At 49.1% G+C, this 60,948-nt stretch overlaps 1 protein-coding gene across 1 annotated transcript; it reads left to right on the top strand.

Annotated features, from left to right (window-relative positions):
* Positions 1-1,883: 1,883 nt before the first annotated feature.
* On the top strand, positions 1,884-24,528 carry CD101 (CD101 molecule). The gene is made up of 9 exons (XM_013950063.2): positions 1,884-1,929; positions 3,244-3,621; positions 4,602-5,018; positions 13,077-13,463; positions 14,229-14,609; positions 16,049-16,453; positions 20,477-20,884; positions 21,773-22,168; positions 24,332-24,528. The coding sequence occupies exons 1-9, from the start codon at positions 1,884-1,886 to the stop codon at positions 24,526-24,528; spliced, it is 3,015 nt and encodes a 1,004-aa protein (XP_013805517.2).
* The last annotated feature ends 36,420 nt before the right edge of the window (positions 24,529-60,948 follow it).

The raw sequence follows: 60,948 nt of genomic DNA, 5'->3' as shown, positions 1-60,948 counted from the left end.
CAGCTTGTCCCCCCGGACTGGTGGTGGCAGCGGAGCTGTGTGTGCAGGCTAACAAGCAGCCTGAGAGAGCTCATGAGGGTGCAAGCCTTGCAGCAAGGAGTCTCTGCCTTTATATTCTGGACCTGCAGGCTCTCATATGAATCAGTTTATTAAATGGAGAAAGGAGGGACCTTTGTGTTTGTTCATTAAATGAATCTCGTTCCCTCTAGGAGTCCAGTGGGATCAAGCAAATTTTACAGTCTGTTTTTAGCTTGTGAATCCCTGAGCCAATTTAGCCATTCAGTCAATGCCCCGGCAGTGCGGTGGGAGCAGCACAACTCAGGAGAAAATGCTTCGTGTCACCATCCTTCCTGTAGAAGAAAGAAACAAATCCTTTCAGAGTGCCTCCAGTTGAAGCCCCCATGTTCAGCTGCATGCTGACAGGCTGGGTTTTCCCTGACAGGGATGTGCCCTAACACCCATGCCAGCTTCCTACTGCATCCCCTGCATGTGCAGGAAGGAGGAGCAGCAAGCTCTGCGGCATGCACCACAGGTGTCAGTGGGTGCTGACGGAGGGATGGTATGCAGCGGGTGAGGGAGCCGCAGTGCTTGCCTCCTGGGTTGCAGCTGGCTGCAGCCCTGCAATGCGCCTTCTTCCCAGCGATGCCCCTGGCCTTGCTGCTCTTGAGAGCAGAACTGCCCCTGGGAGCCTTCCCCGGTCCAGGCACTTGCCTGCAGGGTATGTTTGCGGGAGAGTGCCTTGTGACTCTAAGGCGCTGGTGAGGTGCTAGAGCCTGTGCTGCAGCCACTGTCCCTACCCACAGGAGCCTGCAGTGTGGGAAGCCAGGGGAGAAATTTCCAAGTTTAATTGAATTATACCCACCCTTGTTTTATGCTGGTGAGTTATTTTGGCATGGGTCTTCTAATGAGGCCATGCGTAAGTATGGGACAGGAGCTTCGCTTTCTCCTTAGCTCTTCCACGGGTGTCTGAAGGAGCTGAGGGAAGCAGCTGCTTCCTGGCTGGTGTTGGGGCTGGGAGTGCCTTCAAGGAAGCTAGTATTTTCCAGGTCTGAGGATCCTTTGAACTTTGGTTGAATCATTATCCTTTGGAAGCTGACAAACTGCCTAGTGTGGGCCTGACCAGGACCTGGCTGCAATGATGGAGGTCCTTCTGCCTGGAGGAAGATAGAGGGAGCATACAGCTGATGAGCTGGTCGCGGACTGCCCTGCAAGGTGCCATGGGCCCTGCTGTGCATGAGGGGTGAAGCAGAGCTTGGTTAGTGGTCCTTGGAGAGGACCTCAGCTGATCCACCCTGTGTCTGAGGCAGCATGTTGCTCTCTGTAGCTATAGAAAGTAAATAGCTGGGGGCAAGCAAATCTGCCCTCATCCCTCCCACAGGAGGAGGTGAATTAGGCTAGGGGTCACGTCCATCACCCTGTTTGTTGGCCTGGAGCAAAAAAAACACTTAATGCAACAAAACAGGGGTGAGAAAGTGGGAGCTGCAAGGCAGGGTGGTAACAAAGAGAGGTGAGCCTTCTTGCTTTGCAGTATAGCACGTATTGTGTGTCAGATGCTGCAGAGATGGCAAAGCCACAGCCCATGGGGCAGGGCACCTGGTCTGTGCAGCCAGCCCACCTCTGGGGGCAACAGTAGGAGAGGGCTTGAACACAGCCTTTTCCAAGCACAGTTGGGCCCAAGGTCCTGGACACCACATCTGAGTGATGAATTACTTCAGCGTTCACTCTCTGCTCCCCAGCCTCTCCCTGATTTTCTAAATAGAGGAAACTGTGGTCGGAGACTGACAGCTTCCTCCCAGCTGCTTTCAAAAGTGGAGTGGCTATTGCTGTCTCGCAGAAGTTTTCTGCCCTCTCTCCAGGAGAAGACCCAAGCGGAGCCGTTTCCCATGGGGCTGGTACACTGCCTGGGGGCTGCTCTTGTCTTCATCCTGGGTGAGTGCCCTGTACTGCAGTGGGGCAGGTGAGGGGGGAGCAAAGCACATGGGGCTGGAGGGAGCTCCTCACTGGGTCAGACGTTGCAGCCTGTCTCCCCAGGCTTTGCCAATGCTGCTTTGCTCTTGTCTGCCTTCCTGAAGTGGGAGGCTGGGGTCTTTCCAGTCTGGGTGGCTCTGAGGGGTGCCTCACCTGGGCCGTGGGGTGAGGATGGTCCCCTCCACACACACACACACAGCCTGGCGCTGCTCTGGCTCCGAGGCTGTGGGAAGAGATCAAGCGGCACATTCTCCTTTTGTTGCTATGATCTCATGCTGAAGTGAGAGCCTGGTCCCTGACTGAGTTTCAGTGAGGGGATGTGCAGGCCCCAATTGTGTGACTGCTGCCTGCTGGGTGGTGCAAAGGGGGTTTCTTTGCCCCCTCTTGTGGGACAGGGCTCCTGAGGCTTCTTAATTTGTGCCATCAGCCCCTGCGTTCCCTGGCCTGGGCTCTGCTGTTGATTTTTGGCTCAGTGCCTGCGTGCCCATGGGTATTTTTGCTCAATGTGTGTGTTGGGAAGCAGCGAATAGTCCCCTCTGGGAGCTCCCTGGAGAGAGGAGAAGGGTGGTGCGCGGGGTCCTCTGCTTCCCTAGTCTCTTCTTCAGAAACTGTCTGCAGATAGAAAAGGAGGGAGCCCGGCATGCCTCTGGGTGCCCCCTGGCTCCGGAGGAGCTCTCACCTGCCCTGACTCCTGCATCCCTTTCCTGGCACAGGTCTGACCTGTCCACGGAGCCATTTCTCTTGCATCCAGTCTGCCAATACCCTTTGCTGTCTAACATGCCCTGACCCAGCTGCTGGGACACTTGACTTCAGCACTGCATCCCTGTCTCCAGCAGCAGTCGGCTCTGCCACCTGCTCCCTTCCCTCCCTGGCCTGTCCAGGCTCCAGGCGCTTGGCTGTCTTCATCTTTCCATGTCACAAGGCTCTTCCACTGAGCTCAGCCTGGTTGCTGCTCCCCCTGAACAGCTGGCTGGGAGATGCTCTCCAGCCATGATCAGGCTCTGTAGCTGTGATGCTCTGGCCCCTGTTGTGTGACCCGGTGCATTGGGATATGAGAAAGTTTGGAAGCTTGTTGTTACATGATTTGTCCTTATAATTGTACTGAGTGCCAAAGTCCCTGGGGCTTCATGCTTCAGAAGAATAACCATGCAGACTAATACTTTATGTATTACATCGCAGTCCCATGCACACCCAGACCTGCTGCTGTTCTGAGCGTACACCTCTGAAACAGAGTATACTCCTACAAACATGCTTGTGATGACTGTTTGCTGACAGGTTTGAGCAGCGGCCAACGGGTGGTCACCATTCAAAAGGGGCTGCTTTACCGAGTGAAGGGCTCCCACGTCACCCTGTGGTGCCGGGTGAGTGGCTACCAGGGGCCAGCAGAGCAGAACTTCCAGTGGTCCATCTACCTGCCATCGGCCCCTGAGCGCGAGGTGCAGATCGTCAGCACTGCCGACCCCTCCTTCCCCTACGCCATCTACACCCAGCGCGTGCGCAGCCGGGAGATCTACGTGGAGCGGCTGCAGGGCGACGCTGCCCAGCTGCACATCACCGAGCTGCAGGACCGTGACGCTGGCGAGTACGAGTGCCACACACCCACCACCGATGAGAAATACTTTGGGAGCTACAGCGCCAAGATGAACCTCTCAGGTAGGTCTCAAAGAAGAAGCTAGCGCCCTGCTGGGCAGCTACTGGGCTGTGGTGACTTGAGTTTTGCATTTTCATTACTGATGCTCTCAAGGTGCAAAATCCCTGGGGCAGACATGCTATTCCATACACAGTGACAACAGAGAGCGTGTATATAAAGCACGTAGGGATACAGGTGGGTTTCCGGCTGCCTCCCGCTTTGCGCTGCAGAGAGCACAGATGGGGACAGGGGGTCACTCTGCTTCTCTGGCAAAAGGATGGCTGGTGGAAAGAGTGAATAATGAGGATGGTAGCCACAAATTTTCTTTCTCCTGTCCCTGCTGTAGGATTGCTAACCTACATGTGGGGGTGGGGGGAAAGGAAGCCTGTACTGCCCCAGGGCCTGACTTTAACCTCAGCTCCTGATGCAGCCACAGCATTTCACAGCCAAGTACTTGGTATGGTAGGAGCTTTCAGGCTGTGAGCATTAACTGGTGGTGTCCTCTCAGGTCAGGGGTATGGGATGTGACAGAAATAGCAGGATGGAACAGCTCCGGCAGAGCACTGGCAGAGGGGATGCAGCTGAGTGAAGAAGCAAAGGAAAAGGTCCTGTTATAAGCTCTCCGGTCTACACAGTAGTACAGCAGTTTCAGAGGTCTAAGTGCTTTATATTCATCCCTGTTTTCTCCTTTATCCTTTAGTGTTGTGCCAGCCTGCACGGAGGGACAGAAAGGGGCTGGATGTTAATCTCTTTGGGGTTGCTTAATACTGCCCATAGCATGACTAAAGAAAGTACTACAGAGGTTTGCTGTGCTTTTTTTCCTGCTGAGATTTTAAGCATCTCACACTTTGGCATAATCTGATCGAGGCCTTGTCAATCAGCTGTGAAAGATATTTCTGCTACATTGTCAGATCCCTGGGGGCTTGGCTCTGGTTTCGTAGTGACCAGCAAATCATTTCTTCCAGTGACCAGCTGCTCTCTGTGTTTCTCCCCTTTTGCTCAGTGATTGCGGACACTCTCTCTGTTTCCATGGGGCCCCAGGCTCTCACTTGTGCTGAAGGAGACACAGTGGAGCTCACCTGCGAGGTGTCAAAGTCCACCACCCAGCACACACATCTCTCTGTTGGCTTGTACCGTCTTCAGGAAGCAGGAGACAGCCACGCGGAGGAGATTCTTACCCTGTCCAAGGATTTTGTCTTGAGGCCAGGGGCCTCTTACATGCAGAGATTTCTGGCAGGGGATATGCGGCTGGACAAGGTTGGGAACACCACATACAAGTTCTCCATCAAGGGAGTGAAGCCATCTGATCAAGGTCAGCTATACTGTGAGGCAGCTGAGTGGATTGAGGATCCCGATGAGACATGGAAGGACATCTCCCGGAAGCAAACGGAGAAGACATCGCTGACAGTCACGAACCTAGGTAAGGCCCTTGCAGACTTGCACTTCAGCTGCAATTTGCTTGTGCACTGAAGGCGGAGTAACAGCAGCATTCGGCGGCCTTTAGCAGTCACGAGACTTTGTGTATCGTGAGAGCCTCTCTGCTCCCACATACTTGAACCAAAGCCAGCAGGCTGAAGCTCTCAGGCAAACAGCATCTGAGCATCAGAGAAAACAAATTGTTCTTTTTCTCCTCTTGGTGCAAGTCTGTGTTCCATGGGTTGGAGGATTTGCAACTCCCAAGGCATATGCAGAAGTTAGGGGTCCCTGGGCAGTGCTAACACACAGTGTCCAGCTCTCTGACTTCAGGGCAGAGCAATGCCAAGGAAGGGTTTAGCACTGATGACCATTATGGCATGTGTGGTTTTTATCTTGTTAAAAACCAATGAATGAAAAACTTAAATTTGTGCCTCACCACAGTGTCCTTGGGGTTAAGCCAGTCAATGCAATGCAATTTTTTTTTTCCCCTTGTGAGGTAGAGCTGTGAGAGCTTGCAAGCCCAGAGTCTGCAGGGTGAGTGGGCTGTGCTGCTGCTCAGCTCGTGGGGTGAGGCGAGGGAGGTGGGGATGGCTCTTGGGGTCCCTGGGAGGTGTCGTCCCCTCCAAATATGTAGTAACCATGCAGTAGCCCAGTGGCAGGCATGGGTTACCCAGGGGGCTGCAGCTAGCACCTGCCCTGCTCCTGCTCTGACCCCACAGCATTGCCCATGGGTACCCTCAACTCTTGTGGAGAGCAGGGTTGCCTGTCTCTGCTGCATCCCTGTGCTCATGTTGGCAAGAGACACTGGCTGCATGGGCAGACCCTGCAGCGTGGCTTTAGCTGCATCAACCAGACACTGAGAGGGGCAGACTGGGTGCGAGGCTGCATCAGTTCAAGATGTGGGATGCACAGTGGTTGGTGCTTCTCACTTCAGATGCTCGCGCAGTTCAACCCCTTTCAGGCCAGCCAACACTGACATTTTTGAAGCTGACGGCAGTCGTGTAACATCGCAGACCTAAGCCGAGGTGTTAGCAGAGAGAACAGTGTGTGCCCGCAGCAAGCCAGCTCCTTGGCAACGTTAAGTTCAAGTATGTGGAAAAGTGTGTTGTTAGACTGCCTTGAGGGTCTCAGCCTTCAAGACTAAAGTATACTGCAGTCAGCTGCCCACTGCAGTGCATTAGCCAGGGGCACTGAGGGGCAAGCGGGTGCGCTGTGTGTTGCACAGCTCAGTAGTGTCTGCTGGAGGTGGCTTGTCCGTCCAAGTTGTCAAAAGTGTGTTGGGCTCTAGAGCAACTGGTGTTGCCACCTATTAGACCATTCTCTCATCTCCTAGCTTTTTATATGTGCCTGTGATGGGACTGTGGGTCAGACTGTGCTTTGAAGTGGGTGCACCAAATTTCTAATTTATGTTCTAGGAAAATGTAGAATTAATTATTTAGAAAGAGGAGACTTAGACCTGCTACTATGGGTGAGATGGATTAAAATAGAAAAGTCTGAAAACCAGTCTCTTGCCACTGCTGCCTATCCTCCCTGACTCCACTCTGTACTCCTAGACATCTCCTTTTCCCTCTGTCTCACTCTGCCCAGCAGCCTTCTGGGGCTCCTGACTTCCACAAGCTTGGCATTACCTTGTCTGGGGCTGTTGGGAAGCCCTCTTTCTCTCTGTTGCTTTGAAGTGTTTACAACACTACATGTTTGCCCCCCTGCTCCTCTAAGCGCCCTGCCAGCCTTCCCTCCTGCTGCAAGCCCTTTGCTTGCTGTGGTTCCTCACCCTGTGCTTCCTCCATGGGCCTGTGGTTAGCTGTGTTCGGTGGAAAAGAAAGATTTTCCCTTCCTCTAAAATTTCACCTTGCCTAGTATGCAGCAGCCAAAACAGAGCTGCTGTCTAATCAAAGCCCTTTAACAAAATATACGGTGCTGTGCAGTAAAATGAGCAAGTCTTTTCCAGGGGATTATAAAAGGGACTTGGAGGCCGACAAGAGCATTGCCCTCATGGATACTGGTGTTGTGCGGAGAATGAAGGGCTTCCTGCAAAATGCAGAGCAGCATGCAGGAAGGCAGCAAGAGCAGAGGAGGCTTTGGAGGCTGAAGGGTGGCAATCTCAGGGCATGCAGCTCAGCTCCGCATGGGGCCTGGGGGGTGGCAGTGCAGGAAAAGCAGGAGAGAAACTCTTTGGTTAAACAGTGTATATGGGTGTGAGGAGGCCAGCAGAGAGGGCTGTAGGTGTAGCCACGTCGGCGAGGCGGCCTGAGCGCGGAGGTGAGAGTGGGATGGTGGAGGAGCCTGCAGAGCAAGTGCAGCAAGGGGAGCAGGCGTTGTGTGTGAGGGCACTGAGTCAGGGCAGGAAATAGAAGAAACAGATGAGCAAGGAGCATGTGGCATGGGTGCAGCTCAGTGGGGGCAAGACACTGGGAGCAAGTTCTGTCTCCCCCTGTCAGAGCCTGGTCCCTGAAAGCTGGCTAGTTGGCCAAGTTTTATTCTCCTTATTATGCACTGTTTGAAGCAATGGCTTTCCATGCCTGCTGCTGTCTGATAAGCAGTTATAGTCAGCGTGCTCTCCTGCATTTGCTTGTTTAAAAGGGTTCAACATGACTGGTAGTGTGTGGCTTCAGGTACCAGTGCCATGCAATCATTTAGAAACAGAGAAGCCCTGTGAAAATTTAATGTTTGCACTGTAGTAGCTTTAAGGATGGAAGTGTGGCAATGGCTGTAAAAAGGCAACCAGATGGTTTTATTAGACCAGCCGTTATTGCGGGGGGAAGCAAGGGGACTGGCTGGAGGCGCATAAGCCCTCAGTCATGTCTGCAGGGCAGCAAGCTTGCTCCAGGGCCGTGTGGGAGAGCCAGAGCCTTGGGGCCGAGCGCTCTGTCAGTGCAAGATCGGGCCATCACTCTGACCACGGTCACATGCTCTAACGGTTTCTATAAACTCTCTGGCAAATATTTGGGAATGCCAAACATATCTGCAGCAACTGGGATTCCTGTTCATGAATTGTTTATGAACCAATGTTTAAATTAACAGGGTAATTTGTTTTCAATAAATTATTTGAGCCCTCCTAGCAGTAGTCTGGAAGCTGTTCTGTTGTACCTTGAAATCATAGCACATAACCTTGTCCCTCCTGCTAGACATGGAAGGTACACCAGCGACCCAAGGAGATGAAGCAGCATGATGCAGGGTGCGTGACACAGGCTGCCCAGGGAGCAGGGGCTTTGTCCTAGCTCCTGCTTTTGCACAGCACCACTACTTTGCGGGAGTGCTGTGCGGGGTTTCAGAGTGCCCCAGCAGGTGCCTGCCTTCAGCCATGCTCCAGCTCTGAGAACTGTTGGAGGACTCTCAGCTGGGCCAACACAAGCAACCAGGGGGTATTAGTGGCCAAGGCTTTGAATGCCCCATGAGGGAGGTAGATCATATCATAGGACTGTCGCACTGTCACTGTATGAAGGTTCGATAGCAACGACTGAGACAGTAATATAATAATAATAATAAAAAATGTTTATTTCCTCACACAAGTTCTTGGATTAGTAACATCCATTAAAACAATGCGATTACTAATTTAGAAAGGATAACACAAAACCATCAGTTACTAATTTAGAAAGGATAACCTGAAACCGTCGATTACTGCGTTATTAATTGGAAGCACTGCTTATCCCTACTTGAAAGCTTTCTTGTTCACTCTCCTAGTGAGAGGGCTCTCAACCTCGAGGAGTTACCTTAACCCAGTGTCCCAAGAAAAGGGGAGGGGGGGGGGGGGATATTCACGGTTCAGCCGGAGAGGATGATCAGGTCACGTTCCCGTCCCTGCTCAAACTCTCCTAGCTCCCAAGTCTCCTTTTATACGGCTGGGGCTCTGGGCAAACACTGCTTTTGCTGACTTTTAGCAAGTTTCACAATCACAGGACTGTCTGTTTGTCTGCTCGGGAGGACCCTGCTAGCGAGGCAAGACCCCAACACCTCCGTATTGCTTCTTCCCTCCCCGGGGGTCCGTGCGGATTCCAGGTGGCAGACTTCACTTCTGCAGTCTTGTTAATGCTGCCATTCCGCAGCCTTGCACATGTCAATCCTTGCGCATATCGGTTGGTAGACTTCTTCAGTCCTGTTAAGTCCTCTGTTCAACAGCTTTGCACTTGCCAAACTTCAGTCCTGTTAACTCTTCACTTGCCCGTCAGCCCACCCCGTGACCAGAGTCACAGCCGTACACCCCCCCTTTTTTGCCCCTCAAGGACAGTCATGGGTTTGGTCTTGTCATTGCAAAGGCAAGTAGCCTGTGTTTAATGCATTTACCTTAGCAAAGATTGTGCGTAATATTAAAGCTTTCAAGCAGGCAAAAGCAATACATATAATGGTTATCATGAGTACAATTATTATGACAGTCTGTAAGCCTGACACGAGCCAAGCTGGTATGGACAGTCTGAAATTTTGGAACAATTTTTGCAGCCAATTAAACCCGTTATCATTATGCTGTTTAATGTCCAAGGGTAGGCGTTTAAGGTTTGTGATCTCTCCTTCAGTCAGGGTCGAATGGTCACTCAGGTTGAAGCAGCACATGCCTTTGAATTCTTCACATCCATGGTTGTGTCGTAAAAGAAGATAGTCAACTGCCACTCTGTTTTCTAATACACTGGCACGCAAGGCTTGCACATCTCTAAGCATTGCTGATAAGGCAGCAGAAGTGGTGTTGATAGTCTTAGCTAAAGAACATGCAATCTTTTTTATAGCTTGATAGTTCATAGCAACTCCCACCCCAGGTGTAAGGAATGCTGCAGCTGAGATTTGTGATGTTGAGAATAAGATTACTTCTGAATTACATTCAGGGTTGAGGGATGAGGCCTCCCTCCTCTTTCGTGTTTGATTCCCAGCTATTTCCTCTCTCTCTTGTTTGCTTGGCATATAGATGCTCAAGCGACCTATGGTACAGGGGCCACCAGTAGCATTGGCTGGAATGCAGGAATAAGCTTTTACCCCGCATAGCCAAAACATTCCTGTAGGGAGCACAATATGTGAATAGTTAAAGGTTACATTGGTTGTTTGATTACATTTAAGAGGAGGCCCATCTTCTGTAAAATTGTGGCATGGTCGGGTTTTGCTGGTACAATTTACCATCATAGCACACTCAACTGCAGGAAACATTCCTTTCACCTTAATTTCTATCATTGCTTTGTTATACTGTGTTGTGGCGGAACCCCATCGAGACATAAATTTGGGCCGCTGAAGTTTCTCCTTCTAGACAAGAGTGAGTAGTATTTACTATTTCCCTAGCTAACTTTTCCCAAATATTGACATTGCTGCACCGTGGGTTTGAGATCAATGTTGTCACCAGGGCCGTCTGGAGTAGGAACACGAGTCTCCATATGGTATCCTATAAGAGAACACATTTAGGTTTTCCTCGAGGCGGGATGCCTCGGGATAAGTGGTTAATAATCAGGAATTATCCACTGAGAACTGATTTGATTTTTTTTTTTTTTTTTTTTTTCTTCTGTGGCATCAAGTGCTTCCCATGCAAGGGGCCCTTGGGGTTTAGATTGCCACCCCGTGGCTCTTCTATGTGAAGAGGTATCAGTGAACCACACTCCATTTAGGTCAGACTTTTCAGTGAGTGGTTCAGCTACTGCAATGGGAGATCTTGGGTAGCCTGGTATTGTTTCTGGTACAAGGCTTGTTAAGGGTAATTGGTGTTTGCTTACCAGTATCAATTAAAAAAAACTTTGTGTTTTCTAGGTCCTACCAGAATCACAATCCAGGGTTCTAAACTTTCAGGCCGCTGCGCTATTGATAGTACTTGGGTCGGTTGGCCTGACTTTCAGCCAGCACTACCTAGCTTTTTAGATCAAGCAACTCTTCTCGTAACTCCGAGAAAGGGTTACTAGGCTTAGATTCTTGTTTGCTGTCTTGTGAGCCGGGTGGGGCGGATGGCAGAGTCACCCTTTTTGCTCGTTCCAATTTGCTCACTATCTGTTCTATGTCTTCTGTTTTCTGATTACGTAGCATGGATCGTGGAACACCTAATGCCAGGGCATGTCGCCACAATCTATTTCGTTTCTCCCTGTCTTTCTGTTTAGTTCCCATTTCCTTATTGTGCTGCCTGGGGGCGGAATGTCCCCTCCTTGGGGCATATGAGGCAGCAGCCTGTCTAATGCGCTTTTCCCGTGGTTTGGTATCCATCCCCATCTCTTGAGCTGTTCGATGCACTTCTAACAAGGTATCCGCCCATGTCGGTATTGGCATGGGGGGGGCATTGAGGTTATTATGACTGTGTGCCTCTGCAGCTACAATGCGATCTCGTATTGCTTGTAGCTTCAGTTTTAACACTGTAGGCGATCCCCGTATTAAAGGTGTTAGGCTGTTTGGGCTTACCGGGGCTTGCATGGGGATATCATAGGCTCCCCTTTCATACATCTGCTGTACACAAGCCGCCTTTTGTATGGCTTCTGTAAGCTCTCGATGGGCATTTATACCTATTCTCAAAGGTTCTCCTCTGTTCCTTGGGTCTTGTCCCCCTGCCCAATGGGCTACTCGGGAGGTGAGGGAGCGATTCCCAACTCTACCCGTCAGGAAAACTCCTGGTCCCCAATATCCTGATGCCTCCTCTTCACTTAGTATTATGCGATCGCCTCCTGTTAAGGATACCCGCCTCAAATACTCAGTTTCTGTTTCTGTAGGTTGCCTGCAGTATTTCTCTTGCAGTTTTCCCATCTCGTCTCCCGAGTAAGGGGTAGTTCTAACTGTGGTTCTAGCGTCACCCCCATTGGATCCTGTCGCGGTTTCGGTTTTTACAACCGGCCGCACATCCAGAGGTGAGGCTTCTGGAGGGTACAAATCACCATCGTCCTCCGAACTACTGCTGTTTCCCCATATATCTCCGTCCCAATCGTCCGGGTCCTCCACCAACATTTTTCTAATCTGAGCTGCTGTGGGGGGCTTCCTTGCTGTCGAAAGGACGAGTTCTAACTTGTTTTGTAATTTCTGATTTCGCTCTTTCTCTAATTTCAATTTTCTTTCAAGATCTACACACTCCTGCACCTTTTCTTGTAACTGTTCCTTAGTTTTTTGATGGGTCCGACTGGCTTGTTGGGCCTCCGGTAAACAGGCTCCTAAGATGGCACATATACCGCCTTTTCCTTTCCCATCTCTTTGGATACCTCTGACTTCCTCTATCCTACACACGACAGAGGCTTCATTTTCCCAATTATCATTTGCCTAGTCAATCCCAGAGGACCCAGAGACAGGGACCCTTATTTCAGGTGCAGCTGACTGCCCAAGAAGGTCCACCAAGATAAAGATTATTTTATGCTCCCCCTGTTGCTATCCTCTTTGCTGCACACCTGCAGTTGGTAGATATTAGGAATAGGATGCAGGCTGGATGATCTTCAGCTCTTCTTACTTCCTTCTAAAACCTTGGTATCCCATGACAATTCTTGAAATTTCTGCTTATCTTAGGGACTAATCCAAAACTTGTCCAAGTTGGAGAGCTATTCTTATCCATCCCAGAGTAGCCAGTGACATCTGTGGCATGGGGGAACCAGCTTTGGCAGATTCAGACAAGGAACTAGTCAGACAAGCTACTGCATGCCACTTCCCATCACAGACAGCTGAATTAAAATGACCACTGAATTACAAAGGCCCTTGGTAGCTCTTTCTGGTTTAAGGGCTATTTGTTACATGAAGCAGAACAGCTCCAGGTGACGAGGCAGCGAAGCCTTCCCTGATACCTTTGGGTCAGGGCAGACCACAGTTTGGACACCTGAGCTGAGCTAGGGTGGCTGTAGCTCAATGCTGTCCCAGTGGGTGCTCTGATCCCTGGGCCATTAGCTGTCCTGATGGGGCAGAGCCTTGGCTTTGTGATTGCACTAGTGCTTCATCCCCTTGTGACCAGCAGTTAGAGCCTGGAGCTGACTAACTTCTCTCGGTGGTGAAAACTTCCCGTTTAGATCACTTTTCTATTGAAAGAAAATATCTGAGCAGAAAATTCCCTCTCATCTCCCTCTGTGTGTCCACTGGAGCTGCCAGGTGAAAGGGAAGTCTGAGGAGGGCCACCAACACTCACTTTGCTTCTGTTTGCCCACAGGTAAAGATCTCCACGTGACCATTGCTGCCTCTGAAAGCTCCCTTTCTGAAGGTGACACCTTGCAGCTAAATTGCTGTGTGGGAGCCCAGAACAGCCGCGACAGGCAGTTCCAGGTGATTTGGCTCCTCAACAGCACCGAAGTGGCCAGGGTTGACCAAAGTGGAGTGCTGATTTGGAAGGAGGAATATGAGGAGAGAGCCAGTCTGGGGCAGCTCCAAGCTTTTAAGCAAATTGACACAGTTTATGTCCTCACTGTATATGAGGTGGGGCTGATGGACAAAGGTGTGTACAGCTGTTCGGTTTCAGAGGTGGTGAAGGCTTCTGGAGACTTTCAGAGCATCCAGACCAAGCTGTCATCTGGCCTCCAAGTCAATGTGAAGCAAATAGGTTAGTAAATCTACTTGGCTCTTCTAGGTGAAACCCATGGTGATCCCTGACTGGGGAAGGCTTCAGGTCTGGCCTCATCTTGGCAGGGACCTGTCCACAATGCAACTGCTGTTTGCAGCAGAGGACAAATATGCTGTAATTTTCAGCAGGTAACAGCGAGAAAAACATTTGCTTTGGTAAACATTTGCATGACAGGTGCAGCAGCTCTCAGTAAAGCATAAACCTTTAGTTCAGTCTCTCTGCTACAAGTTTTGGGGCAAATAGGTAGAGTTCTGGGGAGACTGGGTCCTCCTATGTCTTTGGCACAGAAAACTGAGCAGCCCCTGCTGCTTCTCTTGAGGATCACAGGATAACTCAGGATACCAGATTCTGCTAAGGAAGTGGGATCATTGTCATTACCATCAGGGTGGTGTCTCTATTTCTGGGGGGTGACTTTTGAGAAACCACTCTAACAAAGCTGCAGAGGAGATTCTTGGTTTCCTTGTCACACCTAGACTGTGATGATTTTGATGTGGCAGGTGGCAGGAAAAGCAAAATCTGCCTGGTGGGACTCTTTCTTAAATATTCCTGTATGTATCAATGTCTCAGGAAAGCCATTAAAAAGAAAAACTCTCAAAGGTTGTAAGAAAAGGCTGAAAATTTCAGACAATTCCTTTCAGTTTCCAGTGCCAAATTTTATCTAGTCTCTCTGTTTAATGTAACAATAGCTCTGGCTTTCTCTGCGACAAAGAAAGTCCCCTCCAACGCAGTACCTGTTGTTTGCAGAAAGCCGCATGCGCCTATCCATGTCCACCAGCACGGCCCAGATAGTGGCAGGAGATGCCTTGATCTTCCTTTGTGAGGTGCGGGGAACGACCAACCCTCTGTCCGTGCAGTGGTGGCACCTACAGCATCATCAGGGCCCGCCAGCTCTTGTGGCCACCATGGAGCGGGATGGCTCTCTGACCCTGGGCAGTGCCTACCGGGACCGTGGTGCGCAGGGGAGCATCAGGCTGGAGAAAGCAGGCTCCAGCGCTTTCACCCTGGTGATCTCCAATACGTCAGCCCCAAGCGATGGTGGGTCTTACAGGTGTGAAGTGGTGGAGTGGTCCCGAGGCAAGAGCTGGATGCAGACAGAGGAAATCGCGGTGACTGTCAGCCCTCTTGGTAAGTTGGGCCACCACCTTCTGGTGGCTTTCAAGCTGGATGCACGTGCAATGGGAGGCAAAGCAGTATGCTGGTGGGAACCCAAGGCTAGGAACAAAGTCTGCACGCTGAGCTCCACTGCTGTTGTGAGGTGACCTGAGGCCAGTTGCTTGCCACTGCAGTGCCTCAGTTTCCTCGCTTATATCAGGGGGTCAGAGTCCTTCAAAGGATATTTGAGAGAGAAATGGGAGGTAACTGCTAAAATACCTGGAAATCCAGAAGGTAGTGATTCTCTTAGTAGTTCTTTCTAACTGATCCTTTAATTCCAAATGCAAAATATCTGTTCTATCAGCATAATTTCTTATGGTAATTAAGCTCAACAAAGGCACTTGCTGAATTGCATTGTGGCCTTTGTCAGTGATACACCCTTGACTTTGGCACCTGATTGCTTCTCCTGCATTCTTTCTGAGCACTGATCTGCTAACTTCCCAGGCATGCAGAGCCCATGTCTTTTCTTCTTTTGATTGCTGGAATGGATGCATTTATGGAGAGAGAGGTTTGGCTATAACTTAATTTTTTTTTCCTTTCATTTTTTCTGTGGTGAGTGCCTAGAGCACTGGGTGGGCCACGGTAGTTCTGCTTTTTCAAAAAGTGAAAACAATAAACAAAAAGCACAACAGAACAGGGAGAGGGAGGATGTGAGTGGCAGGCAGCACTGCGATCCCATATCAGAAATGGCACACTACCGCCTCGGGAGAGGCACAAGGCAATCCCCAGCTTGGTGCTATGAGGTGTGACTGGGAAGACTGGTGTAGCAACATGAGCCTGGAAAGGGGGGGGTACCCAGAGCTGCGTGGGGGTCTAGGGTGGAGTAGCAGGGCATGGGGCAGGACAGGACTAGGCAATGTTGCTAAAGCTCTGTCGGTAGACAAGATGTGGGTCTTGGCCTGTAAGAGTGAGGTGTGTTGCAGAACTAGGTTTTGGCAGAGAGGGCCTGTGGCTTGGGTTGCGATAGCAAAATGCAGGTGGGGAGAGAGGCATTGGCAGAACAGAGCGGGGGTAGGACTGGGGTCTAGCTGGCGTCAGTCTGACGAGATTTGCACAATGCAAAATAAGGCAGAGTACTGCTTGTTGTTGGCATGGGGATGCACTGACACAGCAGGGAAAAGTCTGCCTTGGGTTGGCACTGTGCATGGAGGAGAGGGCCAAGGCATGGGAATGGGCTTTGCATCAAGCTTTTCTCCCGTAGTGAAGCTAATGCTATTCACCTGTCGGCATCAAGAGCACTGAGTTCAGCTGGAAAATAAGGCAAGGCTGGATGGCAGTAGGGAGCCTGCAAGGTGGCTAGGAGAGCAGGAGAAGGTGCTGCGTGGGCAGGGTTGCCAGTAAGGTGATGTAGCATGCAGTTACTGGCCAGGCTTTGGGAGCCCAGCGCCAACAACTCTTTTCCTCTTGAGCAGATCTTGGTTTGCATGCTGTGCTGATAAGCCGAACTGCCACCGTCAAGTATACTCAGAGTTTTGAACTCTTCTGCCAGCTGAGCGCCAGCTATGCCCTTGAGGAGGTGCCAGTGTCCGTGATGTGGCAGTTCCAGCCCAGACGACCCGTGGGGGACTATCAGGAGCTGGTCAGAGTCCTTCCTGGCGGCACTGTGGCATGGGGAACGGCCCAGCCACACTTCCCGAAGAAAACCCAATTGACAAAGGCTGCCTCTTCCTCCAGGCTGCTGATCCACAGTGCCACGGTGGACGACGAAGGCACCTACAGATGTGAGGTGGGGGTCTGGAGCAGAAGCTCCCTGCCACGGGGACAGCCGGCCGCTGTCGTGAGGTCCAACGCTGTGGGGATAAAAGTCACTCTGCCAGGTAAGTGGCACTATGTGTGTTTCCTCAGCAGTGGTGTCTTGTTATGTGATTTGTCCAAACCCGTCAAAAACAACAAGGGCCTCCTGGGACCGCTGAGGGCTGGGATGCCCTGACGGGGTCGCCTCCCAGGCCACATGAAGCAGTGCTGCTCCGCCTGCCTCTTCCTCAGCACCCACAGCTCTTAACAGTGCTCTCAGAGACAAGTTTGGGGTTAGTGAGTGGTGATGCTCATTTATTTGCAGATTAGGCCCAGCATATATGGATTAATCTTGCTATTAGACTTTTAAGTCGCATCTCTGGGAGGAAGAAGTTCCCCTGAAGGCCAACCTCCTCCTTGGCTGCAGGCCCAAGGAGCCCAGCTGAGCACCAGGGAGGGCGGTGAGAGGTGCCTGCTATTGTGCCAGTCTTTTGGAGAGCCATGGGACAACCCCGCTGCCTCAGAGCGGGTGCGAGGAGGCTGGTTTCCTCCACTCAGTTCCCCAAGCTTTCCCAGGTGTATTGAGGTGTTCGGCCACTCTTCATAGCCCAGCCCAACAGCAGAGGAGCTCATCCTGTGGAAAGCACCTGCGCCTTTCTTCCCAACTGGGAGCTGGCTCCGACCTGCAGTGGGTTATTCCCTCTGCCTGCAGTGGCTGCGTGTGGAGGTATTGCCCTTGGGGGGAAGGGGCTGAGCCGCACAGCAAGGAGTTGAACGCACGGTTGCCCTTTTATGGCCATGACTAAAGGCAGGGTCCGTGCCTCCCGAGCGCCTGCCAGTATCTCGCAGGGAGCCACAGGCTCATTCCTTTTACTGAAGAAGGATGTCATAAATAAACCAAATTCCTTGAGCCGACCCCTCTGCTCATGCATGCCTGGTCTGCGCCAACCCAGGCAGCAGAGCTATGGCAGTTTGCCCTGCTTGTGACTGGAGCTGCTGGAGGAGTTAAAGGACTGGCCTGGGCCAAAACCTCTGAGCCTATGGAAGCAGGCACAAGAATATGGGGATTTTTTTCCTCATATCTGTTCTGTCAGCAAAGGAAAGTTCTTACTTTTTTTTTTTTCCTTACATTAAGTGCTCCTTCCTCTAACCTTTGGCTTTTAGAGATCACAACTCAGCAAGCTGAAATTATTCACTTTCCATGTTTTTTTAACTGATGAGTTTGCTGTAGCATAACCTTATGTTTCCTTCCCTGTTCAGGCTTGTTTCCATGGTGCTCTCCCTCCTGCTCCCTTGCTGTTCTTCTCCCTGCCCCTGTAGAGCTGGGTACTGAGGCACCTGGTTTTACACCTGAATTATAGCCAGCTGATGTGAGGGGGGGGCTGTGGAGCAGTGATGCAGGAGGGAGGCTGGGGTGACAACAAACAGCAGGTTGGGCACGCATTTGTAATGTAAATGGCATTAAGAAAAGCAAGTGTCATTGTAGATTGTCTATGGAAAGCAGACAGTAGCAGCAGAGCAGGAAGATATTAGGACATTTGGCTCCAAATATATTGCAGCCATTACTGGATATTGCAAGAATGTAAAGACACTGGGAAGGGAATAACACAGGTAGCAGGAGGATAGCTGCTAGCTGTAAGTACTATTACTCTAAGAAAGGCAGTATAAGCCAGTGAAGGATATTTAGGAAGGCACAGCGCAACTCTGGGGAGGAAGCCTAGGCTAGCAGCAATGGGATGAGGCTAAGTTATAGAAGATCAAGCTGCAAATTATGAAAATCACCATTTGGTTTCCTAGCATATAAAATCTCATGGCTGGAGCCCACAGAGATACTCAAGTTCTTGACTTTTGCTTAGGCACTTGATTTCTCACTCAGTGTTGGTAGGCACTTTAGGCGTTGAAAGCCTCTGTGGATCTGGCCTAGAGCTTCAGATGGGAAGGACATTCATGAAAGGGGCAGAAGGAGCACAATTCCTTCCCATCTCCAACTGCTCAAATAATTCAGCGTGCGACCCTTGGTGGGGGCTGATAATTAGTGCCCTGGGCAGGCAGATGGAGATCTAGCCATAATGCACTTCATTGCCCTCTCCCGGAGGTGATGCTCCCGCCAGGCTGCCCATGGTGAGCTCCCTCTGGCTCCAGAGCAATCTGCCAGAGGCGTCGTGTGAGCCATTCCCCGGCACACTGGCTGGCTGCGCGTGGGTTGCTGGAAGCCACTGTGTCCTTTTGCTCTTGGAAAGCATGTTGTCAGCAGACAGCGTTCAAAGCTAGGCAGGCGACAAGAGATTCGGCTTAGTTAATTGAATTGAAATTGAAAGAGAAAACAGAAATGCATCTTTATACACCAAAGGGAAAGGGAGGCAGCTGGTCTGTCCTTTATGGTGATTGATCTTTAGCAGTAGTGATATGAGTGACAGGAGACTTTGAGCTGAAAGAAAGGGGCTTTGTAGCAAGTGCTCTGCTTCCTCTCGAGGTGATCTTTTCAGAGAATGTAACAGCAATTTTTCTCATCAAAATCGAGTGCTCTTAACAGCGGCTCCTGTCTCTCCTCTCTGAGCATAGTAGTTTTTGTTCTCCGGAGTATTTTCTGCCCCAGTGGATGTCAGGCTGGGCAGTTCTCCCTCGAGGGCCCTCCCCAGGTGATTTGCTCTCTCTTGCACCAGCGCTGGCAGCCTGTCTGGGTTTGGGGACAAGGCCTGGGTTTTATATGTCCATCTCGGGTCCTGGCAGCACTTCAGGGGGGAGTTCACTTGGAGGGTGATTCACTTTTTGGTCTAGCCTGGCCAAACAGCTGTTTTCTCTGGGCCTGTCTGAGTTTCAAATCAAGCTTAGGTGATAGCTGTTGTCTTAGTCCTTGTTAGGGTTTAAATTCTGTAAATTAAACTAGTGAGCAAAAGTATCTCTTCAGTCATCTTCAGGTTTTGTTTTTCTGGCCTCCCTTGAGACTCTCCCCTGTTGGCATGGCTACCCAGGGGAGAGCTACTGAGTGTGTGGCTCAGGGCAGGAGGAGAAACTTTCTGCATGGGTAGAAGGATTGTTCCCTTCAGCATGTCCTTTACCCTACCCTCAAACAACACCTGAGATCAAAGCAGCTAGGATCTCATCCCAGATTCCCCTGCACAGTGCTTTCAGCTACTGAACAGATATATGAGGAAAATCCAGGAATGAAAATTCAGCCTGTGGTCCCTTAAGACCCTGAAAGGTGTCTTGTGCTGAGTAATTTCTGTATATCCTTGCATAGATACCTGTGTATACTCTCTGGCCGCATCTGACAAAAATAGTGTCTTAGCATGAAGGCAAGAAGAGGTGTGAGGGGAAAACATGGACATTGAGAGGCCTTTCTAAGAGACTGATTTGCAGTCTTTCCATTGCTTAAGAAGAAGCAATAACACTAGCACCAGGTGACATGCAGCGGGAGCTGTGCCCCACAAACAAGAAGCAGCGACTGTGCTCGCAGGGACCGCCGCTGCACTGTTCTGGGGGAGAGGGATGCCGAGCTGCAAGAAGGATCAGGAGTTTCCCTTTGAGCTATTTAGTACTTAATTGAACAATTACCAGGTATAATCGCAAAGGACATTCAGAAACACGTTATATAGCTTCCAGTTAATAACCAGCAAACAGATGAGACAGTAACTGTTAGCAAAACCTACACAGACTCTTTAGTCTCCCTGAGATAAAAGACACTTATTGTTCGCTGTCTCAAAAGCCGTGGGCTGGTTTTGTCACTTATGTGCAAGCCTAGTGATAGAAACAGTGGGAGACTGACATGTTTGCTTCAGATATAGGCTTTGCCTCCAAGCTTCAACAGGGAGTCTGCCTTAATTCTCCCATTTGTGCCTCATGATCCCTCAGGCAGCTTCCTCTGCTATTCCCCTGCCCAGCAGCACCCAGTGATTCCCAGCCAAAGCTCAAATAGGGTATGTGAATTTGTTCCTCCTCCTTTTCCCCTAGCCCTTCTGCTCCTGCTAATGAGTCTTTGTCCTCTGAGCATCCTCTTCTTCTGTCCTCTTTTGGCAGCCCTCTCAGGCCAGTCATATCCTTTTTCCTGCTAGCATTCCTGTATTGGTAGCTACAGCTTTAATGATTATTTTATTTCTCCATTTCAGAAAGCAAGCTTCAGGTTGCTACCAAAGAGAGCTCTGTGGAGATCTCTGGCAGTGCTGATACAACCATTGAATGCAGAATTGTGTTTGCCCAGAAAACTGCTCAGTTGGCCATTACCTGGTACTTCCTACCACCTCCTCCAGCAGATGCAACCCCGCTGCAAATTGTAAGGGCCAACTACAGCAACATTCTGGAATACGGGACTGAGTTCAGCTCTCTGACGCAGAGGTCCAGGTTCCAGAGCCAAAGGGTCTCCAGCAACGTCTTCTGGCTGCAGATCTTGTCCACCAACCATGGAGACCAGGGCAGCTATTATTGTGTAGTAGAAGAGTGGCTCTGGCTGGCAGATGGCTGGTACAAACTTGGAGAGGGGGTATCGGGAAGGACTACGCTAGAATTTAAGCTCTCAGGTAAACAGGTGGTTCTCTCTTGCATAGGTGCTATAGGAGGAGGTTGGATCTACTTACTGGGCCCCTGCCTGGCCTCTTCTCCTAAGCTGATGGGCCTTTGGAAAAGCAGACACTCCTGTGTGGATCTGAGATTTAGGGATTTTTTGACTCATGGCATTACTCCATGGAGGCAGGAGGTGCCAGTACCCCTCAAGGGAAATAGGGTATTAGGAGGATTTACCACATCCTCCCAAACCAATCAAGCTGGTATTTTTGCCTCCAGCAGCAGGAGATGTCTAATGCTTCATAGCAAAGTGAACTGTGGCCTTTGCTCTTGAGCACATAGTGCACTTGATCACTTGTGCAGTGAGTAGAGAAGAAGCCCTTTCCTGACACTCCTGAGCATCCTGAAGCAAGATATTAAGTTATTTATTCTAGTGCATCTAGCCATTGAGAATAAGGCTGAATGCTCAGCTGCTCTCATCTTGTGTGCTGCACTGCTAGGGTGCATGGTTAGTCTCCCTGACTCAGTACTTCCAGGCTGCCATGCTCTCAGCCTGACTTGACGCATAGGTGGCAACCCTAAATAAACTGAATCAGAGAGTTCCAGCTTCCTAAATAGCTTTTGGTCCAAGGGATGCCCAGTCACTTATTTGGAGGGGGAGGGAAACAAGCATTACAACAGAAGGTGGTGAACAGGGGACAGAGATAGTGTGATAAATGCCCCAGGGAATGTGTCTCACAGGAGCAAGGGGGCCTGTGGATGTATTTCAGAGGCTCTTCCAACAGGCCACCCAAATCCTCCATGCTTTGTACCAGAAGGTTTCCATCAGGCTATGGGTGCAGGAGAGAGCATTTCTGTAGCAGTGCAACACAGTGACAGCTCTTTCTGCTTGCCTCCCCTCCCAGAGAGTGAACTGGACGTGGAAAAGACCAACAGCAGCATCTCAGTGAGGGAGGGCACCAAGGTGACGGTGGGCTGCCTGTTGCAGGGGGTGCGCTCACCTGCCTCCCGTGTCTCTGCCATCTGGTTCCACGGGGAGGATCGCTCTGGTGCAAGGCCCCTGCTGCACCTCCACCGTGATGGCACGGTGGAGTATGTTCAGGAGAGCCTGGCAGGCAGGCTGCACCTCCGCCGCCCCGCTGCTGGTGACTTCAGCCTGACGCTGCAAAGTGTGGAGGAGGGTGACACTGGGGTGTATTACTGCCAGGTGCAGGAGTGGCAGCAGGACAGCAAGGGTGAGGCCTGGGCTCTGCAAGCATCAGCACTCTCAGGATACACAAGGCTCACTACACTCCCGCCAGGTAATGCCTTGCTGTGCTGTGTATGAGAGCATCCCTCGGCTGTGGTGGTGCATGTTGGGGGGATAACGGTAGCGCTCTGCTGGAGGTGCTGGCTGCAATAGCAAGGGTGCAGCTGGTCCAGGGTCAGGGGGGACTTGCTAAGCAAGGTGAAAACTGGGTGCTTGGCACTGTGAACGCTGGAGGTGGCTGTCGGATGAGTCATCGAGAGTGCTGGCTGAGCAAGCCATGCATGCAGACCAGAGGAGACCTTTGGCTTCAAAGGGAACATTCTAGCATCTGCAGCACATTGCTGGGTTGAGTGCTCTTGCAGGATCAGGCACACAAAACTGCTCTCAGCTGTGCCACTTGGGCCAGAATACTAACTGTTTGGGGGGGAAAATGTTGGGTGTTCTTTTTCTGGCCTGTTCATCTCCAGTGAGGCCTCTAAGAACAGCCTCTGTCCTCCTGGGGTGAGTTGGGTTGTCTGCCAGGCCACAAAAACAGAGATATGTTCTGTATACAGAGGTTTAAATAAATAAAAGCAAAGGTCTCAGCTGGACATGCACAGTGTTTCTAGGGAGGCAACTGACAGGCAAGAAATACTCTTTTGTTGATTCTTTGGGGAAATAGGAGGCTTGGATGACCCATGTGGAGAAAAATTATGAACTGTGAGTACAACCGTGTTGCACCTAGCTGAGGTGAAGGTGCTATTCCTCTCATGCTGTAGCACTCGAGTTGCCATTCATGAAGCCAGCCTGAGTGCCTACATGTGGTTATACAACAGCTATGGCACTGGCTGATGCTCAGGGGACTTGCGGTGCCCTCCTGCGGGCCTGCTCCTGGCATGGGTGCACATAGAGTCATGCACGGTGTATGACTCTGCACTTAGAGCAGGACTAATCTGGATATACCTGCATAATGAAGGGTTCACTGTACTTCATCCCTGTGATGTTATGTTCATCTTGTTGTCCATCATGACTCCCTGTAGCACTCCAATTTCTCCTTCATCAGCTCCCTCTCTCTTGTTAGCCATTGCTGGCTGAAATAACTATTGCTAAAATCGCTCAGTAACTGCTAGAAAATTCTCCTCAAATCTTGTATATTTGTTTTTGCCAAATGGTTTTCATGGCTTTCACAAACCCAAGGGATTAGCTGCTTTTTTTTTTCTTGCTGTTTTTTGTTTCTCCAGTGATGAAGATATCTTGAAAATGCCTCTCTAGCTCACAGACTTCAGTGTTTTGGAGAGGAAGCTGTCCTGGGAGGACACAGCCAAGGTTATACCTGTAACCAGGAGTAACTTCAGTTCTAATCCCTGATCCTGCTGTTAGGACACTTCCCTAGTACTTTGCCTAGTACAGAGGCATTCGTTTAATTGAGACTTCTGCCTGTTTTCCTGAATAAGCACTGCTTCCATTTTCATGGACAGGATTCTTTGGTGTTGAGGTTGTGCATCAAGTGAGGAGACTTTAATGGCCAGGAATAATGGGTGGTAGAGAGGAGCTCAGGACAAAAATGGGGACTCTAAATGAGGGCTCTTCAGCTAGCAGCCAGCTGACCAAATCCAGTCTTTTGGACTAGTCAAATCAGCAGTCCAGGCCACCTCCACCTCAGCCAGGGAGCTGTTCTGCAGGGGTGTTAGGGAGAGGGATGGGGCCAGCTGCTGCCTGAAGTTCAGCACAGCTGAAATGGGACAGCAGTGGAGCAGGAAGGGACGGGTGTTTGTGGGGGACAGAGACCTCCTTGGTCTTGTTTCCTTTGCTTTCCTCTGGCCCCTCCCTGCTCTGGTAGAACAGAGGACAACAACCTTCTACCTCACCCCGCCATAGCTGGTGTCAAGCAGGGAGTGGGGCATGAAGGGAGTATGGCTTTTCCTTACGGTGCCTGGTCTGGAATGAATTGGCTGAGGAGCTGTGCTGTCTCTGTTAGGATGCTTCAGCTGAGAGTGAACCGCAGGCCCCATCTGACCTCTCAAAACAAGAGGCTGAGGCAAATTACCTTGTTTCTCTCCCCTTTCTCCTCAGGCAGCCCTAAAAATGGTGTCTGAATTGTTCAAAATTGGTGATATTTAAGAATGAGGAACAAATTATAAGAATCTATCCCATAGAAAGTGAAGGAGATGAAAAGTCAAACTAGTTTGAGCTTCACTTGCTTTTTTTCTTTTATGTTTTTTTTTTCTTCCTACAGAGTCAACTGTTTTGTCCAGAATCTGCTCATCTCCACCATTGCTGAACTTCATCCTATACTTACCTCTGGTTCTCATCCTTCTCCTGGCCACTGCTGGCTTCTGCTGGTACCTCAAATTCAGGAAAGTCAGAAAAGAAAATATCAAAGACAACCGGCTGGTAGAATTGCAAAGAACTGAAGATGTCAAGCAAACTTAGCTGATCCATACCAAAAAATGTAACTTAAAGGAGTGGAGTTGGACTGTCTGAGGGGGGACTGAATGCTTGCAGCAGGGCTTTGTATTGTTTTTCAGTAGCTCTTGCAATGAATCCTTGAAATTGCACATTTACTCTGCGGAATGAAGCAGTCCAGAATTACTTAGCAAACAGGATCTTCATAATGGGCGTTTCTGTCTCTTAGGTTAGACACACAACCATCTGATGCCCTGTTCATTGTTGTGTATGTGAGATCCTTGCAATATGGCTATACGCATCTCCCCACTGCCCCAATGTGAAAGGAAGTGTTGTTGTTCTCTTACAGGTATAAGAGAATAACAGCTTCCTTTAAGCTGTGGTGCACTAAAGTATCGAGTTGCTGCTTGTTTTGGGAGACTTGACAAAGTATGAGCAGTGAGCAGACTAAAAACCAGTGGCAGAACTGGAAATGACCATTGCTATCCTGCTTAAGGCATTGCACTTGCCTTTGCGCATCCCTTGTTGGTGCCAGTGAAGCTCCCAGATGCTGCTCTCTTCTAGTTCTGGAAGAGCCAAAGAGTGTCTTCTCTGAAAGAAAGTGAGTCTTCATCACAAACCTGCCACAAAAAGATGTGGCCTGAGCAAGTCTAGCTGGGGCTGAAGAAAGTCCGTGTCAGGAGTGCCACAGCTAGCCACCAAAGAGAAACCCTGTTGACCTAGCAAGGGCTGTAGATGTAGTCTAGGTCCAAGAAGGAAGGTGCAAACACCAACCCATCTTGGAGGTAGCCATATAACTGAGTGAGAATATAAGGTCTTCACAGCTCTTTCCTTTGCTGTGACTGCTGCAGGAGAAGACAGCATCCAGCCCCTCATGGCTGTGCTGTCTGTGTGTCAGTGAGCTGTATAACTGGGACTTGCACAGCTTGTACAGCCTCCAGGTTGTACCATGTAATATACTGGCTGCAAACAGGACAGCCTTTGTCTGTAAAGGGTTATGTGCATAATGTAGCAGTTGACTAAACTGGGGACACTTCTCAAGTTGAGCTTAGCTGCTTCAGAGCTGGTACCAAGCCCCTGACTGCCTGGAGAGCAGCCCTGGCAGCCTCCTGGGTTTGCCTTACAGTCCTGCAGGACGGAAAGGGTGTGAAAATCCCAAGGACTCTCACCTGCCTATAGAGGAGGTCCTACTTGTCTGTGTGCTGGACAGGTAGTGAATACCCACACCTTCATTTCTGGAGAGGTGCCTTCCTGAATGTGTGCCTCTTACACTAGCTGCAATACCATGTGTATCCTCACTCCCTGCTGCTCCTGGGTTGGGGAAAGACAGGATCAGCAGGCTCTTATCACTATCATATTCAGACTATGCCCTAGAAATTCAGTATTAGAAGCCAGTAAGGCATTTCTGTCTCAGCTGTCTCTTGCTCCTGGGAAAGTTGTGTGTGTTTGTGAGGCAGTTGTTTGTGTTTGTGTGGCAGTTCCCTTATGGTCTGGGATCCAGCCCAGACTCATCCTTTCAAGACTGAAGAGCTCTGCTCTCTGAAGGCTGGCTGTATGATTCATTAGAGGAAGGGAAATTTCAATTCAGTCCCTAAAATTCAAGGGGTATTCAACCTGCAATTGTGCAAACTGCTGTTTTGTTGGTGCTGGGCCACATTCCCAAGGAGTAGTAAAGTTAGAATTCAGGGTGTCATTTGGAGCAGCGACCTGAGGCAGAAGCAACTGTGTGTAAATCACGGCAGATGTCTATCAAACAGACTCTTTGATCAGAGGGAAGGAGGAATGGAGACACCACAGCCTCTCTATAGATGACCTGTTCAAGTTCTTCACTTTCATTATAATTAGAAAGGCTTCCTATCCTGGATCCAAAGGAATTGGAGGGCAGTTCATTCCCTTTCTCCTTAAAAAGCACTTTTTGCCTAAGTTCGAAGACTACTGCTCTTGTTTCTCTGCTCAGCTACCTCCTCTGTACTGACTGGCTCCAGCTTGCTCAGCCTTTTCCTGTAGGCTGTTTTTTCTGCATCTCTTGCAGCTTTTCTCTCAGCTCTCCTGACCCAGCCATGCCTTTCCTGGCGTGAGTGCTCAGCGCTACATGTGGAGTGCTGGCTGTGGCTTTGCAGAAGGCTTTTTTTTTTTTTTTTTTTTTTCCCCCCCCACCGACCTTATGGGTTACATCCCCATTTACACATCCCAATAGGATCTTTGCCTTTCGGGGTGTGTGTGTGTGACAGTGGGAGGCTGTTTGTGCTTTGCTTGCAATCCACAGGCTCCTCTCCTGCAGATTTGCTGTCTGGCAAGTTGTTTCTCTGCTATGTGTTCAGGTTGTTGATTTTCCTATCTAATTGTAGCACCTTTTACATGGGCCTGTTGAACAGCCTTCTACACTAATTTGCTAAGGATCCCACTGTCTGTTTTTCTTAGTTGTTTCTTGATAACATTTTAACTCATGGACCAATTTCAGCTTGTTTTGATGGAGAAGTAGATGCTCCCTGGACATTAAGGTCCTACAAGTTTCATGAAAAATGATAGCTAGATGTAGGAGAGAGTCCAGGCTAGTTGTCCCGCTGAGGAAAGGCTGCAATGTGAGTGTGGTAATTATTTGTCTGCTGGCTTGGGCAACCCTGAGCCAGCCATATATTTGCTGCCTGGGGCCTGGCTCATAATTAGGCAATATAGGAAGGAGATGTAGGTATGCTAGTGGGTAGAAAGTAGGAACTGTTTTTGACCATAAGCTATGAATAATTATTCTCTGCACAGAGTTTACCTACCAATATTGTGCTCTCCCTCTGAACTTTCATCTGGGTTGTTTTCTTATCTTGCTCACAGAAGCGCCTCAGGAGCCTACTTCAGAAGCCTAAATCAAGATTTGCTAAAGTCAAGTTTATATGATGTCTGTTGTTTATCCCTTCCCACAAGGCCTGCTACTTTGTTGCAGAGGAGAATTAGATAGGTTTGACATGATATGTTCTTGACCAAAAAAAAAAAACCAAACAAAAAAACAAACAAAACCCAGAAAAGCTATTTCTGTTTTTTTTGCTTTCTTCTAGATGCTTGCAAGTACTTTCTTTGTCCCTGTGTCTCTCTGAGAATTGCAGTAAAGCAGATGTGGGCGTTTAGTTTCCCCTTTCTTTTTAAAAAGAATTTTGTGCTTTTCTTTTCACTTGGTGTCTCACGCCTCCTCAGGTGCTACCACAGCTAACCACCAGCAGGACAGATGGCTTGACAGGCTGCTCTTTCAGGGACGAACCTCATTGGGACTGGCCTTTTTCTGAAAAATCTTAGCTCATTTAAGCCCTTGCTATTAGTAAGGGAGCGTTGGGGTGGCAGCATGGGGGAGCCCCTGCTGCAGCGGTTACGTGGGCAGGGCAGCTGCTGTAAGCAGTGTGAACCCCGGGTGTGATAGCGCTGGGCTTGTGGCATCCCTGACTCTGCCCCCTCAGCCGCCAGTCTGTGGAGGCATCTTTGCTGGCATTGGATATTTGTGTAAAAAGTTGTAGATGCTACAGGAATAGGAGATGGTGCATCTGGTGGATCAGGGGAAGAAGGCGGGTAGAGAGAGGGAGGGTTCTCCAACAACAGGACGCTTTCTTCTTTTCCTTTTCTGTCCTGTTTTTGCTAAACTAGCCAGAGGTCTACCTAAGCAGCAACTTTCCATTCATGCAGATTGAGAGGTTTCAGTTTAAGCTCGTAAAGCATGCCTGGAGCCTTGATGAAAGGGTCTGACAGAGGAATGTGTGTGGTTTTTTTTCAGTGGTGGTCCCCCTCCCCCCTTTTTTTCTTTCCCTCTGGCTTTGCTGGGTTGCAGCCAAACCTTTCGGCTATAATTTTTAAGATGTATTTTTTTTCCAGCAGTGAACTTAGAGTTGTAACTTATCACAGCAAAAGCTGCAAAACAGTCCTATTTTTAAAGAGAACATTTCACTTGGCTGAGGTAAATACATAAGAAGGAGAGAGACTGTGTGTGTGTGTGTGTTGGGTCAGGAGGAGGGTGTTGATTTTGCTCCCAGGGCCCTTGGCCACCTTTATCCTCCCCCATCACCACTTTTTTCCAAGTCCAGCCTCTGATGTAAATTAGAGCAGCTGATAAAATATATATTTAGCTGTAATAGTCCCACAGGGAATAATAGTGCAAAAGCCCAGGCCCTGAAACACAGCAGTCCTCTTGTCGCATCACCTCCCCCAAATATCCCCTTGCCACAGGAATTTCCTACATTAGGGGCAGCGTGTGGTGGGAAGACCAAGGGTCCTTCTGGTCCTTTTTAATATTTTGAAGCAGCGTAAAGGAGCTACAAGGCAATGCAGAGTGGGTCCAAGAGGAATTAATCTGCTGCAAAGTGCTTGCAAGCAGCTATAGAAATACCAGAGCTGTGTTGTGCTGGAAACTCCGGGGGGTTGCTTGTTGCTGTGCTGTCAGGGATCAATATGGGGCTTTCTCCAGCCAGGGAGTCCCTGTTTCCCAAAAGGGTCTGAAGGGAAGTCAGGGAAATCATAATGCAAGGGGAGAGAACCACTTTCTCTCAAACAAGACGGTGCAAACCTGCAGCTTGGCAGGCTTTCCCCATTCAAAAGACGGATGATGTGAGGGTGGGCCAGTGGGGAATAAAACCATTGCATTGCCTGCCTGGAAGGTTTCTATGATACCTGCCCTTGGGCAGGAGCAAGGCCAGTGTTTAATGCCCACACATGCAGCTCATACAGTATGCAATGGCACAAATGGTCACAGAGGGATGAATGACTCTAAGCTGAATGCAAGTGCACTGAGGACCTTTTGCTGTAAGGCTGCTCTAGCCCTTGAGGGTTGAGGAGTTCGTGGGCACAAGAGCAGTGGGAAGTGCCTTGCAAGCAGGAAGATCCTTCAAACCCTCTTGTAGCTAATGGCTGGGGATTTGCTGTCCGGCCCTGCTCCCTGGCAGCAGAGGCCACTTCAGCAGCATGGTTTCTTGGTATTGCCAGGGGAAGGTTAGCGTAGAAGGTTTCCAGACTTTCAAGAACTACTTGGAAACAAATGTCTTGCAGTTCTCCTGGCATGTCCCCCTCTCCAACAATGTCTTTATTCCTTCCTATTAATTCTGAGCTTGTTCTGAAATTTGACATTTAGCTTTTTTCCTGTGATAAAATATTTAAAAACTACAAATAAAAGATGCAGTTTTGATATGTGTTCTGGTCTCACTTACTGCCATTTTGCATTCCAGCTGTGTTTTCTGCAGCCCCTGCTTGTTTCATGTGTCCTTCAGCTTTGGTCTTTGGAGTCTATGACAAGGAAAAATCTCTCCCGAGACCCTCAACCTTCCCTAACTGCTAAGAAACCACTGTGCTGTATGTGCCTGTAGCTGTTTTTTGCCCCTTTTCCAACTCTCTTCCTCCTTCCTCTTTTCTTTCAGCAGGTGATATGGGATTAAGGCCCTGTTGCACATGGCAAGAAAAGACAGTCCTTGCTCTAGAGTGCTTACTTTCCAAGGGAGGACTGGTACGAATAGTGGCGCTTGTGGAGGGGAAGGATGTGGGGATGGTGTTTGCAGGATCTGGCTTGTTTTGTAACCACAGCAAGCAGGAGGTACCAGCCCAGTGTCTTTTCAGCTGGCTGGACTCTCCAACAAAGAGGTTGGCTGTGGTGCTGTGGGACTGACCAGATTAATGGCCCCCTACCTGCTTGGGCATTAAAAAAATAAAATAAAATCCTTTCATGGACATTGTTTAAACTAAATACAAGCCTGTTTCCTTAGCAGGTCCTATTTGGAAACGACAACAGGAAAATGAGGTCCAGACAGTACTTGTTTCTGCAATCCAGACAGGAAATGGAAAACCACAAGCAACAAATTTGAGCATGTGCTCAGCTGAGCTTTCTTGCTTTCATTCGTTAAATTTTTTCCTTTATGTTTCCAAGGAGAACTACATGTTTATAAATGATGCTAGCATGGAGCTGAGCTCTCTTCTACAGCCAGCACCAGCAACCTCTCCAGGTGGCCAACCTGGTAAGGAGGGCTTAAAACTAGGAAAGATGGGGGAAGGGGAGAGTTATAGTGACAGGGTAGTTGGCAAAAGACTGCTCAAGTCAGGATGCCTCCAACAGGTGAATGCAGCCAGGGAAGTGTGCATGGGATGTGGCTATGGAGGACCCTCTTTTACCCCTCCTGGGAAACCTGCATGCTCGATCACCTCCCTGAAATGCCTGTACGCCAATGCACGCAGCATGGGGAACAAACAGGAAGAACTAGAGATACGTGTGCGGTCGCAGGGCCATGATCTCATTGCCATTACAGAGACATGGTGGGATAGCTCGCATGACTGGAGTGCTGTCATGGATGGCTACGTGCTTTTTAGGAAAGACAGGCCAGGAAAGCGAGGTGGTGGAGTTGCTCTTTAGGTGAGAGAGCAACTGGAATGTATTGAGCTGTGCCTAGGGGTGGATGAAGAGCGAGTCGAGAGCTTATGGGTAAGGATGAAAGGGCAGGCTAGCATGGGTGACACTGTTGTGGGTGTTTACTACAGGCCACCTGATCAGGAAGAGGAAGTCGATGAGGCCTTCTGCAGACAGCTGGAAGTAGCCTCACGATCCCAGGCCCTGGTTCTCATGGGGGACTTCAACCACCCCGATATCTGCTGGAAAGACAACACAGCTAGGCACAAACAGTCCTGGAGGTTCCTGCAGAGCATTGGTGACAACTTCTTGACACAGGTGGTGGAGGAGCCAACAAGGAGAGGTGTGCTGCTGGACCTCGTACTAACAAACAAAGAAGGACTGGTGGAAGATGTGAAGGTCGGGGGCTGCCTTGGCTGCAGTGACCATGAGATGGTGGAGTTCAGGATCCTGTGAGGAGGCAGCAGGGCACCAAGTAGGATCGCAACCCTGGATGTCAGGAGAGCAAACTTTGGCCTCTTCAGGGACCTACTTGGAGGAATTCCATGGGTGAGGGCCCTAGAAGGAAGGGGTGTTCAAGAGAGCTGGTTAATATTCAAATATCACTTCCTCCAGGCTCAAGAGCGGTGCATCCCTATGAGTAGGAAGTCAAGCAAAGGAGGCAGGAGACCTGCATGGATGAGCAAGGAGCTCCTGGCAAAACTCAACCAGAAGAAGGAAGTATACAGAAAGTGGAAAGGGGGACAGGCCACTTGGGAGGAATATAGGAACATTGTCAGAGTATGCAGGGATGCGACGAGGAAGGCTGAGGCCCGTTTGGAATTAAATCTGGCTAGAGATGTCAAGGACAGCAAGAAGGGCTTCTTCAAATACATCAACAGCAAGAGGAAGACTAGGGAAAATGTGGGCCCGCTGCTGAATGGGGTGGGTGCCCTGGTGACGAAGGATGCAGAGAAGGCAGAGTTACTGAATGCCTTCTTTGCTTCAGTCTTTCCTGCTCAGGCCAGCCCTCAGGAACCCCAGACCCTGGAGGCAAGAGAGAAAGTCTGGAGGAAGGAAGACTTTCCCTTGGTGGAGGAGGATCAGGTTAGAGATCATTTAAGCAAACCCGACACCCACAAGTCCATGGGCCCCGATGGGATGCACCCACGAGTGCTGAGGGAGCTGGCGGACATTATTGCTAAGCCACTCTCCATCATCTTTGAAAGGTCATGGAGAACAGGAGAGGTGCCTGAAGACTGGAAGAAAGCCAATGTCACCCCAGTCTTCAAAAAGGGCAAGAAGGAGGACCCAGGGAACTAGAAGCCAGTCAGCCTCACCTCCATCCCTGGAAAGGTGATGGAGCAGCTCATCCTGGAAGCCATCTCCACGCATGTGGAGGAAAAGAAGGTGATCAGGAGTAGTCAGCATGGCTTCACCAAGGGGAAATCATGCCTAACCAATCTGATAGCCTTCTATGATGGAATGACTGGCTGGGTAGATGAGGGGAGAGCAGTGGATGTTGTCTACCTAGACTTCAGCAAGGCTTTTGACACTGTCTCCCATAGCATCCTCATAGACAAGCTCAGGAAGTGTGGGCTGGATGAGTGGACAGTGAGGTGGATTGAGAACTGGCTGGCTGGCAGAGCTCAGAGAGTTGTGATCAGTGGCACAGAGTCTAGTTGGAGGCCTGTAGCTAATGGTGTCCCCCAGGGGTCAGTACTGGGTCCAGTCTTGTTCAACTTCTTCATCAATGACCTGGATGAAGGGACAGAGTGCACCCTCAGCAAGTTTGCTGACGATACAAAACTGGGAGGAGTGGCCAATACCCCAGAGGGCTGTGCTGCCATTCAGAGAGACCTGGACAGGCTGGAGAGGTGGGCAGAGAGGAACCTCATGAAGTTCAACAAAGGCAAGTGCAGGGTCCTGCACCTGGGGAGGAATAACCCCCTGCACCAGTACAGGTTGTGGGTTGACCTGCTGGAAAGCAGCTCTGTGGAGAAGGACCTGGGAGTGCTGGTGGACACCAAGTTAAGCATGAGGCAGCAATGTGCCCTTGTGGCCAAGAAGGCCAATGGTATCCTGGGGTGCATCAGGAAGAGTGTTGCCAGTAGGTGGAGGGAGGTGATTCTCCCCCTCTACTCAGCCCTGGTGAGGCCACATCTGGAGTACTGTGTCCAGTTCTGGGCTCCCCAGTACAAGAGGGATGTGGCACTACTGGAGCAAGTCCAGCGAAGGGCCACAAAGATGATTAGGGGACTGGAGCATCTCTCTTATGAGGAAAGGCTGAGAGAGCTGGGCCTGTTTAGCCTGGAGAAGAGAAGGCTGAGAGGAGATCTTATCAACGTGTACAAGTATCTGAAGGGAGGGTGTCGAGAGGATGGGACCAGACTCTTTCAGTGGTGCCGAGCGACAGGACGCGAGGCAACGGGCACAAACTGAAACACAGACACTTCCATCTGAACATGAGGAAAAACTTTTTCACTGTGAGGGTGACAGAGCACTGGAACAGGTTGCCCCGAGAGGTGGTGGAGTCTCCTTCTCTGGAGATATTCAAAACGCACCTGGATGCAATCCTGTGCAGTGTGCTCTAGGTGACCCTGCTTGAGCAGGGGGGTTGGACTAGATGATCTCCAGAGGTCCCTTCCAACCTCAGCGATTCTGTGATTCATGGGTCAATGTAGCAAGCAGCACAAGCGCTCTACAGTTGCAAACCACTCACCTCCAGGTGCAACTTCATTTAAAAAATAATCCAAGTGGAGTGGGTATTTTGTTTTTTGGCACCATGCTTGTTCCTCCTGCAAGGTGCTGAGAGCCGGTCATGTGCCACGGCTGCTGGGTGAAGTGAGGGGAGCTGGAAGGAGCTGCCCCCACAGCATTCCTAGAGCTTGCCTTCACTGCTCATGCTGACCTTGGGCCCTTCCTTGGGGAGCATCACCGAGGAAAAGTGCCGCAGGGTTGGGTATGAAGCAGTGGGTGCAGCGAAGCAGAGGGTCCCATGGGGCTGGGTTAGGCTGTGTTTAGGTGGTCTGAGATTTGGCTTGTGTAGTTGGCAACAGTGCATGGCAGGTCAAGGTGCAGTGTTGCTAGCTGAATTGACCCATAAGTCAAGCCTGGGATGATGGACCAAACTGGCTGGTCGCAGACTGGGGCTAAGTGCAAGCATTGCAACGGGAGTGTCGAGGCCCCTGCATCTGCAGAGCCTAAATTCAGCTGGGAGAAAGCAACCACTTCCCTTTCCCAGTGCCGGGGAGGTGGTCTCTGGCCTTGTGTGTGCTGTACCGGTCAATCAGAGATGGGGGCAGCATTTGTTTTCTGGGAGCACCAATTGGGTGTGAAAATTCACAGGTGGGGGATTCCCCCCCCCCATGCAATGGATTGGCGAGTGCTGGGAGCAGTATGGAAGAATATGTGGGGCAGTGGCTCTGTGCAGCCTCCTTACGGGGTGCTAATACAGAGGAGAGCCACGCTGTCCAATATGACGGAGAAGCACCATGACCAATCGCTGTTAAATGCAGCAATAATGCCACACACGGCCATGGGATAAAAGGCAGAGACAGCCTGAACTGTAAAGACGTTTCATTTCCCTGGTAATGAGGGAGACACACTGTGGCAATGAGATTGGAGGGAGAGAGACCGTGAGATTCTCATTTCTATTGCTGTTGCTGCTTTGATCTGAAGCAAATGCCCATTTTAAATTGCAAACGGATGCAAGTCAGATATCATCCAGCCACTGGCTTACAGGCTTAATGATGTGGGACGTGCGCCTCAGGCTGATAATGTTAGGAGAGGCAGGCAATTCAGAGAGGAATTACTGAAGGCCTGAAACAATGGGGAGGAAGGACAGAAGTGTCTTGGAGTAGCTCTGATCACCATCAGTGTGGCACACAGTCCTCTGCTTTTCTTCCTCAGAAAGTTACCCTTGTAGCTAAGCCTCGACCCTTCTGTGGCTAGAGAGAAAATTATGGATATACAATCCTGCTATTACATATCTATGTTTTAAGGCATGCACACTGTACAGGCAAAGCAAGGTCATTGAGTGTGAACATCAGTTTGGTGTGTTCAGAAGGCTGGGCAAAGGTATGGAAAGCTAACTAGTGCATTTCATGCTATAATTTGGTTATTTAATTGGACTTCAGTGAGACTGTAGGTGCTGAAACTCAGCTTGCAAGGTGTTTGGGTCAGGGGGAGACCCACAGGCTCTGAGGTTGTGCAAGGATTGCTAGCTCCTGGGAGCAGGGTTGTTGAGCCAGAAGCAGGGATGTGGGAGCCTGATAGCTCACACAGGAAAACCACGTCTTGTTGAGTCCCTGTTATGGGGCAAAGACCTGGTCTGGCCTGAGAAATAAAAGTCTTAAAGGGTTATTTATTAGACTTTTCACTAATACAAGGCTTTGTGTATCTCAAGCTTCAGAGCCTTGAACGGCTCTGCAAGGTGTTACACAAGGCCAACCAGCCATGAGGTGCTGGGAAGCTTGGCATCTGTACCAAGTAAGTTAGTAGAAAATGTAATAAAGATTGCCATTATCAAGCACATGGTTAACTTTGATGGGAGGAAAAAAAATGAGCTAGCTATTGAAAAAAGAAGGTGTGAATCACAAATCTATTAGAGTTCTTTGAAGGAGCCTGTGAGTCCACAGATGAGGAAAAATCTGATTGCTGTGGTCTGCATGGAGCTAAAAGACTCTCAACAATGTCCATCATCAAAGGATTTTAAGGAAACTGATGATGGGATAAGACAGGCACATCCTTGCATGGATGAATTATCCGTTAAAAATAGAAAACGGAAAATAAGATTAAGTAGTCAGTTCTGCCAGTGAAGGGAGGTCAGCAGTGATGTTTCACCGGGACCTGTGCTGCTCAGCAAACTCATAAATGGCCTGGAAAAGGGGGTGAGTAGTGAGGGGAGAAAGTCTGCTGATGATACTAAGTTATTCAAGGTAGTAAGAACAACGTCTGGCTGTGAGGAATTACAAATGCGCCTTATGAGACTGAGCGGGCAATGAAACAGCAGATGAAATTCTGTGTAGGTGACTGTAAAGGGAGACACAGTGGGGAAAGAAAATCATTCCTAACTTCACGTATAAAATGATAGGCTCTGAACCGACTGTTACCATTCAGGAGCAAGATCTTGGTGTGAGAATAGCTAGATGTATGTAATGTCAGCCTGACGTTCAGAGCAGTCAAGAAAGCAAATAAAAAGCTGTGAGTTCTTAAGAAAGAAATACAGCCCAAACCAGAAAACATCATTTTGCCACTGTACAGATCTGTGATGCACCCATATTTCTGTGCAGGTCTGTTCTTCTGCCCCCAAAGAGGATAACAGAGCTGGCAAGGGCACAGGGAGGAGTGATGATGACTGATCAAGGCCACAGCAGATCTTCCCTCAGAGGCATGGCTGAGCCACCCCAGCCGTCAGTCTGCAGAAGGGAGACCCCAAGGTGTTGGAGAGGTCTATAAAATCCCGAATGCCAAGGAAAGGATGGAGGTCAATTAGTCTTTCATTCCCTTCCTACGTGAGAGCTAAGGGACGCTAAAGAAGCTAGCTTCTGGCAGCCAGCACCTTTTGAGGTGGCAGCCTCAAAATAAAAGGAAAAAGAGCAGTATTTTCACATAACACAAAATTAAGTCAGGGAGCACCATTGTTATGGGATGTTGTGCTATAATTTTATGTATTTTCAGGGGAAAAAATGGCCAAGAGGGGACCTACTGAGCACTGTTAACTGTGAAGTAACCATCTCTGGCCTGGTAAGTCCTTGAGCTGTGGTTTGATACATGTTTGGAGAAGTATCAAGTATGCTTGCTCTACTTTCCTCTTCTGCTTTAGGCCTGTGCTTTTGGCCACTGTTCAGACAGGGTAAGGACCCTGGTGGTCTGACCCAGTGAGGCTATTCTTTATGTTCTTATTTTATAGCTACTTTAAAACTGTACATTTAACTGCTTAAGAAGCAAAAAAGGCACATAACCCACCCCCCTATTTTCTCCTCCTTTTTCATCACCCAACAAGGCCTTTTCTGAAAATGCTTTTATGTGAATCCTCTTTGAGTAGAGTAAATCATATTAATTTGTAGGTAGCTAGGCAAGATGAAGTTCCGAGTTTATCCTTTCTTTTTCTAAAGCATTTTCCATTCACGGACTTCACACCAACACAATAGCATAGTTGAGAATTTTCTCTGCTTAACAAATGAGGGAACTTAGACACAGTAGTTTGCTGTGAAACAGGCAAAGAAACCAGAAATTTGCCTTTTAAGAACATCATCTCAGAGAAGGAGACAGGAGGAATGACTGACTTTTAATAGTGAGATTCAACTGGAAACTCTCTGCTGGACCCAAAATAAGTTTCCATAGAAACAGATTTTTGTAAAAATGAATTACTGCAGTATAAAATGAAGATTGTATATCTAATTCTGCAAAATAATAAGCATGTTCTTTGCTTATCCCTATTTCGTTCAGGATGCAAGCATGTGATTTCCATGGAGGCTTATGTGCTTTATTTGATGGCAGTAGAAATAAATACAAGCTTTGCTGAACTGGGATCCGGGCTTTCTGGTGCTTCTGTCTTGCTGACCAACTTAATTTTTTTTTTTTTTTTTGATAATATGTGTTGCTTTGCTGCTGAAAGCATAGATGCGAGTGCATAGACCCCAGAGCTTCAGTTGGGGAGTTCAGCACAAAGTTCTAATAGATTCTTCCTATTAATGGGGAGAGGAGTCAATAGTGTGTTTACATTGGGTACTTTATTTTTGTGTTAATTAACTCTTATTTTATTTACTTGCAGATTTAAATTTATATTGGATATTTATTTTGTAAATGAACGCCATGGTGATTATCAGATAATTAACTTGAAAACTGATGGCATGAGAGGTTGAGATTTGTTCCTAATCTGTCTTTTGTGCACCTCTATTTATGGCCTGTAGACATTTTTAGGATGGGATATGTTCTTAATATCTTGCATGCTAATTGCTTTTATTGTGACTGTGTGCTGGTAAATAATTGTTTTTAGTATAAGCTATTTAAGGCTGTTTTGTGCATCCTTTTTCCCCTCTGTTGCGATTTTATGCCCACTCAAATAGGACAAATAAGGTCTGACTCAGTCTTATTCTTGTTTGTTATACTTGGAGTAGAAGTTTTTGTGAAGCCAAGTTGGAGCTACTCTGGTTTGCAGGAACTATCCATTTTCTTATTGTCTCTTATTTCATATTGTCTTTCAAACTTCTTTCTAATTGTAGACCCCCCCTAAACATACCCCGGCAGCACTATAAACCCCTACATGGTGAATTTAAGCCTGCTGATGGTAGAATTTCAGGGGGTGTCTCTTTAGAGGCTGAAAAACAAATAATTCTAATGGAAACTGTATCTAGTTGTTATGTCCCCTTCCCAATTTCCCCTCCACCACCCTCCACACCACCCCAGTCCCCAGCCAAAATAAACTCTCCAGGCATTTAAGCCATCCGTCTTTGTGTAATGTTCAACATGGAAACTGTTGACTTGCTGTTGAGCTAGTAAGAGCAACTTCCCCCATTTGTCACCCTTCAGCCCAGCAGGGCTATCGCTGCACTTGGCTCTTGGATGCCCAGAGATGGAGACAGTCACTGATGGAAAAACATGTGCTGGAGCCGGGATCGTTAGGAAAAGGGTAACTGCAGCTAAAACCATCCCTTAATACTGCTGGACTTCAGCTTCCCCTTACAGCTGGAAACTATTCCTTCTCGAAATTTTCTCTGACAGGAAGATTGAAGGTGCACTTCATCTCCTGGAGGTTCAGATGTTTCTTAGTACTTCTTGAGATCCACCTATTTTGCAGTCCTCTTCCCCTCTTTCTTTCTGCTTTGGGACAGGTTTTTTGTATTTTCCATGCCTGCTGTACTATGACCATCAAAAGCGCATGCTAGAGATGGCAGCAATTACGCCTCTCATTTTGTGGTGGTTTTCAACTTGAAGCTGTTTGATGTTTGTGGAAAGGATGCTATCAAAGGAAATTACATCCCTCCAGCAAGACCAACGAGGGGAATTGAAGGTGTCTGACAGTACTTCTCAGATGCTTTCCCTAAGGAGGCCCCGGACCTTTGTCAGCGTACAAAGTGCTAAACAAATTCACAGGGGAAAAGTGGGCTTCTGCATGGTTGCCGTGTTCAGTGTCACCCTTTCCCTGCCTCCTCAGATTTGAGCATGGCCTCTGATCCCAAAGATCTTCATTTTTCGTATTCCAGTACAAAAAGGCTAAGGAAGCGCTACCTTCCTGCAGGAACACTACCTTCAGGTGTTGCCTGGAGGGCTGCCAGCTGAACTCAGGGTGCTCAACAGAGGCCTTGCCCTCATGGATTTGGACTGAGGATGTTGGTCCTGACCCCCACTGGAGTCATGAAGACTCTTCTGGGAGCACAGCAGGAAACAGAGGAGGGCAGGCTGCTCCTGGGTGTCTAGTGGTGATTGCTAACCATCACTGACAGTAAATGCTTCAGACTGCCTGGCCAACCTGGTTAGGTTTCTCCTCAGAGGAGTCCCAGGCCTGTGAAACAAACTGCGATGCTGGGCTCACCTTCTTTCATGCTGTGGGCGCAAACTGGGAGTGGGGATGTTTTCATGCTGTCCACATGTGCTTGGACATCTCGTGCCTGGCTGGGAAGCCATCAACTTCCATTCTGAGTTTGCAAAACCTGTCATTTGCATACAGAATTGAAGTCACAGGAATGAATAAAAATCTATTTTTAACCCAGTATACGATTGCTTATTCTTAGCTATTTTTTCATAATTGGTTCTGTTTTCTGCTAATGATTTGAAATTCAGCATCTATTCCTGCCTCACAGTGTTGCTTTGATAACTGGTATTAAGGAAGAAGATTAAGACTGTTGTTAGCAGCGGAGGCTGGAGGACATATGGATAATGCAGACCTGTTAGTGATAGACAGAAAGTTGTTTTGAGGAAGTGGGGCAGATTGTCTAGGAATCCTGGCTTAGCAGCAATGAAATGATGATGAGGCAAGTAGTGCTGGGAAAATCCTATTAGAGAAAGAAAACAGCAGGCTGGAACCAGCTGATCATGGGATGCTAAGTTATTGAATATGCAGTTTCTCTACAAAATTGAATTCACTTCTGGCACAGAAAGGGGATTCTTGTTTCTCTCCATTTTGCATTTGCTTTGTTTGCAGGCTGATAAGGTGCTCTGAACCTTCCAGCATTTAGTAATGGATTAGGACAAAAACTCATTCTGAACCTTCAAGGCAGTTGGTTCAGGTGTGGATCAGACCTTTCCACCTCTATCTCATTTGCTGATGCTGTTGAGCAGCATGAAAGACAGTGTGATCCAGAACAAAATCCCCAGACTTGGTCTCCTTTGAAGTGACTGAAGTTAGACACTCCCAAGCTGAAACAGTCTTTGCTGAACCGGAGGGAAGCTATTTCCAAATTCACACAAGGACAGGCCGCATGGACAAAATAGCTTATAGCGTATATCTATCAGCACCAGCTTTCAAATACTGTGTTTCCCCGTAGCTGGAATCTCTATTTTGCTATGTTGGGAGTGTTTTATGGCACTCTTTCTGAGGCACTTTCCTGGCTCTGCTTGGTCAGCAAGTGATTTGCTGTCTCCCTGTCTACAATAGGTAGATTAGCAGTGATGTATTTGAGACAGAATTGGGACTGGTGATTTGTGTGCTATTGAGGGTGTAGAAACTGCGTGATCTCATGATGAAGGGCGATTACTATGCAGCACAAGAGGACAGATTAGGGTAAATGGCACAGAGGACTGGATCCACTGGCAAACTGCTAACCTGCCAAAATAAGGGGTATGAATAAGGAGTGGAATATCTAAAATCCTTTGGACTTCTAAATACATGCTGTCCCCCTCCCTGCTCTGTTCTGGTTAGGGGCAACAAAACAGCAGCTTTGTCTTCCCCTTTATTTTCTGCTTTTTCAGGGGCAGATGGGGAAATGAACAAGGGAAGAAATCCTCCTCTGGACAAGCAGAAGCAGCAAGGGACCTGCAAACAGGGAGCACGCTTCTTTTGTTGAGGGCAACTGCAGTCCAGGGGCTGTGCAGTCGTGGTTCCCTGCTTGTGAAAGGCAGGGGAGGGGGTTCTGGGAAGGACAGGTGGACGCAATATCCCTTGATCAGAGGGAAATGGTACCTGGGAGCATGAGCTGCTCAGGGCCTAGAGTCCTTTGCCATAGGGAAGGGGCTCTCCCACTGTATTTGCTCCTACTGTAGGGGAAGTACAGCAGATGATGAGCAGCAGGGAGAAAACACAAAGAACTGGAGGGAAGGCTGGAGTTTGGAGGTGGGACGGATCTCTTTGGGTCCCTCCATGCAACACGAGCAACTCGTGTGTGGCCCGCAGGAGGTGGACAATTGGTCTGCAGCTTTTGCTTTTCTGATGGATGTACTTCTTGGCTGAGCTGGCTGTCATGCTGCAGCTGCCTTGCCATTTACCCAGGGAGAGGGGAGCCTGGGACCATAAAAGGGTGGTGGATGATGTTTGCAAGCCCAGAGCAGATAAAGCAATTGCAATGTCAGACAGGAAGTCTTTGACCCAACAGGAACTATGAGGTACCAAGATATGCGGTCCTCTGCCCCTCCCCTTGTCGAGTAGCAGCTTCCCCTTTCTCATGGGAAGTGCCAAAGCCTGGGGCTGGGGGAAGTCGCCAGGGCTGACTCTGATCCCAGTCTGCAGATTTGCTATCGGTCCCAAGCTCTGTGCTTACGCATCTTCCAGGTTAGGCTTTGTCCAGCTGGCAGCGGCATTTGGAAAATATTTTCCTGATGCTCATGTGGAAACTTGCTTCTGTAAAATGTCATTTTTCTTTTCAAAAACCCATCTTCCATGTCTTACAGTTGCAGAGCTGGCCCTCAGCATCCTGAGTCTCCATATGGACCCATCTCTTCCCTTCCTGGCTGGTTATTTCTTAGCTTTTCATGCATTGCAGGAGTGAATTGGAGAAGACCCTTCCTGTTTTCCTTGCTACTACTCAGCACTCTATTAGCTGCAGCAAAATTACAAGCATCTCTCCAACTTTTTCCTGCTCCTGGTAAAAACTTTGAGCCTCTGTGAAAATCTAGCAACTGTATGAGCTACAGACTCAGCAAAGTGAGCAACATCTAGCAATAGATGAATCAAACGGAGAAGACGGCCTAGAAAATGAGAAGAGGCATACAGAAATGTAGAAATATGAGTTCATCTGGCAGCATCTGGCAGGCTGTAGTAGGATGGGAGGCCTTTCTCTCTTCTGCAGACAGACAGGGAGCAGAGTCCATTGGACACTTGCTGGCTGGAGGAAGCAGCATATGGATTCTTCAGTTAGATTCTGGGGCGTTCAGTCTATCCAATTCTCCCCACAAAGAGGTATGATGGTGGTCAGGGAGGAAGGCCAGAGTTCCACCTGAAGTTTGTCCCCATTATCTCTGGCCTCATTATCAACTCCACTGGCTGTGGAGCTCCTCCTTTTCCTCTGAAATCAGACTTTGCTTTAAGGTGAATCTCTGTTATCAAGTTTTGTTCAGAAGGATTTGAAGAAATGGGACTTGGATAGCTTGGTCAGTGGCTCCAGAGTTGTGGCCCACAAAGCACTAGCCAGTGATCCAAGAAGCCAAGACCCTTTGTGGTATTTCTGGAAAAGAGCCAGATGATAAGGTTGTAGGGTGATCTACAAGAAATTCAAAGTAAAATCATGATTTGTTGATTCAAAGTGTAAAGAATCATGGCAAATCTGGAACAAATCACCTTAGGATTTTGGTTTGGTGGTCAAACCCAACATTATTACTGGCAGAATCCTGCCACATCTCAGTGGGTTGAAGTGGGTCTTATCTGAAGAGCAGTATTACTTCCAGCCTCATAAGCAATAGTTACAGAGAGAAGAATATTGCTGACTTTGGGCTCTGCCTGGGCCTGGAAAAGGATCTACTTAGCTTGTGAGCTCAGTAAAGGTGAAACTAGGTCAGGATGCATATGCTGCGAGATGCAGACTCTCTCTCATGGTGAAGCTCTTGGCTCTCATTGTTGCTCATTGCACAAAGCTACTTCACTGTGACTGCAACCTCCAGAGGTCCTGGACTCTCTGGACTAACATTTAATACCTCTAACTGTACATGTGTTTCAGCATTGGTAAAGAAAGGTAATGTTTCTTAGATGATCTTCCCAACAGGGGAGGCTGACTTTCCCAGCAGGCTTGGTCCCTCACAGCCAAACAGGCCAACCTTTGCAGCCACGCAGGCATGTGCGTGCTGAAAAGCAAAGCACGGCGCAGCTAACCACTTCCACACAGAGCCGTCGGCTGCCGCTGCCACCACGTCAGACTTGCTGGCGGCGCCGCTTTCAACTGCTGTGTCAGACGGGCCAGCGCTGCTATTGCGGTTCCCGCTGCCGTTCCCAGTGGTGGGGGTGATGTTCCACTGCTGCCTCAGTCACATCTTAAAAGCTTTGCAAATGGGCTGGTGGCTTGTGCCTCTCTGTTATGGTCATGGAGCTGTTGAGCAGCGACACAGGCTTGCCTTGCGTGAGCAGAATGAGGTGCAGCTGCATGGCGGGAAGTGACGGTGACTTCTCGGCAGTGTAACCCCTTTTTTGTTGTGGTCCTACCGGATGTGCGGGCGATCTAGCAGTGAGGGAGGATTATTGCTGTCTGTCTTCACTCTACCTCCATAGCATGCAGCCTGCCTGCATGTGCAGGGAGACGTGCTGCTCACGGCAGGTGCACATCCGCTTGGAAAGCTGGCCTTGAGCAACCTCGGGGGGCTCGTTGCAAGAGGGTGACTGTTAATCATGCTGCATGGCTGACCCTGGCAGAGGCCAGCTCTCTGAGACCTCGGACAGAACTGAAGCCGAGTGAGGTGATATCGTTTTGGGGGATGCTGTGCTTGGGATTTGGATTCAGGCAGGCCACTGGATCGTTTTGGCTGACCTGAACCAGACCAGAGCTTCTCACCCTGCCATCCTGTGTTAGATTTGAATAATGTCACTGTGATGAAGACAACACGATGTAGAGACTCCAGCCCTTCAGCTGGAGCAAACTATTATGGCTATTTATCCTTCCAGTTAAATGCATGTGGCTTATTTCCCAACAGAGTTTGTCTGGCTCTAACTTTCAGCCACTGACTCTTCTTCTACCTTTCTCCCCTGGATTATTAAAGACTCTTGTAAAAGTACTTGCTTAAGTCACCTCACAAATATTTTTAGAGAACCCATACTAAGCTCTTCACTAAGCAGCATTTCTCCCAGTCTGTATGTTTAAAAGCCTGGTGTATAAATTGTTTATGATGGTATATGATTTATATACAGTACAAATTGTATATAAATGGTATATGATTTCCAAAGTAACTCAGACCAGGAAGGGTACTTAAATATTTGAGGATCTTTAGAATTACCTGTACTTAAAAAAGAGCAATTAAGGAAACTAAAGATGTTCTCAAAGGGCTGAATAATTCCTTTGCATTAGTGAAGGACATTCACCTTGCTCTTTTCTGGCAAGGGAGATGAGATAGCATCACAGACAGAGAGGAGGAGCTGAAATAGATAAATTGTTTAAATATCAGTAAGCGACTGGGCCCAGATGGTGTACAGCCAAGAATTCTCAGGAAGTATAAGGGTGAAGGGGCTGCATCTCTAAAAGAAATATTCCTTCTCTCCTTAAAAAAAGAAAAAAAAAAGGAGCTGTATTTGGTAAGAATGTAGAACGTTGTACTCACATTTTTAAAGGCTTTTGGGATGATCTAGAGAATTACAGATCTGTCTGACATACATGCAAATATATGCAATACCTAAGAAATTAGGAGAATTGGCCATAAAGTTTCCATGGGTAAGGCTGCTAGGAGGTGTAACATGCAGAGATTGTGCGGAAGGAAACTGCATCTCCTCAACTCTTGCAATTCTTTGAGCAAACCAATGAATTAACTGATAAAGGAGAACTGTCTGACATCATGTATTTAGTTTTTCACAGGGCTTTTTGCAAGGGCATGTTTGAGAGACAGCTGCAGCAATCCACCTAATGGTGCAGCAAGTGGAATATTGCTATGGATCCAAAATTGGCCAGGAAGTGGGGCAGGACTACGTGATCAGTGGTGGCATGGGGTGACAAGGCACCAGTGCAGCACCTTGATCAGCCATGGCATGGTGACCTCTGGGGAAAGGGAAAAATTTGCAGAAGCTGCAGCATAGTTTAGGTTACTTGAGGAGGAGGAGAAGAGATCAATGGAAGATCAGAAAAGGGAAGTGATGGATTCACTTGAAGGCTAGAAGAAGAAGAGATTGATAGGAAGGAATAAGTATGACACAGATTGTCCCAGGAAGATGTACTGATGGGTGAAAGCAGTCGTCTCCTTGGCATGACATGTTTCTGTCCCTGATGCTGCAGATCTGGGTGTGTGGAGACAGACAGGTTGGAGGCAGAGAAAAAGCTGCTTTGCTGGGCAATCTCAGGGGTCTATTTGCGTCCAGTCTTAAAGGAAAGGCTGAAAGAAATCCAGAATAGGTAAATATCTGAAAAGGGAGTGTATAGGAAGGAGGATCCCCTTCTTGGTAACAGCAAAGTCGATAACTTCCAGGCACAGAGGATTGGGCTCTTGCTTAGCCACTGAAGCACATCTGATCAATAACTCAAAGTCCCGACTTGCCCATTAGCAGAGTCAATTATCAGCTCTGCTCTCTGCTTCCTTGATTATTATTTCAGCATGTAGCAGCTGCTTCACAAGCGTTATGGCCCATCACACACTGAAGAGACTTAGTTAAATGCAGATTATTGACCGATGAGGCCATAAGAATGTACCGTAAAGTATACAGTCATGTTCTCCCATAAATTCCTAGTGGGAGTACTTTTTTTTTTTCTTGCTGTGGGAGTGTTCTGTGTCACTGTCAAGGCCTTGAAAAATGTTTTTTCCACCTGATTCCTGCCACTTCCTCTGTGGCACTGTTGTCTTTTTTGGCATTGCATCCTCATACGAGTGAGTGGTTCTCTCTCCCTCAAGCTGTTCGTCAGCATTCCTGGGCTTCAGTGGGGACTCTTGGGTTATGGCTTATTCTGTATGGGGGCAAGGCGAAATGGGTTTAATGTTTCTGGTCTGGCCCCTGTTTTTCCATTGCTAAGTTTCTCAGGTTCCACTTCGGCTGAAGTTGTGGACTCGTTATCTGAGGGCAGCCTAAATTCTGGAGAGCACAGGGAGAATAAATTATGAGCTGTCTGAAAACCGGATAAAGTCAGTTTTTCCTCCTCTGCCAGCCTGATATATGGCTGGCTGTTAGCTGCATGGTGCAGAGAGGTAGGTAGAAGCACCCAGGCTGTTTTGCTTTGCAAATCTCCTTGGCTTCAGGATTCAAACCACTTTTGAAGCGGGGAGAAGGGACTGTATGTCTTAAAGGTTGTCAATTGGAAATGCTGTGGATCCATAGTGAAAGTCTCTCTGTTTCAGATGCCATTAGCTAGGCCAGCAGTGCTGCAGTACTCGGCACTGTATTAGCTTGGCTGTGCCCTTTGCCTGAAACCTTAGACGAGCCTGGGCTTCCTCCAGAACAGATTATTGATAGTTGGTCATTGCAAGCATAACACTCACTGACAGCTTGTGTTTGTCCATGCATTTCTATTCTGCTCTAGTGGCTAGATGTCAGGAGAAATTGCCGATTTGGTTACTGCCGTCCAGCTGAGAGACCCGGAGTGGTAGCCCAGGCAGTGAGATTTTGTGCCCTTGGAGCTGGGTCTCGGCTGCTGACAGCCTGCTGAGCAGGGCCTGGCTGTGAGACTTGCTTGGCGTTTCTAAGGGTTTCTCTAGCTGCTTCTCTCCAGGGTACACCGCAGCAAGGATGGGGCAAGGATTTAACACACCTGAGCTGGAGCCCTTAGCAATGGTTAATTTAGAGCCTGGCGCACTGCGAAAGTGTTTTTTATATAGTTTTGTCATCACTCTAGGAGGGTCTTTTTTCCAAGCTTTTTCCTGGCTGCAATTAGGGCTGCAAGTGTTTACAGTAGCCCAGGAGTGTTACAAAACCTTTCACTGTCAGAACCACCGGGTTCCTCAGGGTCAGGGAGCGTGAGGGCAGAGACCAGTCCCCACTGTGACAGGGACACCAAGGCAATTTTGGAAGTATTTCTTTGGGGCAAAGAATAAGTTTTTTGTTGTCTTTTAACCTGATGCTAACTGCTCTGAGAACTGCTTCTCCTACTGAAAGGACCATGATGGCTCACTGACGTGTGCTGGGGAGCAGAGCCAGCAAGAGGAATAGTCTGGAGTGCTTGCTGTAATGTGGGGAGGAAGAGATGGGGAAGTGCTGCCCCATGGTAATGGTGCTGTAAGAGTGAAGGCAAGTTGGCCAGGGAGTAGGAGCTTTGTTCCTAGCCTTGCTCCTATCTTTGGGGACTTGTTCCTAATCTTGTTCTGTTTTTAAATGTGTTTGAGTTTAGATCTGGCCTTTTCACTGTTGTGGGGGAAGAAGGTGAATGTCACAAGGGCAGCCAGCAAGGGTGACAAGGTGGCTGAGCGTGAGCCCACCCTGGGAGGGGGGTGAGGGAAGGAGGTGCTGCTCCAGAGCTGGTGGCTTCTCCAGGGGTATCTCCTGTTAGAGGTAATGCTGGATGGTGTCTCCTTGCTGGCGACAGGGAGGCCCAGCATAGACAGATAGCTACGCTGAGGTGCATTTGTGCTATCTGTCTCGTGCTCCCTCAGCTTGCTTTTCTGTGATAGGGAAGATTTCTACCTTGCTCTCCAAATATAGGTTGAACCTAAACAGATGCAGTGGTGTCACCTGCAACCTACTGAAGCCTTCTGTGTGTGTCTTGCTGGGGAGTGAAGACAGAGATGATCAGGGCCAGGGCAAGGGGCAGTAGCAATATCTGAGGTGGAATCTTGGATTTAACTTGGGCCTTTTTTGCAGATTACACCACCATAACAAATCCACTGGAATGATTTGCTGGCATAATTTGGATGGAGGGTGGCAGCTGCCATCACATTTGTTTCTCTTCATCCCAGCTGGCCTATCTAGCAATCTTTCGTGATGCTCAGCAGCCCCCTATGAGGTTACCCCTGGAGGTGTGATATTTTAGCACTGAAAACCATGCTGTGGTCTGGGAGGGGCTCATCACACATGCCTGGGAAGCTGGTATGCTTCATGCTGCATGTTGTTGCCTCACTGCAGCTACCTAGAAAAAAGATGGTAACGCAGCTATCCTGCTTGGTCCATGCCCATGTGTGTCCCAGGAAGGGCCATGCACCGCAGTGTGCAGCGTGGCAACAGATATGCACTTGAAGTGTTTGCAGTAGGATCACAGTCTGTCTTGGAGTGGTGTGAATTCCTTGGATTTGCTTTTTATCCCTTTTTAATATCATTTTGTGTTCCCAGAGTGTGTCTGTTAATGCATGTGCTTGCTTTCAGTTGTGTCACACAATTGAATTTCTCTGCTAGGGTAAATCTCTCATACCAGCCCCATAAAATCTCCTCTCCCTGCTCCCTGCTCCGCTTGAAACACCTTTGTTTAAATTTCAGCCTGGAAAGAAAGGTTTGCTGGCGATGGCATTGGCCTCGGCGTCAAGGACATCATTGTGGGGTGGCTGAGTTCTTTGAGCAGGACCAAAAGCTTTTGGAGAGCATCCAGGAAAGGGTCATCTTTATGTGGCTTGTGTCCCTTCAAAGGCCTGATGTATTTAGGAAAGCCAATGAGCCACTGAAAAATTTTTCTTGCTTGTCACTGCTGTAGAAGTCTAGCTAGCTCGGAGTATCGTAACTTCCTCGTGTAACTTGTCTGGAGATACAGATAATATCTCCAGCACTTGTTATATATGCACTGATGCTCAGTGCTGTGGTTCTGGCAATGTCAGACTCTACACAATGACAGTCCTGTGGTGTGATGTGAAACCTCTATGCAAACTTCAAGCAACTGAAACCACACTGTACCAGCAAAGGCTCTTCATGTGGCACTTTTAATCCTGCAGCCATTTTCAGAATAGCTTTCTTTAACTTCTTTTAAAAGCTGATGGGTGCATGGCAGATCTATACCCGCTGATACACTGGCCTTTGGATGGAGCTGCCCCCGGTCCCCAAATGCATCTCATTGATCTCCTTGGATGTGACTATGGCTCCAGCCTGGGGCAATTGCCTCAATGTCAAGGCAGATATCTAATCAGATGTGCTTACACTGGATCTTTTAGGGATACGGGTTCAGCTGTCATAGCCCGAACTGTGTCCTTTTATGTCTGAGGGTCTAAAAACAGGCTAAAAAGACTTTAGGTTTTGAGGAGGAGAAGGTTTGGGGGGGGAAGGGGGATAATAACAAGGTTTACAAAATCAGGAAAGCTGTGAATACCAAATTGTTGTTACTTACAGTTGTTCAACCCTACAGGAACTGGGGGATGCTCACCGAAACTGAGAGGAGTTCTGTTAAAAAAAAAAAGCTATAAAAGCAAGCACTTCTTTACACAGCAGGTCCTGAATGCCTCGACCTCACTGCCTGCTGTAAAGGCAGGCAGCAGCAGCAGGCTCAAAAAGGGATTAGAGAAATTCGTGGTCCATGGACTCAGGAATGGGATATGCAAAAGGACAGGAAGGGGCATGTGTCCTCTAACAGGCTTAGCTCAATAGTTATGGATGCTGTGGGAAGATGAGGGGAACAGACCACAGAAAGTGGTCAGCCCTGCATGCGCTCCTGCCACAGCCAGAGACTGGGCTCAATACCCCATTGGTCTGGCCTGGATGGGCATTTCTCCGGTATCTGATCTCAGAAATTGCAGTCTGCAGTGAAATCTCTCTCTTTCTGAATGAAACTGAGGAAGATTTGTAAGCTGAAAGGTAAATGCCAAGAGATGGAATTATCAAGAAGTTAAACACATGAAATCAAAATGGTGTCCTTGATTTTTCTGTTCCTGTTTTCTCTGCTGATGTGATGTTCAAGCTTCAATGTATCCCACTTGGTGATGTCTCATTTTCTCTCCCTGTAAAGCAGACATTGCGGTTCGTGTCTGGGGGCCTCCCTTGTGGCAGCGATCCACACAAAGGCTAGCAGGTATGAGCGAGCAAGCTGAAAGCTCTGATTAAAAATGCCCCTGTGGGGAGGACATACCTAACAGTGCCCCAGATGGTCATAACTGCCTGATGGCAGTTGAGCTCAGGCCAAGGTACTGACAGGGTCTCAATCCTCTACCCACACACCTATATTTGTGAAAATGTAGGACATAACTCTTGGAGACCTTAATATATCCGAGACCTCTACCCTCTCAATCAAATTTCAGTGCAACTTGAAGAGAGGGTAGGATGATCTCTTTGACCTATTTCCTTAGGAAGTTGGGCTAGAGATAAATCTAGGGCTGGAGCAAGGCTTGATCCATTAGCATTTGCCAGGTGCTTTGGAGGTCCTTAGCTGCAAGGCACTGAGGAAGAGTGAACGTGCACACAGGAAGGGAGTGTGAAAGCCAGATGCTGATGCAAAGCTCGTAGGGTGCGTGGGAACACGGAGCGGAGACATGGCTGTGCCAGAGGGCCTTGGCGAGCTGTCCCGGACGTGGCGCTCGGAGCGCAGCAGAGCACTGGCCAGGGCTTGCTGTCACACTCTGGGCACCTGGCAGGCAGCGCCATATGTCTCTGGTCGGCTTGGTGAATGGCAGCGGGGTGACGGCTAACACCTCATGGTGCCTCTGGGGTGCTTCTTGTGCCCCGGCAGGCAGCGCTGCCAGATTGATGCTGACGAGTGTGCTGCTGATGCTGATGTGTGCACATACCCTCATGTGGGCTGCAAGGAGTGGTGCAAAAAGGATGCGTCCGCAACCGAGTGCTTGATTAGACGTGTCAGCCGGGAGCTGCTGAAGGGGAAGAAGAAACCCCTGTTGTGGAGGCAGAAAGTCCCTGCAGCCAGAGAGTCTGCTGATCTGATGTAAGGAGAGAGACATGGACATTTATAAAGTGAGGCTGAATTGCCTGCAATTGCCAAAATAGCAGGAAAGGGTTGGGCATGTTCATGCCTGTGGGCTGCTGGGCAGAGGTGGGGCAGGAGCACCTTGAGGATGTGGCTGGAGGGCTTGGTGGGCATGCAGAGCAAAGCTGGCAAGGCAGGTAGGGCCAACACCGCTCCGGGAGCACGTGTGGGGCACAGAGGGGCATGCTCATGTGTGTAGCAACACTGTCGGGACGATGCACTCCCTGGGGAACCTGAGCGCTGGGCCAAGAGGCAACAGCAGCTGGGGTTTGGGCTGTGCCGTGCCTCTGGTGCGCAGAGCTGCCTGGTCAGTCTGAAGGATCTACTGAGATCCCTCAGCACAGAGGTCAGGATTTTATGACACAATGTCCAGTACCTGGATGGGGTGAAACGCAAGGGCACTTGCTTGGAGCAGGGGGGAGCAAGACTGAGGAGCCAAATGTATACCTCCCATGTTCAGGCTCAAGCGATAAATTGTCTCCCAGAGGCACTCAGCTGATGGAGTCCCAGCCCTGAATGAACACACCTTCGCTTTCCAGAGCTGCTCTGTTTGCCCAGGTCTCCCAAGCTCAGGTTTGCTGTACTGTGCCGGGAACAGTCATGTCATGGTTTGAAATAACATGTGGGTGATATCAGCTGTTGGACATACATGAGAAACACGTGAACCCTCTGGTCTGCAGTTTATTATTATATTTTGTTTAGCTGTGACTGAATAGCCACGAGCTGGGAGCACCAAAGCCCACGTGGCTGCTTCTAGGTCAGTAGTCCTGGGGATGCCTGGCCTTCTTGCTGGGTTTTGAGACATGTAAGCCTGCTGTCTGATGGCAGTCCTCCATTACACAAGGGCGTGTGCCCTCCCCTGTAAAACACTTGGGGCTCCACAAAATGCAAATGGTTAAAAACCTTTGGCTTAGTGGGAAGTGCATGGTGCTTGTTGTGTGGCATGGACCGAGCCTTAATGCAGGAAGAACTGCATGTCATCCTGGGTCACACATCAATGTATTTTTATTTAGAAAGTCCAGGTCAAGTGGACTCCATTCTCTTTTGACCTCTTTTGATTGTTGCAGTCTGAAACACCCCCCAGGTCCTGCCAGGCCTGTTCAGCTTCTCTGCTCCTCTGGTTCTTGGCCTCTGCTCCCTGCCCACCTCCATACCTCAGGATGCTGCTTTTTTAGGCCAGCCCAGCAGTGCTGGCTGTTGATTTGCACCCTCAGACTGTTGCTGAAACACCTCTGTGTTTTTTCCAGGCAGCCCAGAGACAATGCGCCCTCCTACATTTTCATCAGTCTCCTGCCTCATCCTTAATTCTCCTTTTTGAAATCTCTTCTTCCCTTGTACATGCGCAGCCAGCACCTACCTCCTGCTCAGAGGTTTGGGAGAGCACCACCAGCCAAGGGGTTGCTGCAGAAGCCCTTGAGCTGGTGAGATGCATGGGAGCTGCAACTGGCGGAGGTGACGGGGGTGCCTACGAGCTCTAGCCCTTCAGGTTACTCGTGACGCTCCCATCCCAAGGGAGAGAGTGGTAAGCACTGCAGACTCAAAGTCTGTTCTTGTTGCAGCTCTGGAAATACCATTTCAAGACCTAAACTACATTGTTGGTGAGCACAGGCACTGGTGTGCTGCAGCCCTGCTAGCCCCTTTCCCCATGCTTAGACCTCATCGCCATCCTCCTGGCACACAGGTGAGCAGCTATCTATTCCCTTTGCGTGTCTTTGATGCCCTGCTTCAGCAAGGACCAGTGGCCAGGCGTGCAAATATCTCTTGGGTGCTTGGCGTTGTTTCACTATGCTTCTCCGTGCTGAGGTGTTGCAGGCGACATGGGTGTTCGTGAAGAGCACAGGGAGCCACATAATTATTGTGAAGGGCCTGTTCTCCCTCTGACTGAGTGCAGGAGAAAGTCTCCTTACTCGCTGAACTGCTGTCAGTGTTGAAACCTCCCCCTCTCTGGTGCTCCTCTGCTGGCATTTGACATGGAAATGATCCTAATTTATTCTGGAATAATAGGATGAAATGGTGCAAAGGAAAATTTTATGCTGAGGTTCCAGACAAATCACCCAGGGCAAAGTTAGCCAAGAGACAGGGGAGAAAATCTATTGCTTTGGTCAATTGGAGGACCAAACATTATGCTGGAAAGTTAAATGTTGGAAACAATTTGGCACTGACCAAGGAATGTTGGCTAAATAGAAAGATGCAGGTGTTGACCTTCTTACTGCTCCTGTGGTTTTGATAGCTATTAAATGCAGGGCCTCCCAAAATCTCACACCCTTGGCTGCCAGCCAGGAGGGAGAAGGTGGGCAGCGGCTCCCAGGGCCAGAACTCCTGGGGCTGCTGGCTGGACAACTTCAAACTGGGTCCCAGCTCCTGCAGGGTTTATGACAGTCTGGCACCATCTGCTGGGTTTTCCCGGGAAGGAAAGCTGTTTTGGGGAGGCAGCTTTGCCCCAGAATAGCGGTCTGGGGACTGTCTTGGCCCCTAACTGGTGATGGAAAGGCAGCAGCGGGTCCGGCGGTGCTCTGTGTGCAGCATCCTGCTGTGGCCATGCAGGCTGTCCCTGTTGCACTGTGGGAGTCACAGGTCTGCTTCTCCCCTTGGTCGCGGCTTTCCAGGGACTGCATTCGCAGTCATACGATGGCTGAGGTGACTGATGGCCTGGCTGTACAGACCCAGGGCCACCTCTCAGCTTGGCCACATCCTGGGACCAACCCCGTGCCCTGTCAGGTGGTGCCTGCCCAGTTTCACCGAGGTTCAAAGGCCAACCATGTGCAGCCCCTTCCCTTAGGGGAGGGGGGGCATGCTTTTCCTTGGGCCTGGAAAAGCCACTTTCCTTGCCTCCACATTTTCCTCGTATTCCCCTTTCCTGGAGGTGGCTGCTCCTGTCCCTGCTGACTGGCTTGCTGATGGCTTTTGCTGTGCCCTCTAAGTGATGGGAAATGTGGGAATACTGCTACATGGTTCTTGTGTGTCTCTTTCTAATTTTGTCCACAGCTCCTTGATTAAGTGCCCACCCCCAGCCTGTGCCTCCGTCCAAATGCTAGGCAGGGACATCCCCTGGGGTGTGTGTCCCTATCAGGGACTCCAGCAGAGGAGGGGGGAAATGAAGAAGAGGCAGAAGTCTGCCTCCAGCAACATGGTCTGCGCAAATGGACTGGCTTATAAATGAATTTATAAGTTGAAATTGGCCTATAATGAGAGAGCTACTGAGCAAAAAGGACTGTGCGCTGCAAACCACTTAGGAATCTGAGATCTCGGTGCATTACGCAAAGCCGGGGGAGGGATGCTGGTTCCTGCGAGCAAAGTCATCTGCAGTTTGCTCTGGGCTGTGAGTGGCAAGCTAAGGCCACTTGTGTTGCCTACCCCATGGTCCTGTATAGGCCTGGGGTTCCTTCCCCCAAAAGCATCCCCTGTCCTAATAAAATTGGCACACTGTCGGGCTCTTGAAACTGTCCCTAAATGCCATCATTAAAAACAGTTTTATTTCAAGGCAGCTTTTACTAGTAACAGTTCTAGAGTTAGTTCTTTGGAGAAATATGGTAGTTTTCAGGTTTTTCTTTCTAAAAATAAAGCAGTCTCCCAAGCCCACTGCTGCACTAGGGCTCTGCACTACAGGCTTCTGTCGACAGCTTGCTTAATGAATGAAGATGTGAGGGAAGAAAAGCTTTTCAAAGAGGAGGCTGTTAGCTGCTTTTAGCTTCCCAGGGCTGGAATTGTAAACAAGATGTAAGCAGTGATCGAAAATATGACATGTTCCTCTTGGTACTCCCTAAAACACAGGATTGATTTCAGCCTTTGAATTACTTGAAATCAGAGGGGAATTTTTCATGTCTCCATGTATGAAATCCATGGGTTATGTTTGAAAATGCACCAGGCTTGTTTGTTATGCTTGCATACAGACAATAAATTACGTTAGGAGGAAGTTTAACCTGCAATCTTCCTTCCCCCAACAGTGCTCTGACCGCAAAAGAGTTCTGAAACCTGTTGCTTCTGATTTCACCCTCCCTCAAACACGTCTAACCTCCACTTTGGTGCCACCTTTCTGAGGTGCAGGGAATAAACATTTCTCTCTTCCAAGTCTGAAATGATGTCAGGTACCGTTCATGGTCCTGCTGAGAGATGATTCCTGCTCTAAACTGTTGGTGTAGGCACGTCCCTGCTCACGCTGGGGTGAGCGTGAGTACAGCATGGCTCTGTACAGCATGGCTTGGGAGACATTTATCTAGCCTTAGACACTAGTTAGGAGTCTGTCCACGCTGGGTCATGCCATGGACATTGCAGAGGACATAGTCTGGAGGGTAATATAGCCCATCAGGTCTGAACCTGTGGTGTTTAAGCTGTCCTGTCAACATAGGGTGACCATGTGCCTCACTCCAGTACCTAAAGCTAGGGGAGAAGAGGGAGATCAAGCAAATTGCTAGGAGAGTCTGCAATTCCCCTGTGTCTCCTCGGTCTTTTGTTCCACTGCAAATTCACCCTTTGCTTCAGGGAAAGCCACACTTCTCTTGAAAAGCTCTGCAAGCTTGGCTTCTTCCTAGCGTAGCGTGGCATGGCACCCAGTTTGGATCATGGCCCGCCTTTCTTGCATGTACAGAGCTGCTGCTTTTTGCTGGGCTGCTGCCTCTTGGAAGCTGTTGTCTTCCCTGCAGTCTGACCTGGTGTTTCTCTTTTTCTTTCTCTCATTTAGAGTGTATTAGCATATTACCTCTTTGTACTGTCAGATGCAGCTATAAAATATGCTCTCAAACAATTGGTCTGGGAGCTTCTAGAGACCATTAACAGAGAGAGAAAAACAGCATCTTTACAAAGAAAATCTGCCTCAATATTCAGCTGACATTGCTCAAAGCTAAAAGGCTTGCAAACTTCTGTAGCTGGGAGGAAAAGTCTTAGGGCAACAAGAAGAAATATTGAGAAAAAGGTAAGAGTAAAGAAGTATTGCTATAGCATCTGTACAAGTGGCAACCAGTGAAGACCCAGTGCAGCTCCTAACCCAGGAGACACTAAGCATTTCCATTCCCAGTGGCTCCAGAGAGCACACCTGTACCCATCCTGTCCTGCTGCAGGGCCCAGCCTTGTGAAGGGTAACAGCAAACCTCTTGGGTCATCTGCCGGGGCTATTCCCTGGGGAAGGTGTGGAGTACAGATGGAGATCAGCCTTCTGGAGTCTCGCTGACGAGAGCCCCACAGAGGTCTGCCTTTGGAAATACGTCTCAGGTTCATGCAGGATAAAACAGGATCTGGAGCATGTTGGTGTGCATTGACCCAAAAACACACTTCAAAGAGGATGCATTTGGTACCAGCCAGAAATCTGATGGATATGTTTTTGCAGACACAAGCCTCCTGTGGGTAGATATGAGCAACAAAATTTCTCTGCCTGTTAACTCTCTTGGGAATATCTGGGATAACACTGAGGCATGATTTTTCTTTCTTCTTAAAGTGCGGCACATCTGTGTTCTCTGCTGAGGTCAATTAGAGCCATGGGAGATCAGAGGCTGTTGAAAAATGAGTGCGTTGCTACTGTCTTACCTCCTGAAGTAGTGATTCTTTGATTTCCAAGTTATAGCTAGTAAAGCACTTACTTGGGAATGACATGAAGAGCTCTTGTCTGCTCCTGCCTCTTCTGCAGTGTGAGGAGGTGGTGGGCTGGCTAAATCCACCTCTGAAGGAAGACAAAATGAGGAAAAAAGGATGGCCTCCTTTCCTCCACCCCATTCTCTACACAGCAGTATGTCCTAGAGGGCATTATCCTGTGAGTTGCTGGGTCTTGCCCATGAAATCAGCATCTGCAGAGGTGCTGAGGCACCTCTGCATCTCCTTGTTGCAGATGCCACTGGTGGTCCATGGCCTTGCAGGAAGCATTGGTCCTGCAAGCACTGCTCCTGCCCTGCTATTTTCTACTATTTTCTACACAGGAGCTAACACCCAAGCAAGCAGGCCTGCTCATTTCAGCAGCTCACTTTTTTGTTAAATGGCTTGACCTATGAGAGTGCTGCCTGTGTCACTGCTAGTTATTCTCACAACGGCTGCCAGCCCATCTGCGAGACTTATTGGTGCAGTGGCAGGGGAGGCAGTGGGGTGGCTTGCTGCTAATGCGACACTGCTCGCTGAGATACACCAGGAGCAGTGCTCTGTGGAGAGTGCAAGTGAAACCGGCCCATCTGCCTCCAGTTCTGGGAGTGTAGCAGCATCTGGAAGAGCACTCTCCTTCTCCACCCAAAAGGCTGAGGATGAGAAGTGGTCAGCACTTGGCTTATGCAGCATCCTCTTGCTCCCACACCCATCCCAGTGTGATTTCGCTGCTGGGGGAGTGCAAACCAGCTGTTCGTTGAAAGACAGCGCCTGGCTGACATGTATTTTACTGGTTTTCCTCCCTTCCCAACAGATAGATGAGCGGGACTGTTTGGCTGAGGAGGCCTCTCTCATGGCCTTAGAAAGGGACTGTCCATGAGGCAGCAAAGAAAAGGCAGCATGTCCTAGAGGGCATTATCCTCTGAGTTGATTAATTCCTTAGTATTGATGAATCCAACAGGGCAGTGCCTTGGCTGGCATAAATCTCTTTAATTCCACCAAAATCAGAGAGGCCTCTGGGTTGATGCCAAGTCAGGAGCTGTGACAGCTGCTAACTTTCCTCTCAAGGCTACATTGCAGCATGTGCTGTGTGTCTGCCATGGTGGCTCAGCGGGCTTGGTGCTCTTCCTTTTCAAGCTGTGCAGGTGGAGAGGAGCTCTCATCCTGGCAGTAGAGAGCCCATGGCAGCCCTGTTGCAGGTTAGATCCAGCATTTCTGGGAGACTGGGGAAAGGCAGGTCACCTCCGTCACCTCCCTGCTGCTGTGTTCTGGCTCTGCCTTGCGTGAGAAAGTAAATCACCAGGAGGTCATTCAAACCTCTGCAGAAAATGGGTCTCTAATGTGTCAGAGTCAACAGTGGGGAAATTAAACATTTGCAAAGCATTTCTGAGAGCTTCCTCTGTTTGGTACCGTGAAAAGGAGAAGTCTGAGGATGTGTAAGAGGCCTGGCTTTGACTAGAGCCATATATGGAGAGCTGGAGCCATGGCTCTTGCACATTCTTTCCTGTCTCTTGGGTTTAACTGTGTGTGGTTTGGGGGCACTTTAGGCAGGTTTTGTTCCATTCCATCTGCAAGTTTACTGAATGCAGTATCCGCAGGTGTGGAAGGAGAGTAAAGACTTTTTCCCGCACGTACAGCACACAGCACTGGCAGGGGCTAGGCTCCTCTGTGCTGGCCCCATGAAGCGTATGTGCCCCAGCTCTCCTGGGAGAAATGGGCCTCTACACATCAAAGCAGAGCTCTGCTTCAGAGCACAGTCAACATGTGAACTCTCCCCTGTGCGCGTTCCAGCCCCTCTGTGCTAGACACCTGATACAGGGTGGACATTAAAAATAAGTGGCGATTGCCTTCAGGATGCACTATAACTCAAATCATTTCCTAGAAAGTGTGCTGTTGGGCCAGGGCAGATGCTGTGAGGTGGCAGCTCTGCTGCCTGAGCCATCTGGTGCCCTTGATTTCAGCTGTGGAGGGGAGTGAGGCATCATCCCTGCTGCAGCTCTGAGCAGTTGGCATTGCACCACTGGGGTATTGGCGAGACTCTGGCCGCTGCACCAATTCTGGTGGGATACAAGGAGGAAGGTTAACTAATGCCTCTGCTTGCGAGATGGCTTGTGTCACTTCAGCATCGCTGCTCTCAGGGGCTGCCAGGGCTCCAGGGCTTGGCATCACACTCCAGCTTTTTCTTGTAGTGGCTGGAGAATGATACCAGTGTATGAAAAGTCGATCCAACAAGCTGCAGATTGGATGGGTTTCAACACACATTTTTAAGGCTGTGAAAATCCTTTGTGGTGTGCTCTAGCCAGCATGTTGCTGTGCCGCAGCTGCCTAACAGGCCTCCCTTGTACAGGTCTGCAGAGACATGCCCGTCTCATGCTCCCCTGAAGAGCCTGAAGTGTGTGACTGGAGGAAGAAGCAGATCTGGTTTTTTGCTCTGAAATGCAGACCAAAAGCAGCAATACCATTAGTAGCAGGTGACCTTTCCATGGATTAGTTCCCCTCAGTGCCCTCCAGCAGCTGATGCTGGAGGTGAGCGCCTGGAGAGGGGTGCTGGAGTTTGAACATCTGCATGGCCCTACTGCAGGCTGCCTCCTCTGCTGCATTTCCCTTGCACCATAGCTCCACAGTGGAGGCCTAGAAATGGCCATAAAAATAGGTAATGTATTGTAATTGTGAATTTTTGCCATTTTCTGGGGCATGGTTTCTGTTGATGGATGGTGGGCCTGGGCTGTGCTGGGGCTTTGCACAGCACTGCGAGGTTGGATGAAGGCAGCACTCTGGTTCTCTTTGCAATAAAAGCAGGAGTGAGGAAAAAAAATCAACTTACATGAAATATTGACTACTCAAGGCTACCTAAGTAGGGCAAATGAATTCCTAAGTCCATTCCTGTGAGTGCCATGGGTGCGGTAATATTCCAGGGTTTTTTTTTCCAAAAATGTTGGCTGCTCCTGCTCTAACAGCCCTTAACTGAGCTAGAGCATTAGGGCCTGTAGGCTAACTATGGGCAAAACGCTTTCTAAGACACTGGCTGACAGTGAAGCGGCTAAGTCCTTCCTGCCAGCAGGAGGCATGCCCTCTCCTGGAGCTAGCCGAGAAATGGAGAACAGCCGCAGAAAGCTCTCTTGCGTACACATCTGACAATTGAAATAGCACTGCTAGGAGGACTTGCTTGCTACCCATCTGCAGTCCCAAAGCAGTTCTTGCTAGCAACGTATATTGCTGCAAAGAAAAGGGAATGGTTGTATACTGGCTGTGCTTTCAGGTGAATTTATGTGTAAGCACAATAGGTAAAGCTGTTCTCATTCAGGGGAAATGAGAAAAATGCAGCCAGTGCACAAGTTGGGCTGTAACAAGGGCACGGGCAATACTCTCTTTAGAGGCCGCTAGTGTCCAGGTACAATAGAAAGCTGAATTAGGGAGAAAGCTTCAAGACAGGAATAGGCAACCCAGCCCCAGACACGCCACAGGCCTGCCTCAAGGCGGTTCAGGGGTTACCTTATTGCCAAACCACAGTGGGGAGCGTCCCCCTGGGGAAAGGGGGACATGAGGTGGCAAAGGGCTATTTCCCGAGTGGATGACTGACTCCATCATGGTGGAGCCAGGGAAGGGATCAGGGCAAGGGTTAACTAGCTGGTGCCGTGACTCTCCCTCCCTTCGTTTTGTCAATAGGGGCCCTGATTGCCAAGATGGTAAATGTTTCGGTGGGAAGGCACCCTGTCCATCCCAGCATGTCTGGAGTGGGGAGGAAGAAGAGGTGCTTAAGGAAGAGGACAAAAGCTTAAGTTGGTCAGGTGGGTCAACCTTGAAAAAGAATGTCTACTCTTTGAATATATGTATTTATATGGGGAGGATGGGAAAGGGGGCTAAAGGGAGGTGACCTCTCCTCCTCCTTCTCCAGGCCTACATTTTAGTATGGTTTGCTCGCTGGGGCAGAGGCTGCATGGAGCTGGTGCATGCCAGAGGGCAGGTGCCCATGGCTTTCACCCTGCAGGGGCGCTTGCCCCACAGCAACAGCCCTACGTAGAAAAAGGCAGGGAGAAATATTTATGACATGGTGGGTGGCAAACAGAGGAAAATTGCCTGGTAATTGCTTGGTGATTTCTTGTTGTTTGCAGCTGCTCAGGTAAATCACTGCCTGCTACTGGCTCTCCAGGTAGGGATGGGAGAAGGCAGTCAGGGTACAGCAGAATTTCCTGCTTATGTTAGATGGTTTTACAAGCAAGCCTGAGGTCCCAACTACTTCTCATCCTTCTTGCCTCACTATTTCTTCCTCAAATCTTTTCTTTGTGAGGAGACCAGAATTAAATGTAGGGCTTATTGCGTCTTGCCTTTAGGAGCAGTAAATTTATAGGGAGAAGATTCCTCATGCTGGAAAAGGTAACCACATCCAAATATCAGAAAAAGAAGCTCTGTTCTTGCAAGTCATGGCCAGGGTAAGGCCTAGGAGAGCTGGCAGTCTGGAGTGCGAAAAGTGTGGAGAGGAAAGGTTGGCTTTTGGAGGCAGCAAGGGCCTTCTGTCTTCTTGCCACACATTTTGCATGGCTCTTATTCTGGTATAAAATAGCAGTGCTCAGGCCTTGAAGTCTGAAATCCTGTGCTCGTTACTGAAGATCAGTGTATGCATTACTTAACAAAATACGAGGATGCTCGTGCTGTGTCGCCAGTGATGAGGCAGTG

This window comes from Apteryx mantelli, chromosome 1 (assembly GCF_036417845.1).
Source record: "Apteryx mantelli isolate bAptMan1 chromosome 1, bAptMan1.hap1, whole genome shotgun sequence".
Taxonomy (NCBI): Eukaryota; Metazoa; Chordata; class Aves; order Apterygiformes; family Apterygidae; genus Apteryx; species Apteryx mantelli.
This window is presented reverse-complemented; position numbering and strand designations above follow the sequence as displayed.

What these genes read in the sequence shown, in the direction of transcription:
- CD101 (XM_013950063.2), top strand. Translation starts at nt 1,884, where the DNA reads ATGGGGCTGGTACACTGCCTGGGGGCTGCTCTTGTCTTCATCCTGG. An exon ending in GCTAGAATTTAAGCTCTCAG is followed by an intron (nt 20,885 to 21,772) that starts GTAAACAGGTGG and finishes CTCCCCTCCCAG; the next exon opens with AGAGTGAACTGGACGTGGAA. An exon ending in GCTCACTACACTCCCGCCAG is followed by an intron (nt 22,169 to 24,331) that starts GTAATGCCTTGC and finishes TTCTTCCTACAG; the next exon opens with AGTCAACTGTTTTGTCCAGA.